Source organism: Emys orbicularis, chromosome 8 (assembly GCF_028017835.1).
Source record: "Emys orbicularis isolate rEmyOrb1 chromosome 8, rEmyOrb1.hap1, whole genome shotgun sequence".
NCBI lineage: Eukaryota > Metazoa > Chordata > Testudines > Emydidae > Emys > Emys orbicularis.
In genome coordinates, this window is record NC_088690.1 from 49,704,928 (window position 1) to 49,777,016 (window position 72,089).

The window sequence follows — 72,089 nt, forward strand, 5'->3', positions numbered from 1 at the left end:
ATCAGCTGCAGGGCCTCCATATGTTCCAGCACCTGGTGATTCCTAATAAGCATTCCTACAAATAGCTCAAATGAAGAGATGTTTTATTAGGGTTGGAGAAAAAATCACAAGTACCATAGGCTTACTAGTTTAAATGGTTACAATTTTTAAAAAGAATAGTTTATAGTTTGGGTACCAGGGAGTATCCGTAGATGGTCAGGGTTTCCCCCTTTTAGTTCATTCCTCCTGTAGAGGTCATTGAGTGTCCCTGCAGAACCCCCACCCCTGCCAGGATTCAGTTCTGTGGTAGGTCTCATTGGAGGCTCCAGTGTATTGTTCTGCCAGGCTGCTGCATGGCTCTTACCAGCACACTGCTCCACCTTCTCTTAGAACTTGTCTATACTACCTGTTCCAACAGGAAGAGTTCTCCTGTTGGTGTAGGTAATCCACCGCTCTGAGAGGTGGTAGCTGGGTCAATGGAATAATTCTTCAGCTGTCTATACAGGGACATAGGTCAGCTTAACTATGCCATTCAGGGAGTGGATTTTTCACACCTCTGACCAATGTAGTTAAACTGACCTGATTTTCTAGTGTAGACCAGGCCTTAGCTAGATGTCCAGCTAAAGTCAGGTCTAGTATAGCTGTTCTAGCCTCTCACATGGTAGCCTTCACAACCCAAACACTACCTGCTTTCTGAGTCCCAAAGACATCTTGCCTTGCTTCCTCACTCTTGGCCAACCATCCTCCCAACTGCCCCTTGTGTTGACTTATGGCCTCTGGAGGTAATCAGCACATTTATCACACATGCAACCTTGTTATCCAATAGGTCATCCCAGTGAATAACACCTGAGTTGAGGAACGTGAGACAGGTAACCAGCAGGGTTGCTTTCACTGTGCTTGTGGTCCAAATGGAATGTGTATGATTGACCTTAAAGTACCCAAAGTTTGATGTATGACTTAGATTTAAGGTTATTAAATATGTTCAAGTGTCTTATGGTCTTCCCTGAATCTCCTCTATTGACCGGCCAACTCAAAATCCATCTGTGTTCCTCCTCATTACCCAAACCAAAAAACCCCAACCCTGTAACATCCCACATCGCTCATCTCCTGTCCTACAAACTACAGAAGCAACTCAACTCTAGATGAAACTCTAGCCTGGACAAAGTACTATGCACTATAAAGCATTTCTCACTTTCTTTTTGGCTGGAGTGGCCTTTCTCAAACCAAATGGCAAGATTTCCCCATAGTCACTTCTAATAAAATAACCATCCCTCAAATCCTTGCAACCCATTTGCTTAGATCTCAGAAAAATCTCTGCTTTTAACAATCCATCAGAAAAATGGGCTGGGAAACTTTTTACCATTCCCACAACAGCATGGAGAGAGCTTGGAATGTCTGATTGCTGATCCTCAGTAGCAACTGTTAGGGCCTGAAACTCCCAGCTAGAGTTGGACTGGGGTTGGTCTGATCAGTGCATGGGTGGAGGCATCTCCAAAGCCAAGTGCGGATGGGGGATGGAGCATTGGTCCTCCATCTTGTTCCCTCTGGAGGATTTGCACCTCCAGGAACACTAGCACGGATGAGCTTTGTTGCTCGCCTGAGTGTGTCTCTCCACCAAACATTCATGTTTGCTGTAATCTTATTTACCAGCACTGAAGAGGTTAATCGGGTCTGTTACTGTTGCTGGGGACACCAGGAGACAGTGCTGAGTGATAGAATGATTTAGGTTCAAAGAAGCAGGCCTGGAATGCTGGGATCAGAAGGTTCCTGGGTGGTTGGAAATGGCAGTTCTGGGTAGGTTCCTCCTGGCTGCTGTGGTGCCGGGGAGCAGCAGAAAAACTGTTGTTGTTTGCTTACCAAGCAGTAAGAAATAGCGTGCCTCAGTGTCTTCCAGTCGGTGGGAAGTTTAGTTTATTTCTTGTCCTTTCTTTGGGATAGTTTTGGTAACAGTGAGGGAGATGGACTGGGGGGAGGCTAGGATTATTGCTAACCTGTTAATTATCTCCAAGGAGAGAAAATGTCTTTTATAGTAATGAATGTGTGAATTAATTGCTGGTGACAGGGGACCCTAGGGACAAGTTCCCAGAGCACATGTAGCCTCCAGATGTCCATCCCTACAGAAGCCCAGACCCCAGCCCTCCTTTTGCTTGTGTCTCCTCGAAATGGATAAGCCATTGAACTTCAAACCCACCCAGACTGAGCCGGGTGTTCAAGGTCTGATGCATTAGTACCTTAGCCTATAAGTATATTTCTCTTCACAGCTCCTTTGGGATGAGGTATAAAGACTAAGACTAAATGACTTGCCCAAGGTAACACAGAATGTCTATGTCAAAACAGAATGTCTATGGCAAAGCACAAGACCAGGTCCCCAGAGTCCCAGTCCACAATCTTAATCATAAGTCTATCTTTCCTCTCTCCAAGGTGAATGACAAATTGACCATCAATGCTACCAAGGTTGGGTCCTTATTTGATTTGTTTATAAAATATCCAGTGAAGTTATCTGAGACGCTGTACAATTAAGGCAGTAATTCAAATAAGATTGGACCTAATGGCCCAAGAACGAAGAAGAAAATTCCATACAACCTGCAAACAAAAACAGATTGTTGATATTTACTATAGAGGGGGTTATTTTATTAAGAAGATATTAAGGTATAAAATAAGTGTGGGTAATATTTTTATAGTATTTATAGTCTGGTGAGCTGCAGGGTTGTTAAGCACTAAGCTTAACAAACTTGTCTCATTTTCATGAGCTATTATCCTAACTTCTCTGCTTCCTAAATGTGGTATTTTCAGTGGTCTTTATTAAAAATTCAATATTTGCCGAAACCTATCCCATGAGCTCTGATTCCTGACAGAGCATTATGTGGATGGGCCCCTGAACCCATATGGAGCTTCGTTGACTTCAGGGGTCCACCGGTGCAATTCCCTTGGCAGGATTGGGGCCATGGTTACAACAGGTACTTCCTAATTTTAATTTGGCTGGCAGTGGAGGAAGTGTTGTGTCTCAGAAGTCAGTGTGTGGTAAGTGTTGTCAAATGCTGACTTTTTACCAGTGACCAGCATCTGGGAGGTTTGTTTACAACACCACCATTATCCCATCAGCAGGGGCAGCAGGTTTGTATAATTTTTGGTGGTGCCCAGAATGGGTCCAAGTCCGCCCCCACCTAAGGCTCTGGGAGGGAGTTTGGGGTGCAGGCTCTGGGAGGAAGTCTTGGTGCTGGGTGCAGGCTCTGGGCTGGGACAGGGGGTTGGGGTGCAGGAGGGGATATGGGAGGGGGTTTGGGGTGCTGGTGGTGGGAGGGGGTTTGGGTGCTGGTTCTGGGCTGGGACAGGGGGTTGGGGTGCAGGAGGGGGTGCAGGGCATGGGGCTGGGACAGGGATGAGGAGTTTGGGGTGCAGCAGGCAGGCTGCCCTGAAGCTGGGGCAGGCGGCCAGAGAGGACTCCTCCCCCCCAGCCCTCTCCCTGCTGGCAGCAGCGAGCTCCAGGTGAGGGGGAGGGAGGAGGCCCCCCCCCCCGGCACAACACTCACCCAAGCTCCCCCAGGGCTGCTGCTCAGGAGGTCCAGCCAGGATAAGCCCCCACCTCGGAGTTGCCTGCCGGGGAGAGTGCTGGCATGTGTCTCCTCCCTCCGCAGGTGCAGAAGCTGCCTCAGCCTGCCCCCAGCACCACTCCCTTGTAGCCAGCAGCAGGCGGATGGTGAGGGAGCGCAGCACAGAGCTGCAGGAGGCAGCTGTCTGCTGTCAAGGCAGGCAGGAATGCTCGGGGGTGGCAGGCGGGGCCGGGGAAGAGACCCAGCCCCGAATATTGGTGGATCCAGGCCCCCAGGGCCTGAATTTGCTGGAGCCTGGGCACCATGGGCCCATACAACTCGCTGTCCCTAACCATCAGACCTTTTGCCAACTAAGTTTTGGAATGGAAGGAAATAGGATAAAAGAAGTGAGAAATGTACCTATTAATTTATCCTCCTATAGCTGCAGGGTATATTGTCATCTGAAAGAGAAACCATGTGAGTTTGGGGTTTTATTTTTCTTAAACCTAAATTTAACAACAGCTGCAATCATGTAATATCAACTAAAAAAATGTAAAATTGGAGATGGGGAGACTACCAGGATTTATTTAAAAATTGGAAATTCTTTAGAAAAGTTGATTAAAAATACTCAAGTGAGCTAACCTAGACCATCTGTTCTATTTCCTGTCAACATTACATCATGTAGTTTCATTGTGTTTACATATCTTTTAATGAAACAATATTTATGCATGTGGAGAAGGGGGAAGTTGGTAGTGGTAAGTCTACAAGAGGCTTTACTGTAATAAAGGTGGGCAGCAGTGAATGCTTATGTGGTAACTGAAGAACTTTATTTGAAACTAGAGAGTTTCAGATGGGAACCAGTATTGAAAAGGTGAGCCACTCCCTTGCCAACTGGCTTATGGTGAACTGTCATTAAAAAAAACACTGTGAACAAAATGGCAGCAAAGTGCACAAGAACACTTTTAAAAAAAATCTGGGCTTGAATCCAATTTTGCCATTGACTTCAGGGGAGCCTGAATTTCACCCTTGGGCTTTTCGGGCTTGCCCCTAATTTTGAAATTTTGGATTTGTATAGCTCTGTCTTTATGTGTGAGGTGGGAAAGGGTTAGAATTATCCTTAAAATTGGATCCTCTTCTGGTACAGGATCCTAAACTGATTCTCTGTACTACCCACTGGATATGCAATGCACCCCATTAATCTTCAAATCTACCAATGTTAGATACAGGAGCAGAATACCATTTAATAATGCTTCCAGAGCATTTTATCAATCCAATAAGGTGTTTTTCTTGCATTTGTCTATTTATTTTTTACATACAAACGGTAGTAGAATAGAACAGGTGCAAACATATTATAAATAGAGTGCTCCAGTCCAGCTAATTATGACTAACCGCCTTTATTAACAGGTTTTAGGTATGCAATTAATATCCAATTATTTATACATTAATTCAAGAGTAATACATGACCAGTTTACAGGATGTTGGAGGCATTGTTAAGAAATGTTAAATAAAGCTGCATTGCTCATAATGGCTGGAAGGCAGAAATAATTTGTACCTCTGGCAGCCCCAGCTTTCTAAAGATTTACTAAGAAGGAACACCACTGACGCAGCTCAGTGATTCTTACTGAATATTTATCAGGCAGACAGGACTGCGAGTAATCTGATTGGTTGATCAGTATTCTGCCAATCAAATACACAAATGGAGAAAACTAAATAAGATTAAAAGAGAATAACCACATAAGTCTGAGCTACAACAACCCAGTAAATCATCTGAAATTTGAGCATGTCAAGGAGCTGTGTTTTAAGTTTTCAAAGGTGGGTCTGAGACAGGGAAATAATATGGCTTTAGAAAACAACAGGAGATGAGAAAAATATGGCCACCATTGCCCCTCTGACTGGGGAGTAGGATGTTGTTAATCATAAAAACAATTATGTCACAAATAGTGTCTGATAGTGAACTTTGAGAATTCATCCAAGTGAGGAGGACCTATGCAAGGCTCTCTCTAGTACCCATAGTAGGGTTGCCCAGCCTCAAGGGTTGTCCTGGAGTCTCCAGGAATTAAAGATTAATCTTTAATTAAAGATTACGTCATGATGAAAACTCCAGGAATACAGCCAGCCAAAATTGGTAACCCTAACCCCATAGGTTCTCTGCACACAAGGTTTGTGGAACTGCTGCTGGGGGTCTTCACAAAGCTGTGCTGTGAAGGAGAGTCTGCATTGGTTTTGAATAGGCCAGAATGGAAGGAGTTAATGGGGGTGAGCTAGGGAAGGAAATCCTGGATCTACACTTACATGGATCCAGCGTATGGATTTGGGGTATGTCTGGAGTAGGAGAAAGGTGTTAGCTAAAATGTTTTTAAAGAATACCTTTTATCTTAATTTAGACAAGCCCTGAGGGAGAATGAAGGGGCAGTGTTGGGTGTTCAGCTCCATATGTTGTGTTTTATGCCGTGCCCTGCATTCTGCCTGTAGGCTAGGGCTGGAATTTCATTCCCTGTTTCCTGTGGATTTCTCGCCTTCTTGTGGTTTTGCACTACTGCCAGTCACACAAGTATCGGAATCTACACCGTACTTGATTCTTGCTATGTACATGGAGGTTGAATTTCACCCAAACTACTTAAAATATTATCTGAAATCCATTAGATTGTTTTGGATTTATTGCCTACCCAAATGCTTGTAATGGAAGTGATGGAAAGCTAAGGCGATTATGGAATAAAGAAAACCAAGGCAGTAAAGTTAACAGTTTAAACTAAGGAATTTTTGTCTTTCTGTTTCACAGACTGTAGTGATCATATGGACATATTATGGATACTGCAACTTCCAGCGCTAAAAGTGCTTTGATATCTTCTATTACCCAGATGTGATCGGTTTATCTTAACACTTCGGTATGTCACACGCAGTCACTGCTGATGTTAATTTTTGACCCAAACCCTTATATTTCACCCATGATTCTGAACAGGAAATGCTATTCAGTATTTCTTAATATAGCCTGTAGTGTACAAGTATATTATTCCAGGAAGAAAGTATTACAAAAGCTGCATACCTTATGTCTTTCATCTAAACATTACCAAAAAGCATAGGGGAATATGATTCCCTCACTGAATGTGTAACTTCCATTGATGTAAATGAGAATTGTGCCTCCCCCAAAGAAAGCTATTCCTACCCACATCCCCATTAAACGGATCTTAATCGGATTTTGTGCCCAACTTGGATTAAGTATAAGTGGGTGAAACTCATGGAAGTCAGTTCCCCAAGCACAGCATTGCTGTAAACGGTGGTTTAAGTTACACATCAGTGTAACTGTTAAAATAGAGTAACTTTTGTTCTCCCTGCCACACACAATGGTGCAACTTCCCTGAGAGGCCAGAAGGGAGATGTTACATGAAAAGCAACTAACACGATGATATGGGATAAAGCGTAGGAGCTCTGTCTCTCCCTCCAACTTCCACACCACTCTCTCAAATACTCTTAATACCTTTCGTTAGCTGTTCTACCTTCCACCCCCTCAGGAAATTTCTCTTTTGACATATCTACTGAATGCTTAGGGGCTACTTTCTAGCCAATTTACAATAGATGTTTAACTTACATCAATGCCACGCACTTCCTAATTTGGCCCTCTGAATATAAAATGCCACGTGTACCTCTGATTCTAATATGGACCCAATTTTGTCCTGATTGACACTCTACATAACTCCATCCAAGTCAAATGGTGTAAGTCAGGGCCCTGTATTTTGTCACTTCTTCATTAATAATGTTAATATATTTTGGTGTAAATTCTGCTCAGAATGACATGGTTGCAACCCCTATTACCTTAAACAGGATCTACGCTAGTGTAACCGAGTGCCATTGTTTTTCACCTCCATGTGCTTTTTAAAGTATCAGCGACAATTTAAGATTTTCCACTCATTAACGTACAGGAATCAACTGCAGAGCTTATAAACAAACAAGGCATTTTCTGATGCACACAATATTAGAAATAGCTCTCATTGTTAACTAGCTGTATATAAATGACTAGCAGACTTGGTGTTGCCGCTTCTTGATAGTGTCCTTCAATAACAGGCACTGAGGAAGCTGGTTGCTTGGTTAGTGAATCTCTGTGCTGACGGCTGCTGTGAGGGCTTTGTCTCCTACACGCTCTGTCATGCCTGTCCTTCCAAGTGGTGCCATTGTCGGTGCATCTTCTGATAAAGCTGTTTGGCCGAAGGGTGCAGGATGGAGTGTCAAACAAAGGAAAAATAACTGCAGTGCAAGCCTCTCCACTTCTTCATCAAGCACTAAAGGAGTATGGAGTTTCTACACTGGTGCTTCCCATGGGATCAAAATTGGTCCCTTTACAGTGCTGATCATAAGTATTCTTTTTATTGCTTTTGTAATAATATTACACATCTGGGCCAAGTATACTCGTTCCTAGACTCAGTTGTAGCCATGTAGTCTTTGCTACTTGCATTAATGGACAGCATGAGTTGGGGTGGGTGGAGAAATGAGGAAGCACCTGTCCCAAAACTATAGTGGATTTTAAATTGTTTGTGAAATGTTTGCAAGCTTTCTGTTAAGACTAAAAGGGAATTTTTTAAAAATAGTGAGGATTCCCTTCTCTCTTTTATTTGGCTCTTGTTGTTTTTGATCTTTAAAATGGAAATGTGTTTATACTTAGTATCTCTGGTTCCTAAAGTTTATCAGTCACAGGACTATCCTCCTGTAAAAATGTGTGTTAGAACTCATTTTAAATGCCTAAAACAAGGCACTAAGAGCAACATCTTATGCAAGTTTGAAACAACAATCTTTTGGAATGAGTGATCTACTGGAAGTTTAATTCTGATATATATTTAGAGGAGTTAGTGTTGCAGTTGCCTTATCTAATTATTTATATGTATGCATAAATAAACTGATTTCATTTGATATGATTTTAGACAACATACTGTACAGATTAAAAAGTACATAAACTATGTTCTGATATAGGAAGATACAGATTGTAGCATCTATAGCAAAAAGGCATGGCATGACATAGCTTGCCAGAGTAATATGGTTATTTTGGATATGTTTTTATTTTGAAAGTTGGGGTTCTCCCAATCCCTTCACTTATTAAATATTTAAATAAATGTTTCATCCTGTATGTGAGTGTTTTTCTTTGATTATTCATCATAAGAAGTTGGGAATAATAGAAAAAACTCACTGGTAACTTGCCTATATATTTCAACTAGCAATATATCCCATCCATCTCTGGGGTTAGACTGTACCATTCAATTTCTGCTAGCCAGTGGGGGCATGGTATGCAAAGGAGGAGGAGCCCCAGTTCTCCTGAATCATTCTTTCCCTCCCCAAAGCCTGTAGAACCTTCTCTGGAGGACTGATACTCTGCTGGATTTTGTGGGTAAAGCTTGGGGGCACAAAGATGATGGGGCAGAGGACCAGCCACTCTTCCTGTTGTTGTCTCAGGCTTACTCCATGAATAACCCCAGAAGAAGTCCAAGCTCTGAAGTGTTCCCACTATTGCTGTATTGAAATTGGCCAATGGCACAAGGATCCTTCAGAAGGTGAAGGGGCATTTGTCTGCATCCACATATTGAGGGCTATCTATCTCCAAGGGTCCTAGGATGTCCTAGTATCCTCCGTACACTGCACAACCCTTCCCTTTTGAGGATGTGATTCTCTGGACATTTTGCAAGGTAAGTCTCTAGCTGATTTTCCAGCCCCCTCTGTTCCTCTTCTATAGGTTTTTCTAGTGCAGGACACAATGGGGCCCAGATCATCGATGGGGGACTTTAAGCATTACTACAATGCAAATTAATAATAATGGTGGAGATTAGCTACAATGATGTCCACAACCAGGAACTCTTTCTAAATCATAGCGATGCTTGGATTGTGAGGTCTTCCACCTTAGTCTCAGAAAATCTGCCCTTATGAAACCCAGTGAGCTAACAGTAAACCTTTGCGTGCTAGATGGAAAAGTTATTAACAGACAAATGGGCTGCTAGAAACCAGAAAGAATCAGAGATCAACTGAATTATTAAAGTACATAATTACACTATTCTGGGGAAAATAACTACAGTATTTAAGATACTGTGTTACATTAGCTTGGTATACTACTGGATAACAATCAGTCAAACCAGGTTAAACGGCTAGGGGGCAAATAATTAGTGTGCTCTATTAAACTATGTTGTCCTTTCAGCTACCAGGGTAGATAATTTGATTGTTATATATCATCTTCACTGTTTGATCTGGCCTCTGATCAGACCAGGCTCTACAAACCCTCAAACCTTTTATAACATTGTACCTAGGCAAGTTTATTAGTGAAGCAACGCTAGAGTGAATGTAATTATTTCACCAATTGTTCTGATTTTTATGGCAAATTAAACTTTATTTATTAGAGTCTAGAGATGAAGATTGCCTAGTCTGCAATGTTTAGCAATGTAAAGTAGCTGTTTTGTAAAAATCAATATGTTTGTGTATGATAACACAAGAGCATAGTCTTCTGTGGTCTATCATCCTTGTGTTAATTGAGTGAAACTTTAATTTGATATCAGACTTCATGTTGCTAGCAATTACTTCGCAGCATCTGTGATAACTATAGCTAGAATGGCACCCACTGTAGTATATTCCATGGAATGTTTGCTGGATTCAGGGTTTTGAGTTCTGGAATTGTGTTTTGTGTTTACATGACAGTTTGGTATTTTGGGCCTCAATCCTGCAATAGGATCTGTGTGAGTGGACCCTGGTGCCTATGCATAGTCCCACTGAAGAAACTGGGTCTCCAAATAGGTTCAAAGGGTCCACCTGAGCAGATCAGATTACAGGATTGGGGTCTTACTTTGTATAGTGTCCTTACAAATAAATCCCCAAACACTTTACAGACTTAAATATGCATTTAGAGTTCAGTGGCAGAGGAGAAGAGAAAAAGGGAGAAGAAATTGGCAAGCTCATAAGGAAGAGAGAGATGGGATGTATTCTAGATGTAGCAGCAAGATCACCCACTAACAAAAATGGAGAGAAAGGCCAATGCTAAATCAGAAAGAAAGAGGAAAAGGAGGGGGAAGCAGTGAAGAAAGCAAGTCAGGGAGAAAACCTGGAGCAAGTCAATGAGCATTTGAAAAAGAAAGGTAGCTTTGAACTGACTTGGGAAATAATCAACTTGTTTGATGAAGGGGCAATGTATTCTCCTTTGCTCATGTGAGATAGCGGGTAGAAACCTTCTTCGTGTGCTGGAATCTGAAGAACTAAGATTTGGGGACCTTTTAAAGAAGGGAGCTGCAATAACCAAGGGGAGAAGAAAAAGGTAGAATTGAGGATGTGTCTTGCACAGGAGTAACATGAGCAAAAATTTATATGAAAATGTATTGGACACTGTGATGGAGAGTCCACCCCACACCAAGCCTGAAAGGGTTAAGGTGGCTAGCTGGGCCAATTAACTCTCCTGGCTGCACCTGGAGGAAGATCACTTAAGGTTAAAGAGGCACAGTCTCTTTACTAACTTTCCTTTTTTGTTGGTGCTGATTAATCTGAGGTTAACATGAGTTTTGTAGTCATAAAGATGTATTTATGTAGGCATTTCTAATGCATCCATCCCAAATGTGATAACCAACACATTTATGTAAAGTAGACAGTCACTGGATGTAGTCTAATCTCCAGAAAACTAATTTACATGTGCTTGTGCCTTGCATATACCTTAGCATACCAGATACACTCAGTAAAATTCCGTTTAGACCTGGTTCCACAGTAGCCCACTCAGTCTACTCCACATTCCTTTCTGTAGGGGGACCAGATGGGTGAGCCCCATTTCCATGGAGAGGAAGTCTTCTCGATGTGAGGCTCTAGTGGTAATAATCCAACTATATACAAGGATTCCAGAGCTTGGCCTAATGAAAAGAGCCTTCCTTGCAGTAGGTTGTATCTTCCTTTCTGGCCCTGACTAAAACCATGCATGGGGAACAAATTTTTCTTTCCTTAAAAAGTCAAGTAGTTTTTTCTTGACAGGTGTACAGCAAGAATTCCAGTGGGCAGCCACTGGGTTATCATCAGGGAGGGTTAGCTGCCATGTGCCAGCTTTAACTGGGACCACCAGAAGTAGGGCGAGCAGATATCCCGATTTTATAGGGACAGTCCCGATATGTGGGGCTTTTTCTTATATAGGCACCTATTACACCTCACCCTGTCCCAAATAGCAAGTCTGAAATATTGGGCACTCTAACTAGGAGGAACATTCTGACTGCACTTCCTGTCCTTATCTACATAGGCTTCATATTCCCCGCTCCTTGTTTTGTGTGTCTGTAAACTGGGTAGCAGCCAAACTCTGGCAGAAAGAGAACCACAAGGCAGTCCTGGTTCCAAAACAACCAGCAGCAATGCATGTGGGCACAAAAAGGAACCCTGAGCTTTTTCTTCCCCCATGATCTTCAGCTTTCAGAACGGAATTGCTGTGGCAGAAGGAATGATAAGAGGGTGCAGAACCATGCAGGTGCTACTCTGAAGAATGCTGGGGGTGGGGAGGATGCCAAAAAGGGAAAGGAGAGGAGTTACAGCTGGCCCAGTAGAATGCCAGAGGAGGAGAGGCAGGGAGGAGATGAAAAGTGGAGTCCTCTTTCAGGCAGCTAAAGAAGGGGCTGTCCGCTGCCCCTATTTATGTGTGGTTTTTTCCAGGTTAAATTTTCAGCTTGCAACATACTCCAACCCAAAATCTGGGGAGTCTGTGGCTGTCAATGCTGATTCCCCACTCTGGCACTTGGAGGGCAGAAGGTGGGGGCCTGCAAGGACTCTAAAAATTAATACTTGCCACTCCAGGCTTGTATTAAACTCCCAAGGTTACAGCTTTTCTCTGACCTTGGATTGGTAGATGCTGCCACCATCCAAGTGCAAAACCTCTTTAAGAACCCAGGAAGGCACACTTGGGAATTCCTTCCTGTGGGGTACCCTCAAGTCCTTTCACCCCCACTCCCTGGGGAAGAGCTAAGAAAGAAGAAGGAGAAAAAAAGAAGGAAATCAGCTGTTGCCACCAGCTAATTAAACAACATGTGCACAAACCTCTTAAGACACAAAAATCCAATTCTGTTCTTTAAAAAGTTAAATTTTATTAATAAAAAAGGAAGAAAATACATCTGGAGACTTAGGCTTTTGCTAGATTTAAAAAAAGAACAACTACAAGGATTAAGCATCAAGAATAGCTCTCTTGAGGTCCAGCTTAAAGGTTACAAGCAAAACAAAAGCACCTGGGGTTAGCACAGAGGAATCCACAAGCCATAAAGAAATAAAAGGGATAAACCTAATTGCATCTTCCTGGATATTTCCTGATCTACTTACATATCTGGGGTTTTAGATGAGAAGTTTCTAGGTATGATACTGACGATTTTTCATACCTGGCCCAAGCTTCTCACAGCATAACTGCTCCCTGTCTGCCTGTCCCCATGAACAACAAGAGACAGATAAAAGGGGAGTCTTGTTTCAATTTTAAAAAGTTCTAGCCTTCCCATTGGCTCTTTTGGCCAGGTGCCCACTCACTTCCTTTTACCTATGCAGAGCAGTGAGACTTTTTAACCCTTTACAGGTAGAGCAATTAGAGAACAGCTTCTAATAGGGATTTTATAGCTACTGGCTGGCTGGGTGTCCATAAAAGGGAGCTACTCCCGCCCCTTCATTTATCACAGTGGCTTTCCCCTTAAAGGAATAATCAGTAGGTAAAGAGAACCCCCTGACAAATCTATATGGTTTAATTTTTCCGTGCACAACTTTATGGGTTTTCTTATAATTTTTGTTTTGACCTGTGTTATGATTTTTGCATGCTTGAGGCTGGCAATGCTGCTTTAATTTTTGGGTGTTCAAATTTTCCTTCTGCTACAGAGAGAAGAGATATTTCTTTTGGGTGGTAAAGATGGAAAATCAAACCAAGCAAAATAGGTAAAAGCACCACAGATAGGGGTAGCACATTTGTGTAAAAAAACCAAAATAATCCTAGGGTAGGGGCCATGTCTGCACATCGCTTTGGGCCTTGAAAATCCTGGCTGCACATGCACTTTCTATGGTTAAGATGGTAGTTTCGGCAACCCTGCTTTATAATCTTACAACCTGATCTGAATTGTTCCATTTCTCCTCTGTGTCAGCTCATGAGTATTGGTACTGAATAGCCAACTACTATTTTAAAGTGCCTTTAACTAGTCAAGTTAAGTATGCGTGGATGTTTTCAGGGGCGGCTCTAGCTTTTTTGCCGCCCAAAGCACGGTAGGCAGGCTGCCTTCGGCGGCATGCCTGCGGGCGGTCCGCCAGTCCCGTGGCTTCGGCATACCCGCCGCCGAATTGCTGCCGAATCCGCGGGACTGGCGGATCTCCTGCAGGCAAGCCGCCGAAGGCTGCCTGACTGCCGCCCACACAGCCACCGGCAAGGCGCCCCCCGCGGCTTGCCGCCCCAGGCACGCACTTGGAGCGCTGGTGCCTGGAGCCGCCACTGGATGTTTTGGTAGTATCATTGGGGATGCATGAATGGATCAACTATTTTTAGCTATTTTACTTAATATTTCCCTTAAAATGGAAACATAGAAACCGTTACTGTATACACTACAAAATGTTCTAAGTGAAGTAGCCAAAAGTTACAAATGTCTTGTATATAGCATTCTTGGCAATATGCCAGAAGTCCCCCCCCCCCCCCCTCGTTAGAGTCGTCAGTGTCTGGTTTAACAAAGAAGCTATGAGAAAATACTTCACTATCAGTACAGTTTTATGTTTCTGATTGTAAAGAATGCTGGGAGACAGTAGTTAATCATTGCTTATCATGGTGAGATATTAGGAGTTTCTGGAATTTAGTTATGGCACTTGGGGGATTATTTTGCTTAGCCGGGTGAAATAGCCACATAGACTTAATAACCAATATCTTAGGGTGACTGTTACATACTCACAAATATGGGTTGAAGCTATGTTTGGCAATCTGAACTTTCATAGAATGAACTACATCACTTTTTTTTTTCCAGATGACATGAGCTCTTTCCCCCCACAGCTTTGTGCCTTGCATTCCTAGGAATTGTTGTTTTTAGATTTTTAATCTTGGGCATCTAGGCCATAAAATTAATCTCTAGTGTTATTTAAAAAAATCTTTAAAAACTTCCTATGTATTTTAAAGGGATCATCAGTTTTGGCTTTTTGCTGTTCTGATATTTGAATGACGAATTTACTTCTTTGGAGCTTGAAGCCCAAGACTTAAAATTGATAAGCTCTGCTTTAAGAAGAAAAAATACTGATTTATTGCAATGCCAGGTTTTTCTGAATCAAGTGTTTTTCTCCTCTCCCCTCCTGATTTGTAGTAGTTTCAAACATCTACTAATAGAACCACCCTATTTGAAAAACATCTAATTCCATGGGTTGCTTAGGTTCCTGCAAGGTTAAAGGGGTGTGTGTGCATGTTTCAGATTCTTGTCAGCAATGTTGATAGTACATAGGATAATTCTGATGACAATTGATCACCAGGCAGCTTCTGTTGTGCTTGGCTCAAATGTAGAGTCTCTGTAAACATACACAGCCAACAAGAGTGTTCTGTTACTTTTTACTCTGGTCCCTCAATGCATTTTCCTTTACACTAGTGACAGCCATCCCAGTCTTCTCTGATTGATGGATTTCTCATCCTGTCAGGAAAGCAGGGAGTTCATTTCAGTCCCAAATGTGATCAAAACAGATGCTTCTGGTTGGAGCTAAGGAATACACCAAGAGCTGACAGTTTAATCAGTGGAATGTGGGAGGAATGTTCTGGAATTGAGAGCTTTAGTATTAAGTGGGTGGGCCATAATACCTTTCTTGCACCATAATACCTTTCTTGCGCCATGTTGTTCAAGTGCTCATAGATAACAGAACAGCCATGTATTACTTTTTTTAAAAAAAGTTGCCTGATTCTAAAATCTCTGTGGGGATGCATGGCTCAATGAGACTGGTGCCTACCTCATAAAGTGCATCCCATTACTCTGTATCTGCCAGGTGAGTGGAGGACTTCAGTTGCAGTCTACAGGAAAACATGAGTAGTTCTTGAAACAGATCATAACTGATCTGCTGTTCGAATAGTGGGCCCATTCGCAAACATTTTGACAAACAGCAGTGCAAACTGTCCCCAGTCCTGCTCCAGAGCAAATATGGATTGAGACTTGACCACAGATACTTTCAATTTGGATAGACGTAAGGGATTTTTTGTTTCTTCATTGATTCCATGGATGGTTTTAGATATAGTGTGTGTGTGAGACACAACATGGCAGAGCCTGGATCATACTGCTTGCTCCAACATGGGCCAGGCAGTGCTGTTATACAGATCTCTTGGACCTATCTACTGCTGGCATCATCAGCTCTGCTAACTCAGAAAGACTGTTTGAGTCTACATCCCAATCTGGAACAATTTCTCCCTACCTCATGCATCACAGGATAATGATATACTACTCTCTCCGCTTGGCCTCTAGATCTGATACTCACTTTGGGAGGGTAGTTCTGCAATTCTAGTTTAATTAAACCTCCTTAGCTCCCTTTCTCTGGGGTTGTATTGCTTGCTAGGCTTTATAAAAAATATTTATGTAACCTTTTTGCTGGGAGATGTTGGAGCGAGAAGGACCAGGTTCAATATCGAGGGGTTTCTCTTAACATCACAAAACAAAAATGGCTCAGACCCAACTTAGTAATCTGTGAAAACTCCGCTCCCCACTGCCACCATCACTGCTGCCTCTAGAGGCAATGGTGTGCTCTGAGGTTCTATCACTTAGTCCAGTTCTTAGTGACTTCAGACTTTTAGTGATTTCACTGGGCAGTGGGGAAACTCTCTGTTGCTACCTCTTCTGTATTGTTCTTTCATCACAGTACTATCTCCATACCAGACGTAAGGCATAGGCCCTAGATCACCTTAGTGATCACTGAGAGAGAACCAGAACTCTAAACTGAGTCTAGTCAGCTCTCTTGTTACACACTAGAAGGGGAGGATCAAATGGATTCTAGGACCCTTTAAACCAAGTCCCAGCCACCAGGTAGGAACACCTGTCTACACGTTCTGTCCTTTACTTGGATTTGGCATCACTACCATCTGGTTAGCGAGTGAGGTTCAAAGTAGGGAGACCTCCTCAATTAGGGCAGTAAGGATAACATGTCTTGATCCCTGTGTTCAATAGTAAAGTGAATTTCAACCTAAAACAGCCAAAATTGATCCCTTTGGCAAAGCACGTCTATCTGCTGGTCACCTACACAGAGTAGCTGTGTTTATGCAAATATGGTCTGCTCCTGAGATTGTTTTCCCCCAGTTCATCACTAGATGTCAGGGGAGAGCTCATTCACATCCTGCTTACACTTAACAATAGTGATGTGTGCGTTGAGAGTGGTGTTCCCCCTGGAATATTTACACTGTCCACTAGCCTCCCTTCTTCCTCTGAGTTCTACTCTCATAGACCCCTTGGGTTAGCAGAAGGAACTGAGGCATCTGGGACTACGTGGCCCTTCTGTAATTTTGACTATAGATGTTCAGTCCGGTGAGAGGACATGTGCAGCAGGGCCGGCTCTAGGCACCAGCGCTCCAAGCATGTGCTTGGGGCGGCACTTTCCAAGGGGCGGCACTCTGGCTCCTTTTTTATTTTTTGGCGCTTGGGGCACAAAAAGCCGGGATCCAGCCCTGAGCGGAGGTGAGCTGCGGTGGTGGTGGTGGTGGGGGGCACGGGGAGGGCCGCAGAAAGTAACCCTGAGGGGGTGGGGGGAACCGCTCCCCCCCACCAGTTCACCTCTGCTCCACTGCCGCCTGCTCCCCCGAGCGCACCGCCGCTCCGCTTCTCCTCCCTCCCTCCCAGGCTTGCCGCGCAAATCAGCTGTTTTGTGGCAAGCCTGGGAGGGAGGAGAAGCGAAGCGGCGGTGGTGCACTCAGGGGAGCAGGTGGAGTGGAGGTGAGCTGTGGCTGTGGGGGGCACAGGGAGGGCCGCAGGAAGTAACCCTGGGGGGGGAGCAGAGGAACCGCTCCCCCCCAGCTCACCTCTGCTCCACTGCCGCCTGCTCCCCAGAGCGCGCCACCACTCCGCTCCTCCCCCCTAGGCTTGTTGCGCGAATCAGCTGTTTTGTGGCAAGCCTGGGAGGGAGGGAGGGGTAGGAGGGGAAATGTGGTGCGCCCAGGGATTTGGGGAAGGGGTTGGAATGGGGCGGAGAAGGGGCAGAGTTGGGGCAGGGCCGGGGGGGGGGGGGAGGGGGAGTGGCGCAAGAAATTTTTTTTGCCTGGGGCAGCAAAAAACTTGGAGCCGGCCCTGATGTGCAGTGCCCAGTGGGGACTACACTTTTCAGAAGTATCCCAAAGTTCAGTAGAACAAGAGGGTTCATCCCACAAGGTGAATCTGCAGAGGCCACATTCAAAAATTCCAGTGACTATCCAGTGTCAGGCCATCCTCACTATTAATTATTATATATTAAGGGGATCCTGCTAGCACTCAAAAGGCCTGAATCCGGATTGAGACTCCATTGTGCTAGGCTGTATACAAACACACAGGATGATGCAGTCCATGCCTGGATGAGACCAAAGGCCACAGCCTGTTGAAGGTGTGGCTGAAGTAGTGCAATAAAATGTTCTCTTTTGGTTGTCAGAGACTTCACCCAGTTCCTCCTTTCCTGTGTCTGTTCAGCATTCGACCAAATATGATACAGCTGTAACACTTCAAAAGACATCCACAGTTGCTGTGTGGCAGTACTGTATCCCTAGCTCTACATGGAATGATACAATGGTTTTCCTGTTCTCCAAGGCTGTGGATTCCAAAATGTTCCTGTTTGTCTAGTTAATTACAGAACAGCTCTGTCCATAATATTTATTCAAATGTATAAAGCCTCTGTCTAGGGCATTAAATGCAGCATAATCATTTCTTACTGACCTAGTAATAAACTGGCCACAGTGTCCTGGACTTTAAAAGAAGAACTAAATATTCACAGTTAATATGAAAATATAAATGTATTTGGAAGTACATGAGAGAAAAAGGTTGTTTGTTCTGTGAAGGCTTTTGATATTCCAGAAGTATATTATAAAGAACTGCTAGTATCTACTTTATCATCCATTAGCACTGTTTTTTAAAATCTGTCTGTACTAGCCTTGCAAGTGTTTTCTTGCCAACTTCAGCTACTGCTCTAAGCAATTCTTTATTTGGCATCTCTTTGCCCTGTTTTACCATCTGTTTGCTACCCTCCATTTATCAGCACCTAGTCACCTACTGTGAATGCAGAGCTGATGAAAACTGCATGCAATATTAAAGGGATGATCAGTACTTTATCTCTGCTCCTTTCTTTTCTTCCTAGTGTCTGTACTTTGGCAGTTTAAATTATTAATTTCATTTGGGGTTTGTTTGCTCTTGTCCAGTGATTGTTTCTCTGAAGAGGAGGAAAGAGGCCTAAACTAAAGATGTCCAGGGCCGCCCAGAGGATTCAGGGGGCATGGGGCAAAGCAATTTTGGGGGCCCCTTCCATAAAAAAAAGTTGCAATACTATAGAATACTGTATTCTCATGGGGGCCCCTGTGGGGCCCTGGGAAAAATAAACATTTAAAAACCTTCCGTATCTCAGCACAAACCCAGTTTTGAGAAAACTTCTTTTCAAGTCACCTTTACAAGGTATCACTGGTTCTCAGCATCAGCTAGTGCTAAAAGGCACTAACGCTCATTAAAAGGGTTGGACAAATATTTTCCGTCAAAACTTTTTTTGGATCGAAAACTAGGGGGTTTTAAAAAGCAGAAAAAATCACGGACAATGTCTGCTTTCCTTCAAAATTTGTTGTGGTTTTTTTAATTGAAAAGCTGAAATTAGTCTGCCAAAACCTGAACATGATTTGGGGTTTCAGAAGTGTGTGGCCAAATATTTGCTGCTTGCTGTGTTTGATTGTTTAAAGAAACAATAAAAAAATTCTGCTTAAAAAAAATCCAAAACTTTTGAACCACCTCAGCTTGTGACCAAACGCCTGAGCCCATCCAGTCAGAGACTTTTCCAGGTTTCTGATACTCTGCTGGCTTCCTTGACTCATATCTGTCTCCATAACTTTGGGTTCATTTAGGTTAGAACATAAACACAAAAGAATGGCCATACTGGGTCAGACCAAAGGTCCATCCAGCCCAGTATCCTGTCTACCAACAGTGGCCAATGCCAAGTACCCCAGAGGGAGTGAACCTAACAGGTAATGATCAAGTGATCTCTCTCCTGCCACCCATCTCCACCCTCTGACAAACAGAGGCTAGGGACACCATTCCTTACCCATCCTGGCTAATAGCCATTAATGGACTTAACCTCCATGAATTTATCTGTTTCCTAGAGACTGGCTCCATGGGGTCCCTCACAAACTGGAGACGGTTACTGTGGGTTTGTCTTTAGTATAGCTTATGTACATACTCTACGAACTGAGCATTTGAGCTTGTTCCAGAATCTGGGATGAGCCTAGGTTGTGAAAACTGAAATGCTCAAAATAGCACATGCCTGTGAATGGACACAGGGTGCTAAAATTAAATTAACCCAGGGGTTCTCAAACTGGGGGTCGGGACCCCTCAGGGGGTCATGAGGTTATTATTGGGGGTCACAAGCTGTCAGCCTCCACCTCAAACCCCGTTTTGCCTCCAGCATTTATAATGGTGTTAAATATATTAAAAAGTGGGGGGATTGCACTCAGAGGTTTGCTATGTGAAAGGGGTCACCAGTACAAAAGTTTGAGAACCACTGAATTAACCCCTCTGGAGCCTCGGGGAATGCAGGGGATGGGGGGGGTCTCCCTTGGTAGGGTTGGGAAGGAGATAGGTGGTGTAGATATTGCTCTTCTCATGTGATCCCTCCCCCATGGCTCTCTTGGCTCTATCACTGTTAATCTAAAGTGGCTAATTTTAAATGAAGCTACCCTCCCCTGACATGAATCTCCCTATGGCACTGAAATTAAATGTAGGGGAACGGGAAAAGATAACAGCTTGGCTCTTGGTGTTAAATAGCTGTCTGCAAGCCTCAAACTGCTGAATGAGCTTTAGGGTAGGGAAGGCTGTGCCTCCCCAAACAGCCTGGCCCTGCCCCCTATCTGACCCCCATCCACTTCCTGCCCCCCGACTGTCCCCCCCAGAATCCCGACCCATCCTGCTCCTTATCCCGTGACCACCCCCCCGACACCCTCCACCAATGCCTCCCGCTCTCTGTCCCCTGACTGCCCTGACCCCTATCCACCCCCCGCCGAGTCCTGACAGACCCCCGAATGCCCACGATCCAACCCCCCCTTCCCCATCCTCTGACCGCCCCCCCAGAACCTCTGCCCCCTCCCTGTCCCCTGACTGTCCCCGGGACTCCCTGCCCCTTATCCAACCCCCCCGGTCCCTTGTTGAGCTGTGTGGAGAAGGAAATTCTATATTGCAGAGGATTTCAATAGGGAGGATGGAGCCCTGGATTCTGAGCCAGTCTGGCAGGTGGGTTGTTAGGAGCCAAGCAGGTGACCTGACAGAAAACCAGGCAGGTTTAACTGAAACCAAACCAACTCCACAAAACACTTGTATTTCAACAAATGCTAAACTTCAAAGAAACACTTCACTGGAATATTTCTGACCAGCTCTAGGTCCTAGGACTGGGTGGGTTGCTGTGTTTACACTCCAAATGCTTGGTCCAATCTGCTCCATTCCACAAGCAAAGTATTTGATCTTGAGAAGTATTTTATGAGCCCCGGGGCTGAGTCATCTCTGGCAGCAATGCTTTATCACATGCAGAGAGAGAGTAAATGTCTGCAGTGGCAGGGAAAAGCACCTCAGCTTCGTTTTGGATTTGGAATATTAACAGAGAGCCCCCAGAAAGAAAGCATGGTTTTGTGGTTAAGGAGCTGGTTTGGAGTTTGCGCGATGTGTGCTCAATTCTGGCTGTCACAGACTTTCTGTCTCACCTGAGGCAAGTCATTTTATAGCCCAGGCCTCAGTTCCCCATCTCTAAAATGGAAATAAATCTTTCTTTGTTGGTCTTGTCCATTCAGATAAGAAGTGTTGTGGGGCAGGGTGTCTGTACAGTGCCTAGCATCATGAGGCCCTGATCTTACCTGAGGTCTCTAGGTTCTGTTGCAACATTAATAATCCCCCAAGAATGCACTCCTGCGCACCAGCTGGTCCTGGATCTCAAGAGATGAAAAGGCAAGTCCAGCAACCTCCATGGCTATCTAGTCCCTATATCTTTTCATACCAAATTTCAAGGCAGAGAAATTCTATTAACACCCTCATTGAAACCTTGATTATGATGGAAACACTGACTGGGCATTAGCTACATTGGTGCAAACCTCAACAGTGTAACTATAGTACAGAGGTAAAAGGACTCTTCAGTCCCCGGGACTCCCTGCCCCTTATCCAACCCCCCCCCCCGGCTCCGGCCGCTTACCCCCTCTCCCGGAGCCTCAGCGCGCGCCTCCAGGAGCGTCCCTGGACAGCGCTGCAGCCGCGTGCCTCCGGCGGGGCCTGAACTCCTCCCCGCTCAGAGCTGCGTGGTAAGGGGGCGGGGCTGTGAGCTCCATTGGGACCGTAGCTCCCGCCGCTCGGCCTGGAGCTCGCAGCCCCGCCCCCTTACCACGCGGCTCTGAGCGGGGAGGAGTTCAGGCCCCGCCGGAGGCACGCGGCTGCAGCGTTGTCCAGGGACGCTCCTGGACGCGTGCGCTGAGGTGCCGGGGGGATGGGGGATGGCGGGGGAGCCTCAGCCCTTCTCGTGGGGGCCCCTGTGGGGCCCGGGGCCTGGGGCAAATTGCCCCACTTGCTCCTCCATCTGGGCGGCCCTGAAGATGTCACTTTAAAGAGGAGGAATAAGTGATAGAATTTTCATTTAGGCCTTAAAGTGAGGTTAATGACGAGATTTCCCCAAATGGAAATGTTCTCATTATTTTAAGAAAATAGCTACCATATATTTAACATTTCTCTGTGGTGGTGGCACTATGCTAATGAACTGTACTACTTAATGTATGGTACGTCAGTGAGAAACAATCAACACCTAATTTAACTGCATGATCAGTTCGTTGTGTCTGCACCTGCTTAGGCTTCATGGTGACTTGCTCGATAACATTCTACATTGTAGAGGAACACAAAATGGTGGCTGTGTCACAGTTGCCCTTGCAACAGACAAGGAGACTGCTCTATATTTAAGGATGAATACTCAGAAAACAGGATGACAGTTCTTTTCAGTTGCCTGGCAGAAAGTGCCACCTAAGTAAGGAGGATAAATATCAACTTGATTGTTAATGCTTTTAGGTTAGCATTTAATAATTTAAGGTGTTAACTGGTATCAGAGATAAGGATTTTTAAAATATTTAATCTTGACAGCATCCATTTAGCTGGTTGTGTGACCTGAATTTAACTTGACATACTTATTAATCTCTTACATTGTGTTTGAATATTTGCCATATTTATCACTTCAAATCTTTTACTTTTGTTCTTACCTGTTAAGTAAACAGTTGAAGAATAAAGAGGGAGAATTGACTACTAAGGTTACAGGTTTTTAGATTTCATTTTCTTTCTTAACAGTAGTCCTTCAACTGATAATGATTAATGTTGACATATACTTCTGAATGCTGTACGCAAATGGAAAGTATATCTAAACTAGCTGTTCAAGTGCTACTACTGACAATGATAAATGCATGAGGTCAGTGGTTTGTTCTTGCTGCCATTAGTTACTGTTATTATGACCTGATGAAAAGCATTGTGATTGTTCATCCACTAATGAGGAAAGGGAATCCAGAGAGAAATAAATTGCCATGTTTCCAGTTCATAGGACTAAGCTGTTTAATAGAGAAAAGAAACAAACTCCGAAACCTTTAGTCATTTCCTGACAGAAGTCTCTGCACTTGAATATTAAATAGACAAACCCTAAAGTTTCATTCTAGAAAGAGGAATTTTAAATGTATCTTGAATAAAATAACTGTAAGATGAGCATGTTTTAGGCCAAAAAATAATGCTGATTATTAACTGTAACTTTTCATAGTCATCCCTATAGACCACTTTCTTTCCCAAGTGTGAGGGATGTTGTATTGTGAATGGCCCCAGCCTCACTGCAGTTCTGTAAGCAACCCCACTATGGGTATCAGTTATGGTACATTAAGCCCTTTCAGAAACTTGGTAGTGTGCTCCTTGTACCATGAACTTGGAAGCAATCATTGTAGGTGATCTCCCTAAAATGTAAACTGGTCCATACCCACCTCAAACTAAAAGTGACACACTTGTTGTAAGATTAGCAAGTCCTCCCTCTTGGAGCATAGTTTTACTAACCAAAAGATAGTTTCAAACTAGCCCACATGAATCCCAAATGAAAAACCAGCCTGAGCAGAGGCCAAAAGGAGCTGGACTAGCAGCAGCTGAGGACACATGGCAGATACAGAGTAATTTCTAACAGCGAAAAGGAAGCAGACAGGCTCTCTCAAATAAAATGCTGAGCAAGGCTGGTTGTTGACCATGGAGGAGAGAGGGCCGTTGATTTACGGATATCAAATATGGAGTTGGGGACTAGGGGGAGTATCCAGAGAATGATAGACCTATGATAATGGCTATGGGCTATTAAGAATGGAATACCCAATACAGTAACGGCAGGATGGGTCTTAGTGTGTCATACAGGAGAAGAAACAGTCAAGTAGAAGAGACAGCTAAGGCCTGGTCTACACTACAACTTTAATTCGGATTTAGCTGCTTTAATTCGAATTAACGCTTGACCCGTCCACATAACGAAGCCATTTAATTCGAATTAAAGAGCCCTTTAATTCGATTTCTGTACTCCTCCTCGACGAGAGGAGTAGCGTCAAAATCGGTATTGTTAATCCGAATTAAGGTTAGTGTGGCCGCAATTCGATGTTATTGGCAATTCAATGTTATTGGCTACCCACAATGCAACGCTCTGGAAATCGATGCTACTACGGTAGCTTGGACGCACACCACCGAATTAATGGTGCCTAGTGTGGCCGAATACATTCGAATTTATAAAATCGGTTTCCTAAATTCGAATTATATAAATTCGGATTAATCCCGTAGTGTAGACATACCCTAAGAGATAACATGGAGGATGTGCCACTGCAACCACTATGCAGCACCCAGACACAAGGGGGTGATAATGCCACACCTATTTGTGTGAGAATTGTGTGTAGGCTGAAAGCAATTTACCAACATTGGAATTTGGCCAGGACACAAATGTATCATTCCTGTTTGTGCAATGCATGTCTTGGGATCTCTACAAAGCCTTTGCAAACGAAGGGGGTTACATTTGCTCTGAATGCTGGGACCTCAACAACACAATATGCTTCAATACAGTGCTGGGGCATTAGGTCGGTACAGATGGAGAAGGCCACCTACAACATCAGCAACTCTCCCTGTAGCACCTAGATTTCTGTTGGAGATTTCCCAAATGCATACAGATCACCAATGCTTAGTTTGTCAGATTGGACGTGATCACAGCCTGATGTTTTATATTGGAAAATATTGATTTAAAAGAGACTTGAAAAGCTTTAGTTATAAACAGAATCACTTATGATTTAGTGTATGTGAGAGAGCTTATAATTAGTTTAGACATTAGAACATGTAACGCTCAGGTGAAAACTAGTAGTATCTTATCTTATAATTGGGGATAGCACCCTCACTAATCCAATCCATTACCCAAGAGAAGGATTTGTATTCTGTTTATCCAAACTAGCAGCATGCCCTATTCTTTTAATGAACAGCTCACAGTAGTCCATTGTTTCCCCTCTAGGTTTTATATATGAAAGATTTACAAGAAATGTTTTCATTTGGATACGTTTGTTGTGTGAGGGCCTGACAGTGATGTAAACAATCTAATTATAAAGGGGCAAAAGCTACACTTTGAATAGTGCAGTGAACAGGCAGATCAGGTGAATCTGCCAAAATGTGAGTGGCATGAAATATAGGGCTATCCATAATAAACGTCGTACGGCGCTGTGAAAACACAAGTCATGCAGAACTAATCTAGGTGTTTATTTTCTACCATCTGCACCTGGCTAGCCAGATTTATGAAGCTGTTCCCAACATGACTTGTTAAACAAAAGCATTCCATATCTCTCCTCTAAGGTTTAACAACCTGCTTTGTATCTTACTTTATTAATCCAAGAGCATTTGGGCACAAAATGCACAGTAGCTTAAATACGCCTGGATACAATTACAACTATCCTTGGAGCCTTCTGAAAACTGATGTATTTTTTGTGTAATCAAATGTAATGTGCATGTGTTTCTCTTTACACTTGAGACTGTTTAGCTGATTAACTGGGCAATGTGCTGAATTTTAGCTTGTGAATTATAGAGTTTACAATACGGTACAGTAACTATCATTCTAAACCACAGCACTTTTATTTCTAACACGGATGGTGACTTCCCTTGGATAGTGGTGGATGTTGATGAGGATGTGGAACTAGTCTTCCCTGGCTGGTAGGAGAAGGTCAAGAGGCAGCTAATTTCCCATGGATTGGGGTAAGTGAGTGGGGTCCTAGGTTTCTTCCCCGTAACGACTTTTTAAATTCCAGACAGACTGAGGTGAACTAAAAGTGGCTTTCAATTTTTGACATAAAGCTGAAATATTTCACCGGGGAGGTGGAGGGTGGAAAGTATTTTATGTTCAGCTCTAATATCTGCATAAGAACAAACTACCATTCTTTGTAAGGAAAATTCATCCATTGGCTGATTTCTTCTGTTCTTCTTTTACCATTTGAAAACATTAATAAACCAGAAGGAAGTCTCTTCTGCTAAATCCTTAGTCTCCCTCTTTAATGTATTGAGTCATTGCTGTCAGTCTGAAGGCCTGTGTTTGAGTTTCTGATAGATTTCTGATCCAAGAAACCTGGGATATGAATCCCTTTCCATGTGCATGTAAACTATTCTCTGAGCTTCATCAAAACAGGATTGAGTTGGTTCTTGAATATTCCTGATAATAGCTTCCCTTGCAGGACTATCAATGTTAATCTGAAAAATAAAACAATATTAAAGAAAGTTACAACAAAAATACAGAGGAGAAAAATAGGGTACTGCAAAGATGAAGCTTGGTAGGCTGCAGCCTATGCCTTACATCCATATGATCAACTTTGGCACCATGTTCTCTATGTTGAAAAGGAGCTACAGGAGAGAGATTATTAAGAAAAATAAAAATCTAGTATTTAAAAATCTTGGTATAAAAGTGTTCACCTCCTCCCACTTAAAGTTAGGTTCCTATATCTATTTATTTATCTAAATTGAAGGCCTGTTTTTCAGACATTCTGACCAACTGAAATCAGTGGGAGCCATTGGGTGCTCATCACATCACTTTTGAAAATCAGGCTTCTGAAGTCACAGAATATTTTACAACAAATATTGTACATCAATCCTGATTAGGAAATGGGTTATTGTGTAAGAGACTCAGGAGTCAGATGAGGATTTGCAGTGGATGAGTGGAAGCTTTGTGGATGTCTAAGAGCTTAATCTACTGGTGGTGTTTACCTTTCTGATAGAAAGGTACTTCAAACAAAAGTTGAACCTCACCATAATCTAGGAGATTGACCAAGGCAATTGCAGTTCAACTAAACATTTTGTACTTAGATTTGCTCTGTTAAGTTGCACTTATTGGAGACTGAAAGAGGAGCTGGAGGTATGTGAATTAATGAGTGTAACCGTTGATGTGTGGAGACCTTGCTGTACCAAGGGTGTTTTTTAAAGTGCAATCTACTCATTCCCTAATACTATTGCATTTTTGTTTTGTTTTGAATACAGACTATGTTGAGATCACCATCAGCTTCCATTTTAAAAAGAAAGTTTCAAGCCCTCATGTTTGCAGAGAAAAACTTGAAAACAGGAAGCGTGTTCCCAAAGACTCAAAACCAGAAGGCAAACTAAGAATTCACAATTTATTATTTAAAAATTTTGTTATGCTGATCCCATGATTTTGAGAACTGACTCATGATTATTCAATGCTTGAGGCTGTCAATACTGATAAGCAAAAGTGAGGTTATCTGTCTCTAAGCATGTGTATTTTTTTTGTACATTTGTGATTGAATTTCCTATAAATGCCCATGAAAAACTCAAATAAAAAAACAGCAGGCAGGCCAACCAATCCCTCCTCTCTCTTTCTCTCCCCCCCCCCCCAAGCCTCAAAACAAAAAAACTCTCAAACTCCTCATAATGTTTAAAATAATCCCATGAATTTTTGAGCCAGTCTCCTGAATTTTCAGCTTTCAGGGGTGACAATATTGTTGTCTCTTAATCAAAGCTGTAAACTGTCACCCTACTCCAACCTTAGCCTGGCATCTGAGAATCAAACTGAGCTCTTTCTAGCCCTCACATCTCCAGCAATTTGTACTGTGCGTTTTGAGTTTAGTTAACAATTCTGTTGCTGAAGCATGAGCCAGAAAAAAATCTAGCCTCACTGTACCAGTGCTGTGTTGGACCTGCAGTGGTAATGAGTAAAAAGGAGATTAATTTATTTTTGTCAGTAACGTGAGAAGATATGATTCTGAAGATACCTAGAAAAGATCTGCTGGGTGTCATGTTTATATAGTGTTTTAACAGAAAAGAACCACTCTTTAATATTAATCCCTGTTCATACAGCCAAATCTGGTCTGTTTTTCCTAAAAATTGTCCATGTTTTTATTAGAGAATTATTAAGGATTGATTTACTGAAGTAGCTTAACCATTTGGAATGAATTTCTTCCATTTTTCATACTTCTTCAGTGCTTTTGGGAACTTGATGGTCTTTTAGCATGCTTCTGCCAATTCTCAAAAGGGATGGAACTGGGTAGAGATTTCACTTAATTTCCAGGTACTGGACTAAGTAAGGGTCACATTCAAAGTCTACTGAAGTGTTTGGAAAGACTCCCATTGGCATCAACAGGCTTTGTACAATGTCCTAAAAGTATGGACCCCTCCTCTCCCCTCCCCAGGAATTTAGTTCTAGACTCTGTTCTGGCACTGACTCCGTCTGTGGCCTGGGGCAAAGAATTTTACCTATCTGCCTCAGTTTCTTATCTGAAATGAGGTTAAAAATACTTAATTACCTGCTTCACAAAGGTGCTGTGAAGATGATTAATCAAATAAACATCTTTACACTGCTTTGTACAGTGAGTGCCATTGCCAAGTATTTATTGTTGCATTTTGCAAGCTGCTGCTTTCAGTTTCAACAGATACCACATGCATGTTTTTAATATAAACAGGTGTGTGTGTGTGTGTGTGTGTGTGTACACACATGGGAGGGAGGGACAGAGCAGTTCTTGCAATGTTAATTCACCTCTTTAGGCGCCTGGGGCTGAATGTAATTTTTAAAAATTCTCCTGGCCACAGAAATCCTTTTCCTCCGTGATTCAATCTTCTTGTAAGTTTCACATGCAAGCCAGAATTCAATGTTCTCATCACTGTATTCTGTCTTCAGGTAGGTCTTGTAGATTATAGGCCCATCTGAAAATATTTCAGAAGTCAAACTTTATAAACTATAAATGATAGCATTTAGGAAGATAATTGTCAAACAGGTTTTGCTTAGCTCTGAGTGAAAAATGACTAGACGAGGATTATGGACCAGTTTTGGTACTTTTTCTCATGTTGAATAGTTCCTGACTCCACAAGAAATCCTACAGAAGACAATGGGGCTACTCATGCGATAAGGTACTACCCATGGTCAGTATGTGTATCACAGACTACTTCAGGGGTGCTGGAACAATTTTTATAGTGGGGGTGCTGAGAGCCATTGAACCAAACTGTAAACCCTGTATATAATGGAAACCATTTCAGTCCAGGGGGTGCTGCAGCACTCTTAGTTCCAGCACCTATGGACTACTTTTAAATCTTCTGGCCCTTTTTGTTTTATATTTACATAAAATGTGAGACTGTTAATAGAATGGTTTTAAAAGAATATTTAGGGGATAACTGGCCACTCAATGTGACATATAAAAGTTTCAGACTTCAATATTCATTTTGTACATGCTCAGAACTCCCTTAACATCAGTGAGAGCTGCACATGTGCAGAAAGAGCAGAATATCAAAGAAAAATTTTCCTCTTCCTTTGGTTTAAAATCACACAACACGTATACATCTGTTATAAGGGTGATAATTATTTTAAAAATTCAGCTCTACATCAGAGTGAAAAACATCTAAACATCAAAAAATCATGATCTAACTGGGAAAAAGGGAAGGCTTTTATAGACTCATAGACTTTAAGGTCAGAAGGGACCATTATGATCATCTAGTCCGACCTCCTGCACAACGCAGGCCACAGAATGTCACCCATTCACTCCTGTAACAAACCCCTAACCTATATCTGAGCCACTGAAGTCCTCAAATCATTGTTTAAAGACTTCAAGGTGCAGAGAATCCTCCAGCAAGTGACCCGTGCCCCATGCTACAGAGGAAGGCAAAAAACCCCCAGAGCCTCTGCCAATCTGCCCTGGGGGAAAATTCCTTCCTGACCCCAAATATGGTGATCAGCTGAACCCTGAACATGTGGGCAAGACTCACCAGCCAGACATTCAGGAAAGAATTCTCTATAGTAACTCAGAGCTCACCCCATCTAACATCCCATCACAAGCCATTGGGCATATTTACCGCTAATAGTCAAAGATCAATTAATTGCCAAAATTAGGCTATCCCATCATACCATCCCTCCATAAACTTATCAAGCTTAGTCTTGAAGCCAGATATGTCTTTTGCCTCCACTACTCCCCTTGGCAGACTGTTCCAGAACTTCACTCCTCTGATGGTTAGAAACCTTTGTCTAATTTCAAGTCTAAACTTCCTGATGGCCAGTTTATATCCATTTGTTCTTGTGTCCACATTGGTACTGAAGGTAAATAATTCCTCTCCCTCCCTGGTATTTATCCATCTGATGTATTTATAGAGGGCAATCATATCTCCCCTCAGCCTTCTTTTGGTTAGGCTAAACAAGCTGAGCTCTTGGAGTCTCCTTTCATAAGACAGGTTTTCCATTCCTTGGATCATCCTAGTAGCCCTTCTTTGTACCTGTTCCAGTTTGAATTCATCCTTCTTAAACATGGGAGACCAGAACTGAACACAGTATTACAGATGAGGTCTCACCAGTGCCTTGTATAATGGTACTAACACCTCCTTATCTCTACTGGAAATACCTCGCCTGATGCATCCCAAGACTGCATTAGCTTTTTTCACGGCCATATCACATTGGCGACTCATAGTCATCCTGTGATCAACCAATACTCCGAGGTCCTTCTCCTCCTTTGTTACTTCCAACTGATGTGTCCCCAGCTTATAACCAAAATTCTTGTTATTAATCCCTAAATGCATGACCTTGCACTTTTCACTATTAAATTTCATCCTATTACTTATACTCCAGTTTACAAGGTCATCCAGATCTTCCTGTATGATATCCCGGTCCTTCTTTGTATTGGCAATACCTCCCAGCTTTGTGTCATCCGCAAGCTTTATTAGCACATTCCCACTTTTTGTGTCAATGTCAGAAATAAAAAGATTAAATAAGATTGGTCCCCAAACTGATCCCTGAAGAACTCCACTAGTAACCTCCTTCCAGCCTGACAGTTCACCTTTCAGTATGACCCGTTGTAGTCTCCCCTTTAAACGATTCCTTATCCACCTTTCAATTTTCATATTGATCCCCAACTTTTCCAATTTAGCTAGTAATTCCCCATGTGGAACCATATCGAATGCCTTACAGAAATCAAGGTAAATTAGATCCACTGCATTTCCTTTGTCTAAAAAATCTGTTACCTTCTCAAAGAAGGAGATCAGGTTGGTTTGGCACGATCTACCTTTTGTAAAACCATGTTGTATTTTGTCCCAATTACCATTGATCTCAATGTCCTTAACTACTTTCTCCTTCAAAATTTTTTCCAAGACCTTGCATACTACAGATGTCAAACTAACAGGCCTGTAGTTACCCGGATCACTTTTTTCCCCTTTCTTAAAAATAGGAACTATGTTAGCAATTCTCCAGTCATACGGTACAACCCCTGAGTTTATAGATTCATTAAAAATTCTTGCTAATGGGCTTGCAATTTCATGTGCCAGTTCCTTTAATATTCTTGGATGAAGATTATCTGGGCCCCCCGATTTAGTCCCATTAAGGTGTTTGAGTTTGGCTTCTACCTCGGATGTGGTAATATCTACCTCCATATCCTCATTCCCATTTGTCACCCTACCATTATTAAGCTCTTCATTGGCCTCATTAAAGACTGAGGCAAAGTATTTGTTTAGATATTGGGCCATGCCTAGATTATCCTTAACCTCCATTCCATCCTCAGTGTTTAGCGGTCCCACTCCTTCCTTCTTTGTTTTCTTCTTATTTATATGGCTATAGAACCTTTTCCTATTGGTTTTAATTCCCTTTGCAAGGTCCAACTCTACATGGCTTTTGGCCTTTCTCACTTTATCTCTACATGTTCTGACCTCAATAAGGTAGCTTTCCTTGCTGATCCCTCCCATCTTCCATTCCTTGTAGGCTTTCTGCTTTTTCTTAATCACCTCTCTGAGATGCTTGCTCATCCAGCTTGGTCTACAACACCTGCCTATGATTTTTTCCCCCTTTCTTGGGATGCAGACTTCTGATAGTTTCTGCAACTTTGACTTGAAGTAATTCCAGGCCTCTTCCGCCTTTAGATCCACAAGTTGTTCAGTCCAATCCACTTCCCTAACTAATTTCCTTAATTTTTTTAAGTTGGCCCTTTTGAAATCAAAAACCCTACTCACAGATCTATTTTTGTTTATCCTTCCATTTAGTTTAAACTGAATTAGCTCATGATCACTCGAACCAAGGTTGTCCCCTACAATCATTTCTTCTATGAGGTCCTCACTACTCACCAAAACCAAATCTAAAATGGCATCCCCTCTTGTTGGTTCAGCAACTACTTGGTGAAGGAATCCATCAGCTATTGTATCCAGGAAAAATTGAGCCATATTATTATTACTAGCACTTGTCCTCCAGTCTATATCTGGGAAGTTAAAGTCTCCCATGATCACACAATTCCAATTAGTATTTACTTAATTAAAAACATTAAAGAGGTCTCTATCCATATCCAAATCAGATCCCGGTGGTCTATAGCATACCCCAAGTACTATCCCAGGGGAGGCTCTAGTAGCTTTCTTCCCCAATGTGATTTTTGCCCAGACAGACTCTGTCTTATCCATTCCATCACTTATTTCTTTACAGTCTACCTCATCATTGATATACAATGCTACTCCACCACCTTTGCCTTTATTTCGGTCTTTCCTAAACAGCACATACCCTTCGATATCTGTACTCCAGTCATGACTACTATTCCACCATGTTTCTGTTATCCCTATAATATCTGGTTTCACTTCCTGCACCAGTAGCTCTAGTTTCTCCATTTTGTTACCTAGGCTTCTTGCATTAGTGTACAAGCATCTTAATTTTTGCTGTTTGGCTTCGCTCACATTCTTTACCTGACTAGGCATTGATATTCTACTGCCAGTATCACCTATTAGACTGGGATCTACACTACCCTTCCTCCTTTTGTTCGTTCTCCTACCCACAGCTGTATCCTTTCTTACTTTGTTTTCTTCCCTCTCAATGTTAAAATCCGGTGTGGAGATTACCTGTACATCTCCCCCAAATTCCTAGTTTAAAGCTCTCTTAATTAGTTGTGCCAGCCTCCATCCTAGAAGTCTATTTCCCTCCCTACTCAGGTGAAGTCCATCCGGAGAGAACAGTCCTCTGTCCATGAATGCCTCCCAGTGGCCATACATCCCAAAGCCCTCCTTATAGCACCACTGCCTGAGCCATCTGTTGAGCATCATAATCTTGTCACACCTTGTTGCCCTTCTCTAAGAACAGGCAGAATCCCACTGAAGATCACCTGAGCCTCAAATTCCTTAAGCGTCTTCCCCAGCCTTGCATAGTCTTCCTTGATTCGTTCCAGTAAGAATCTAGCTGTATCATTTGGTCCCACATGAAGGACAATCAGTGGATTCTTTCCCGCTCCCGTTAGGATCCTCTTCAGCCTCAGGTCCACATCCCGTATCTTCGCACCCGGCAGACAGCACACCCTTCTGTTCTCTGGATCAGCTCTGGTTACAGGCCTGTTTAATTCTTCTCAGTAAGGAGTCCCCAATCACGTAGACCTGCCTTTTCCTGGTGATGGTGCGATTCTCCGGTCTATCCCCTGTTCCCTCTGGCTGCAAGTCTTCTCAATTCCTATTCTCCCTTGCCGGGCCGGCTTTAGGCCGATTCGCCCGATTCCCCGGAATTGGGCCCCGCGCCTAAGAGGGCCCCGCGCACTCACCCTGGCGGCGGTCGTCTTCGGGGGCCCCACTCTCCCGGCTGGAGCTCCAGCTGAAGCGCGGCAAGCCCCGTGGCCCCGCTCTCCCGGCTGGAGCTCTGGCTGGAGCGCGGCAAGCCCTGTGGCCCCGCGACCCTGGCCGGAGTGCAGCAAGCCCCGCGGCCCCGCTCTCCTGGCTGGAGCTCCGGCCGGAGCTCCAGCGGAGCGCGGCAGCCCCACGACCCCAGCCGGACCGCCGGCCGGAGCGTAGCAGCCCTGCGGTCCCGCGACCCCAGCCGGAGCGCTGGCCAGAGCGCCTGCCGGAGCGCGGCAAGCCCCGCGACCCTAGCTGGAGTGCAGCAAGCCCTGCGGCTCCGTGACCCCGGCCGGCAATCCGAAGTGCTGCCCCAGGAATTGGGCCCTGCACTTGCTAAAGCCAGCCCTGCTCCCTTGCAGTCCTCTGCAACCCAACCTGTATCCTCCTGGGGCTCATATTTGGTGTTATCTCCGTTGACTCTTCCCTTCTTCCTATAGGACTCACGGCTCTTCTCTTCTTCCTTGCCCTCTCACCTTCAGTGACCACCTGCTGTGCCCCTTCTTCATTTTCCAACTCCACAAACCTGTTCCTGAGCTCTATTTCTCCTTCAGTAGCCCGTCTTTTCCTCTGCCTGGTTCTCTTAGTCACATGCTTCTACTGGCTTCACCAAGCAGTCTCCCCTCAGAGTTCTTCGGTCCTTCTTCCATCTGCAAGTCTGAGCTTTTCCCTTCAGCCTCCTCATGTCTTTGCTCCATCATCTACTTGAACCCCCTTCTAAACTCAACCAGAGTTTCCACCTGCATCTCCAATCCTCGGATCTTTTCTTCCATCAGCTCTATCAGGTGGCACTTCATGCAGACGAAACTCTTTTCAGGTACCCCCTCCAGGATCATGTACATACCGCAGCTTCTACATCCAGTCATCTTCATTGTGTCTTCCACTGCTTGGGTCACCACCACTGCTGCTTCTGTCATAGACTTGCCACCTAAGTCCTGTTAGTCCGGGAAACACAAACCAAACCAAAACACCACAACCCACAGAAAAGCAAACCCCCAACGAGCAGCAAAACACTGCCAGAACACCATGCATTCCCTTCACTAGCCTGTCTGTTCCTCTGCCTGCCTCTTTTAGTCTTCCCTGCAAACTCCCCTTGCAAACTCCCCGTCAAACTCCCCTGTTTACAGCTCTGTTTGCTGGCTCCTGTGCCGCTTCCATTTTTTATCTCTGTCATCAAAAGGAAAGGTGACTTTTGTTGCTGCCATCATCATAACTAAGAAAGTTGTCAGTTTTCTCTCCAGCAAATAAAAGCTTTTTCAAATTATGTTCTGGTATACATTAAGGGTACAGTGCACCTTTGCTATAATGCACCTGGGGATCCAAGCCATTTGTTCAGCATAGCCAGGAGTTTGTTATAGCGAGAGGGGTGGAGGGAGACAGAGCTCCCAGGGCCATGGCGGGGAGGGTGAGTAGGATCCAGGGACCCTGTTCGCTATAGCTCAAGGTTTGCTATTGCAAAGGCATTATAATGAGGGTCTTCTGTATTTTGTCCACACATCCCGACTCTCACTGATTTTTGGCTTTACCGGTGGTAGCAATTGTTGGAACCTTAGTACACTATACCTTAAAGAACTAGCAGCTTCAGGAATTTAACACCATGTCATTTATACCTGCTCTGAGCAGCGCTTGTAAAGCTTCAAAAACAGACTCCAACGAGAAACTGCTGAGCTTGAATTGATAAGCAAACTAGATACAATCAACTTAGGCTTGAATAGAGACTGGGAACGGCTGAGCCATTACAAACATTGAATCTATCTCCCCATGTAAGTATTCTCACACTTCTTATCAAACTGTTTGTACTGGGCTATTTTGATTAAGTGATAATTATCACTTCAAAAGTTTTTTTCTCTTACTTAATTGGCCTCTCAGAGTTAGTAAGACAACTCCCACCTTTTTATGCTCTCTGTATGTGTATATATATCTCCTCAATATATGTTCCATTCTATGCATCCGAAGAAGTGGGCTGTAGCCCACGAAAGTTTATGCTCAAATAAATTTGTTAGTCTCTAAGGTGCCACAAGTACTCCTGTTCTTTTTGCTTGATGATACAGTGGCTAAAATGCCTGCAGCCATGAGAACATTGAGGTTTCAACCATTGTTACCACTTGCTGAGTAGCACCTTTGTTAGCAATGGTGAGAAATATTTTCCAGTAAAACCTAGTGTAGGTAAATACTTTAAGAGCAACAGCTCTGGGATAAGCAGTTGCAGCTTCACTGACTTCAAGTGAAGTTTCTCATAGTTCGTATACTTGGCCGTTTGCAGCAACCTGAGAGCAATGCGGAGACATTTCATCAATGGCAAAATCTACATAATGTGAGTGAGTCATAGCTCTCTAATTCTAAAAGCAAATTTCTCCAGTGATGCAGATCACAGGGTTTTCAGGTTTCTGCAAGAGATGTCAGCATGCCACAGGTTGAGGGTGGTGGTTACAAGCACTCATGCTGCTTGTGTGTGATTTCTGATATTTTAAACTGCCTCTCTATAGCACAGTGCATTCCAGATCTTCCCTTGCACAGTAATACTCTATATTGCCCCCACTAAAGGCTGCGCTTTTATAGCACAATCTGGCCCTTGACTGATTTACTTTTCAGTGTATTAATAAATGATCTGGAAAAAGAGGTGAACAGCGAGATGGCAAAGTTTGCAGATGATACAAAATTATTCAAGATAGTTAAGTCTAAAGCAGACTGCAAAGAGTTACGAAGGGCTCTCACAAGACTGAGCAACAAAATGGCAGATGAAATTCAGTGTTGATAAATACAAACTAATTCATATTGGAAAACATCATTCCAACTGTACATAAAATAGGTTGGGTCTAAATTAGGTGTCACCACTCCAAAAAAAAAAAAAAAATCTTGGAGTCTTTGTGGATAGTCCTCTAAAAACATCTGCTAAATGTGCAGCAGCAAAAACCTAACAGAATGCTAGAAACCATTGGAAAGGGATAGATAATAAGTCAGTAAATATCATAATGCCACTAAATATTTCCGTGCTACTCTAACACATCGAATATTGCATGCAATTCTGGTCTCCCCATCTCAAAGAAGATATATTTGAAATGGAAAAGGTACAGAAAAAGGCAACAAAAATGATTGAGGGTTTGGAACTGCTTCCATATGAGGAGAGATTGAAAAGACTGGAACTGTTCATCCTGAAAAAGAGATGACTAAGGGGGAATATAATAGAGGTTTATAAAATTATGACTAGTGTGGAGAAAGTGATGAAGGAAGTGTTATATTACGCCTTCATGTAACACAAGAACTGGGGGTCACCCAATGAAATTAGTAGGCAGCAGGTTTAAAACAAACAAAAACACGTACTACTTCACACAATGCACAGTCAACCTGTGGAACTCATTGCCAGGGGATGTTGTGAAGGCAAAAACTATAACTGGGTTAAAAAAAGAATTTGATAAATTCATGGAGGATAGGTTATTAGTCAAGATGGCCAGGGATGCAACCCCATGCTCTGGATGTCCCTAGCCTCTGATTGCCATGTTCTGAGACTGGACAACAGGGGATGGATCACTTGATAATTTCCCTGTTCTGTTTATTCTTTTTGAAGTATCTGGCATTGGCCACTGTTGGAAGACAAGATACTGGCCTAGATGGACTGTTGATCTGATCCAATATGACCATTCTTATGTTCTTATGTTTAATTTTTGTGTTAATCACATAAACAAATCTTCTTGCAGTTTGCTGCTGTTTTAGTATGTTTTGAGATTTGAAAACAATGGTAGCATTTAGAAATGTGTGGATAATGTTTAAGGGTTTATATTGCTGCCAACTAGACATGGAGCCATTGATCAATATCCGTTGAGCCCAACGATCTAGCCAGCTTTCTATCAACCTTATAGTCCATTCATCCAGCACATACTTCTTTAACTTGCTGGCAAGAATACTGTGGGAGACCATATCAAAAGCTTTGCTAAAGTCAAGGAATAACACATCCACTGCTTTCCCCTCATCCACAGAGCCAGTTATCTCATCATAGAAGACAATAAGGTTTGTCAGGCACGACTTGCCTTTGGTGAATCCATGCTGACTGTTCCTGATCACTTTCCTCTCCTCTAAGTGCTTCAGAATTGATTCCTTGAGGACCTGCTCCATGATTTTTCCAGGGATTGAGGTGAGGCTGATTGGCCTGTAGTTCCCCTGATCCTCTTTCTTCCCTTTTTTAAAGATGGGCACCACATTAGCCTTTTTCCAGTCATCTGGGACCTTCCCCGATCACCATGAGTTTTCAAAGATAATGGCCAATGGCTCTGCAATCACATCCGCCAACTCCTTTAGCACCCTCGGATGCAGTGCATCCGGCCCCAGGGACTTGTGCTGATCCAGCTTTTCTAAATAGTCCTGAACCACTTCTTTCTCCACAGAGGGCTGGTCACCTCCTCCCCATGCTGTGCTGCCCAGTGCAGTAGTCTGGGAGCTGACCTTGTTTGTGAAGATAGAGGGAAAAAAAGCATTGAGTACATGAGGTTTTTCTACATCCTCTGTCACTACGTTGCCTCCCTCATTCAGTAAGGGGCCCACACTTTCCTTGACTTTCTTCTTGTTGCTAACATACCTGAAGAAACCCTTCTTGTTACTCTTAACATCTCTTGCTAGCTGCAACTCCAAGTGTGATTTGGCCTTCCTGATTTCACTCCTGCATGCCTGAGCAATATTTTTATACTCCTCCCTGGTCATTTGTCCAATCTTCCACTTCTTGTAAGCTTCTTTTTTGTGTTTAAGATCAGCAAGGATTTCACTGTTAAGCCAAGCTGGTCGCCTGCCATATTTACTATTCTTTCTACACATCGGGATGGTTGGTTCCTGCAACCTCAATAAGGATTCTTTAAAATACAGCCAGCTCTCCTGCACTCCTTTCCCCTTCATGTTATTCTCCCAGGCGATCCCGCCCATCAGTTCCCTGAGGGAGTCAAAGTCTGCTTTTCTGAAGTCCAGGGTCCGTATTCTGCTGCTCTCCTTTCTTCCTTGTGTCAAGATCCCGAACTCGACCATCTCATGGTCACTGCCTCCCACGTTCCCATCCACTTTTGCTTCCCCTACTAATTCTTCCCGGTTTGTGAGCAGCAGGTCAAGGAGAGCTCTGCCCCAGTTGGTTCCTCCAGCACTTGCACCAGGAAATTGTCCCCTGCACTTTCCAAAAACTTCCTGGATTTTCTGTGCACCGCTGTATTGCTCTCCCAGCAGATATCAGGGTGATTGAAGTCTCCCATGAGAACCAGGGCTTGTGATCTAGTAACTTCTGTTTAATGTCTCTGTTTAAGGCCATGTTTTTTAGTGTTCAGTAGAGTCATGAATTTAAGTTCCCAAGTTTGTCCATTGTGCAGGTTTCCTTTGAGAATGAGGACATCAACGATATTTTCATCCTTTTGACAGATGACCTAAACTTACTCATAGATTTCCTCCAGAACTTCAAGCACCACTGCCCAACCATCAAACTCTCTTGAACATTCCCATGCTAGCATCAACTTCCTGGACACCATGATGAGCCCTACAGATGACTATATACAAGAAACTTCTGGATCCAGCAACCACCCTGAACACAGCAAGAAGTCTGGTATCTACAGCCAGGCACTGGTACCACAGAATTTTCTCTGAGGAGAAACTCCGCGATATGCGCACAAATGCCTTCACCAAACAAGGACATGCCACCAGAAAAATAGATCAAATCATGGAATGGGTCACCCAAATACCTTGAGAGAACCTGCTTCAATACACGGGGGAAAAAAACCCACTGAACATACACCCCTAGTTTTCACCTACCACCCCACACTGGAACCCACATGGGGTGTCATCAAACTACAACCCTGACTTGAGGGGACCACATCCTGAAAGAAATCTTTCCCAACCCCCCTTTTCGGGCCTTCAAACAATGTCCCAACCTCACCAAGCTTCCTACAGACTAGGACACACCAACTCAAAACGGCATCAGATCCTGCCATAATAACAAGTGGAAACCTGCAGACATGTCTCCACTGCTACAATGATCAATACTCCCCAAAACACACCTTTCAAGATTCATGGCTCCTATATCACATGCCTCTATCAACCCGTGGTGTACCTCAACTAGCACATCAGATGTCCCAAAACAACTATAGGGGTGAAACCAGCCAATCACTATGCTCTTGAATGAACCGTCACAAAAAATAAGATAAAAATGCCCTATGACCCGTGGGCGAACACTTTTTACAAAGCGATCACTCCATGTTTGACCTCTCAGTCCTCATCTTCAAAGGAAACCTGTGAAACACCTTTAAAAGATGAGCCTAGAAACATAAATTCATAACTTTGCTGAACACTTAAAAATGCATCCGAAGAAGTGGGTATTCACCCACGAAAGCTCATGCTCCTATACGTCTGTTAGTCTATAAGGTGCCACAGGACTCTTTGCTGCTTTTACTTAAAAACCACTGACTTAACACAAATGCTGGATTTATGGCTTATTACAACAATTTGTAACACACCCTACTGCCTGCTAAACCCTTAATGGCCCACTTCATTTTAAGTGGTCTCCTATAGCATGTATGAATCCCTTATGCTTAATGGTCTGTCCCAGTTTGTATTTAATTCCCCAGGCCTGAGGAAGAGCTTGGTGAAGCTCAAAAATGTGTCCCTTTCCCAACAGAAATTGGTCCAATAAAAGATATTACCTCACCTAACTTATCTCTCAGAAGGATTCATAGTGACTAATTATATTGCAATGGGCATCAAGGGCATTCGTGGTGATTGATTTGGCATTAAAATTTTTCATTCGCTTTCCTCTTTAATGGAGGTCAGTAACCATAAAACACAGTAAATGGAGATATACCAATGTATCACATAAGCTTTCCCTATCCACACATTTCTAAAAAAGTTAGATAGCTGCTGGTAAATAACTCTTCTGGAGTACAAACATACAACATACAAACATACAACTACTTACATTTAGTAGTCATCAGTGTTTCAAAAGATTGGGACCACTGTAGCACTTCCTCCAATGACACTCTTTGCAAAAGGGGGAAAGGTTATTGTGGGATTAGAGTTGTAGTTAACTGCGTGGCTAATGCTAGGTTTAAAAATAAAGCTAAATTTCATTATCTAAAATCCAGTCACATAATTCAATGACTCTATATGCATTTTGCTCTCTGCAAGTTCATTTTTTGGATATCTCGGATCCCGTGCTTACAGTTTTGAAGAAAAGATAACTTGCAATAACTATGGACCCAGTTCTGCACTAAATTACACCCATACAACTCCCTTTGAAGTCAATGGAAATTGTGTGTGTAGGCAGTGCAGTACAGTACTTCAGAATGGGAGAATAATAAAGACAGCATTAACAGTTCAGATTGTCAGCTCTCTGAGGCAGGGGTGATAATGTAGGGTTGATTTGTGTCTAGAGACCCTGCTGTGGTTCAGGACTTCAGGTGCCACTGCAATGTTAGGTACTATTATTAAAGTCCCTTGGGACTGAGTATGATAACAAAAAATGTAAAAACTTTTTTCTTCTCAACTAACACCTTCTACATTTACCATCAGCTGAAAGGTTGAGCTCTGAACATTATACAGTAGAACCTCAGTAGTATGAACACCTGGGGAATGGAGATTGTTCTTAACTCAGAACAAAACGCTGTGGTGGTTATTTCAAAAGTTTACAACTGAACATTGACTTAACACAGCTTTGAAACTTTACTATAGAGAAGAACAATGCTGATTTTAACCATCTTAATTTAAATGAAACAGTTTCCTTACCTTGTCAAATTTTTTTTAAACTTCCCCTTTATTTTTTTTTAGTAATTTACATTTAACACAGTGCTGTATTGTATTGCTTTTGTCTCTGCTGCTGCCTGATTGCATGCTTCCAGTTCCAAATGAGGTGTGTGGTTGATGGTCAGTTCATAACTCTGGTGCTCATAACTGAGAGGTTCTACTGTAGCTGATAAATGATGGAAAGACTAATAGAATCTTGACTGCAAAAGACACTAAATCCATTTAATTCCCTACTTGTTTGTACTTTAAAATTAATCACAGTATTACTAATCAAGAGGATTCTTAGAGGTGACTAAATGGATTGTTTTTCTTCTATGCTTGTTCTTACGTGGCAATTTCCTGGCTTTCTAGGGGTCTTGCATTTATTCTCTTAACTCTCAGTTCTGTGAAAGACTGAGGGATCAGAGAGAACTAAACATCTTGAAGAAAAATAAACTTCTAAGGGCCAGATCCTGCACGGGTGTAAATCAGCATAACTTTAAATATACCACCTTTGTCTCCGGGTCTTATAATTTTTAGTATCCTACCACTGGTAACTTGAAAGAAATGCCTATGCTAAATGTTCATGTCCATGTAAGAGATTGGAGAAAAAGTGCATTGTAGTTCATTAGGCTCTAATCAAACTGGAGAGGGAGTTTTCATTCTCCCTTGGTCCTTCCATTTCAGCATCAGTTACTGAATCCCAACTAAACCACTTAATTACCATAAAGTTCAAGAATAATCCATATTTGATTAAAAGCAGTATTGGTTTGTGGATAGTGGGTACTAGTGGGATTGATTTGTAAGCCTGCTCTGCACAGCAGCTGTTTGCTGGTTTTGTAGTCTAGTTTGTGGTGATTTCTTAGGTTTGTTTTGATATAATTCTAGGAAGGATACCACTGCCGTGTCTTACTGTTCGTTATAACAAGCCAATCTTCTTTTCTGGGCAGAAAAATGAATGTCAGTTACTCAGCACATTTCTGGATAGATTGAACTCCTATTTTTGGTAGAAATTTTGCAACCACCAAACTGTGGTCTCAGCTCTTTTGTAATTTCTGGTCACACAGTTGGTTCTTGTTCAAGTAGGGATTTTCTCATGCCTAACTGACCTCCTCTTTACATAAATACTTGAAGTGTGTGGTTATGGGAAGAGAGGTGGCTCTGCAAAAATTGCATCTTGTTCCTGTGAATGCTTATTCGTTGATAGAGCTGCTTCTGAGTCATATCTGCTGTTACTGACACAGACACATTTTTACTGTTGTCAGCATTATCACTCTTATACAGAACAAATGATGTTCTTGTCTGTCTCCCTGAGCGCCATCAAAACTGCCATTTTATTTCCATTTCTGAATATTTGCCTCTAGTGTTAATCTGTGAAGCAGAACAAACACAGCCTGTTTTTAGTTACTTTCCATGGGTAAGTTAACGCTTAGGGAAGAAGATGTTTTACTGTAAACTGAGGAAATATATGGAAGTCACTGAGGGGAAAACGAGTATGGACTATTAAGATGTTTGTTCCCCACTTTTCTGACTATAACCCCACTTAGTCAGTTGTATCAGTAGGATCTGCTGCAGTGAGAATCCTTATGGAGAGGGAGAAGAACTGGTTATGTCTCCACTATCCAATGTATACTGCACAACTAGAAAAGACAAAGTACTTAAGGGACCATGGTCCACTGCAGAAGGCTCAGGACTGGGAATCAGGAGACATGGCTTCTATTTCCCACTATGCCACTGACCACCTGTGTGACCTCGGGCAAGTCACTTGATTTGTTTTCCCTTCCAACCTTTTTCTGTTTTTTTGTATTTAGATAGTCCCTGCCCTGATGAGCCTACAATCTCTCACTGTGTTTGTACAGTGTCTTGCACAATGGTGTCCCAATCTTGCTTGTTGCTTCTATGTGCTACTGTAATAAAAAGAATAAATACTACTACTAGTAGTGAGACTACTGGCTTAGTGAGGTTGTTTTGGATTCTTATATATTATTTGTACACTTTTAAAATCCATTTGTCTCCCACCATCTTGCAAAGTGCTAAGGAGAGCGGGTTGGTGTTTGTTTTTTTCCACACAGAAAAACTTGACATTACTGAAAAATCAAAAACTAGAAATTTTGGGCTGAAAGATTTCAATTTGGAAATGCCATTGTGGTACTTCATGTGAGCTGTAGTTCGATTGCCTCATGCCCCAATTCTCTTCTATGGGCTGGGCTCCCTGGTTCTCAAGCACCACAATCTCCTCTCTTGCTAAGCAGTTGTAGTGTACATAGGAATTTATGGCATCATGGGAAACATAAATTAGCTGGAGAACCTGTCCAGCTGAGACAAATGGTAGCATAAGGCACAAATTTTCAACATCTGGCAGTGGGGCTGAGTTTTAAAAAAAACAATCAACAACAAAACCACAAACAAAAACAAACCCAAAACATCCTGTTTTAAATTCATCCCAGGTATAGCTCCATTGACTTCAGTGGTTACACCAGGGGTGAACTTGGACCAAGATGTCTATGTCTGAACAGCTCAAATTAAAACAATCCAGTTACTCACAGCCTAAAGACAATGCAAATACATTGAAATTGTTCTACTGTGAAGAAACAGCATGAATAACAGGTGATCAATATATGTGCATCCATGAGGACAACATGCATGGGTAAATATTCAGCATTAAATTGTATCGTTAGCCCTCTTGACTCTTTTAGTCAGGAGGCTAAATCCCTTCATATCTTGTAGGATTATGTGACTGCAGAATTATAGTACTACTTACTTAGAAGTGATCCCATTTTCGTCTTCTCTGAATAGCTTACAAAGACAACAAATATTTGGGCTCATTCTCCTAAATAAAGAAAACATGTGAGTTTTGGAACCTGATATAGTACAGCAGGTGCACTTAAAGTCCACCCTGATTTTAGAGGTCTGACCAGTTCCAATGGTGTTCCTCTTTTTACATATAGGGAATATAATTGGAATTGGTCAGACCTCTAAAACCGGGATGAGCTATTTAAATTCACCCACTGTATTTATGAAAATATTTGACAGGAATGAGGCTTTTCCCTTAATCTTTTTTCAGGGTTTTATGTTTTTCATTTGCTTTTGTTGAAAAGTAAATTATTCCTCCTCTCAAAATGTTTTGAGGGACATCCTATAAATATGCCTGGAGAGGTTTTGGAGATTGTGGGCCTGACTCAAAGTACATTGAAATCAATGGGAATCTCTCCACTGGCTTCAGTAGCTTTTGGATCTTGTATGTGAGAGCTCAAGACTTTGATTTAAACTGAATAACTTTGAGTTTGTGAGTGAATTATTGAATCTCCAAATGTTTGGGACATGCTGAGTCAATATTAATCCAAATTATTGATCAGACCTGGTAAACTTATTCTGACATATGGATCCTGTCAGAAACTATGGGTACTATGGGTACTATGTAGTGACGAGGAAATTAAGGAAATAAATATTCTAGAAAATTATTTGTGAACTGAAGAAAGTCGTCTTCTCCTTTTTTATTTCTATTTTTTTATTTGTCCAACTCCTCCTCCTCTAAGCAATGCCATATGTTCTGAAGGCCAAATTATTCAATAAGCTTATGTATAATGTTGTTTATGGAATGGGTCTTTCTTTAAAATGAGTTTCTGTGTATATCAATCTAGAATTAGATTACTACATTGTAGTCCCCACCAATAATCAAAGAGATCTCTTTTCAGTCTAGTAATTTAAATCTACAATTTGGTTCAGATTAGGGCTCGATTGGCCTACACCTATCCTAGGGCTAAATTGTGCTTTTATATTCGAACACAAAATAAGGATGGTGCAAAGTTTCACTGCCCCAGGGGACATTCTGAACTGTGGAATCCTTAAACTCACCTCTCTTATAATTAGGCCATATCCTTAGAGTCTGAAATCAATGGAACTACATCAGTTTAGACCATCTGAGAATCTAGCCCATTAGGTTTTCTACCAGATATTAAAATGCCTACTTGCAAAGCACCATAACAACTCTGACTGATAATACTATATGGGGCCTTATCCCTCAAACCCGAAGAGAATGCATGCCAGTATCCTTGAGATGGCTGCTCAAATTCTCATAGCTCTATGGCTTTGCAAGTTCCCTGTGTATAATATATGCTCCAAAAATTGCCCACAAGCAAAACCCAAATAATTTACTCAACAGAAACCCCCACTGAAATTTAAAGCAGACTTCAGGGGGAGTTGCTGGGTGCTTAACACTTTAAAAAAGAACAGCCAAGATTTAGAACCTTCAGGCCTCCATTTTTGAAATACTTAGCTGTAGCCTTTATCTGTGCTGTAATAAAAATGTTCATATCCAGATACATTTGTACTTTGGATCATTGGAGTGGAACTCTTGCATAACCTAGATGGCTTTATTTTAAAATATAAGGTAGTCTACATTGCTGAATTCTTCTTTAAAGCAGGAGTCGATAACAAATATTTTTTCTTTGGTTGCTGTATGGAAAACTCCATTGTAAAAGGAGACTGTTTTGTTCTTACTGGAGAACATATATCAGCAAAGATAAACACTTTAAACAAATACTGTGGCCTAGAGCTTAACTACACATTTGTAGCTCATGAAAGCAGGACTATGTTGTTCTCTGTTCTTCCTTTACAGGTATTTGAATCATCTGATAATACATTAGATAACAGGCAAAGAAATACAATTACTTTTTGTAGCACTATTATATAGGGTGACCAGATGTCCCGATTTTATAGGGACAGTCCTGATTTTGGGGTCTTTTTCTTATATAGGCTCCTATTACCCCCCCACCCCCGTCCTGATTTTTCACACTTGCTGTCTGGTCACCCTACTATTATATGAATTACATAGTTTCAGCTGAATTTGATGTTTTTCCCCTGAAGCCTTGTCTGCACTGAGGATTTGCGTGAGTTTCAGCCATTGGTGCTAGCAATTTGTGTAGTTGCACTGGTGCAACTCATAATGTAGACAGGGTATGCTGCAATAAACTATGATTTACTCTGGTGCATTTTATGCTAGTTTCAATCCAGGAACGATCTACTGGTGCAAAGAGTGGCTTCAGCTGTCTACATTAGAGGTCACATCTGCTGCTGCCCTAAATTGCAGTGTGGCTTCATTTACTTGAGCAGAGCATTACAGTATACCACTGTATGCCATACCAGAATCTGGTGCTAGCCTGTTGACCAGTGGAGTTACACTGAGGGCAGACTGCCCATGGCTGTAATCAGAGCAAATCTAGAAGTTAAGAAAGACTTGAGTCATTCTTTGAAAGCTTTCATTATGTAGTCCGGTTATTTGCTATTTAGCAGCTTATGTAGTCATATACACGTGTGCAAAGTGTGCACATTGTGGTTTGGTAGCATTTGCCCCCTTTGTTCATAAGTGTAAATGACTAAACAAGTGCAAGGCAGCAAAGTTTTGCAATTTTATTGATTTATTGCTTTCTTTTACATCACTGTATTTTAGTATTCATGGTAATTGTGTCAAACTTGAGGTCAAGGTTCTCTGTCCATAGAAAGAGCACAGCATGGGCATCTGTGTGTAGTGTTTCCCACACCGTTCTTACCATATGCCTCCGATCTGTCCTGGAGAGGTCACTTCTAATGAGTAATTCAGTCTCTGTCATGCTCAGCAGTTGGCCTTTCTGAGACTAAAAACAAAACTCCATTGAGTTCATGAGGACAGAATTTTACCCTACGTTGTCAATTGTGAGGCTGTTTGTAAAACACTTTTTTTCCTAAATATTTTGCTCTTTTTGAATTATTGAAACTTCTTTCTATTTCATGTTTCCACTCAGCCCTAGATTGGTTTTTGGATTTAACTTTAATATTTTTAATGTTATGTGCTGTATAAAAAAATCTCTTGCTCTCACGCTCTCTCTCAATAAGCTTTTTACACAGTTTGGAATTTTGTATTTTTAGTAAAGAATGGTTTATCCCACTTGGTACTGTGTTTGTGTTTCTCATGCAGTTCCAAGTGTTTAGTTCTGTAGAAGTGTGGCTGTCTGGGTGTCACGTCATATGAGAGTCTGTGGTGGGCCCCATCCTGTGAAACATTGGGTGCCCAAAATTAGCAGCTGGGCTTAGCACCATTCAGGAAGTGGCTCTGGGTTTTTATGCATCACCATTTGTAGATCCTGCTTCTCATTCACAAAGGTTTTTACAAATAGAGTCCCTAGACTGCTCACCCTGACATTCTGCTCCTTAGCCCACCTGCACTGCTTATCTCCAATAATTAAAAGCAGTACGTGATCAAATTTGATCCTAATACTTTCATTCCCTATCTGAGCCCAACACTATTACTGTTCATAATAAATTTCACTTGTAGGTTTTCAGCTACTGTATCAACACACAAGTCAGTTTATAGAATTGCATTCAGAAACAATATGAACATTTCTTTGATAATGCTTTTAAAATGCTGGAATGCCTATAATTCACTTCTAAAGCTAAGGATAAGATTAATTAAATATGCTAGCTTGGATTAATGTGATGACAGAAATGTGCTAAATCAGAAGAGTCTTGAGTATTTATACAGTTCGTCTTCATCAGCTTTCCCTTTTCCTTCATAGCCCTGCCCCACATATGGACCTGCAGAGAGAGACATACATGCTGGTATACCTTTTTGTTTTGTTCTGGACTAGCCCAAGGGTATTGTATACTGTTGAAATTCACATGAATGTAACCGTTATCAAAGGGGCCAGTCTTCAGCAGGTATAAATCAACATAGTTCTATTGAAGACAATTGAGCTATACTCACTTACACCACTTGTGGATTTAGTTCAGAGGAGTTGTGTGCAAATTACCCAAATCTGTTCCTTGGTTTATTATAAAGCTTTTCCACGTAAGCTCATGAAAAGTATCTTAGCATGTAGGATTGTGCATTTCCAGCAGATTTCATCACCCAAAAGGCAAATCACAGGACCCTAGCTGAGTTAGTACAATATATGAATGAATGAAGTAGTCACACAACATTCTGAGAATTAATCACACTTCTGATAGTAAATGAATCTAAGATCTAAAACTATTCACAGATGGAAAGGATATGAGTAATTTGTTAAACAATATAAGTCTGGGATGACTGTAATTACAATTATCTATAATGAGAGACTATCCTGTGAAACAGAAAAATGTTTTGATAGATCAAAGAACAAAGACTTTATTTTGAATGAAACTGTAACATACATTATTTTTATTTCAGCATGAGAAGATTATGCCATGTTTGGTTGTAAAGAAGCTATTTACTTTTTTTAGTATGCAGCTATTTTGACTGTACAGTGAAGTTTCCATAAAGAAATCTTTATGATAAAAGTTTTAGTTAATTGCACTCTAACCTATCTTCAGTTTATTGCATAGAGTTTTATTGATCTTAATATACTGAGAATTTAATGCAGAAGATTCACATAGGCATACATTTGTCTACACATTGTACATATTTAGAAAACAGGTGCTGTTGCCATTCTAAGGCTGACCTTACAAGTGTGTGTGGGAAGTATATCCTGGACAGAAAAGCTATGCCCTTATCTCTACATTCTCTGTTTATGCTGAAGGAAATACTCTAATTCAATTTAAATTCTGAAAAGAGTCGTGCATAATCTTATACTTACAATTTTTTTCTTGGATTGTCCCCCCCTTTTTAATGTTTCATTTAGTAGTAGCACTTGGCCAGGAGGTCAAGTTTCCAAATTCCATCCTGTTTTCTTTTAAAATAAAAAGTCTTGTCACACTCTGGTTGTATCCACACTGTGTGTGCTGTTGCCTGACTCCTTTCGTGCAAATATATATGCAAACTGTGTGTGTGGTTAATATGAAAAAAAAAAGTTCCATTGGGCTCCTGATGCACCACTGATAAAAACAGGCTGTGTATTCTGACACTATTGTGACCTCTGTAATGATGAACTGAAAAGAAGTATTTTACTGTATTGAAATCCTTTAGGTATTCTCTGACGGGGTCAGTTTTGTGACTAATATTTTCCATCTCTTGATCAAATGACACTGTTGAAAAGAGATAAGCATCCCACCACTGAAAAATGGCGCATTCATGTTATAGTTGCGATCAAGAAGTGATTATCTCCAATTGTTTTGTTAGTCTTACTTTTCTGCTCTAAAAGTTAGTTCTCTCTGAGTTCCTTAGTATGATATGTGTTTTACATGTGCATTTCCAATCAACTTTAATACGTGGCACTGTGGTTGACTCTGAAACACTATGTTAAAGTAGGACTTGTTTTTACATTGTGTGAGGTCCTTTATCATCGTTATCATAGTTGGCAAGAAGGGTATGTCGTCAGTGCAGTGTTAACTCAATTTCTCTACACTACATCTCGAGTTAGCCTAAGTCAAATGAGAATGGCCAAACTACAAAATAACACTTGAGTTGCTGTGTCCACATTGGGGCTGCACTCCCCTAGTGTGTGGTGCTAAGACTTCTGGGGCACACCCCATAGTTCTTAGTGCTGTAGTAAGCTGAGCCACTCTATTAATTCTTTCCCAGTGAATTGTGGGAGGACTTGCCTGTTGTTCCTGCACACATGGGGAATTATGGGAAGTCACTGGAGGATTAATGGTACTTGAGTGGTACCAGCTTGTGTCCACACTACAGAGTGGTTTTGTTAGCAGATGAGGAGTTGTGTTTCTTGAGTTTTAGCCTGAGTTAGTACCATATAGGAATGAATGAAGTAGTCCCACACTTTTCAAGAATTAACTGACTGGGGTGGCAGATTCTCCCTGGGTTTGGCTTAGCCGCCCCTGCTGCCCTGAGTGTCATTATGACTCTGTGCTCCAGAGCTGTCATGACATTGGGGCGGCTGAGACAACCTTGAATGAGTGGCTCTGTGACCTGCCAATTGGCTCCGCCACTTCTACCATAACCACTGAACCATCGGAAGGCTTATTCTGTCCCCCAAGAAATTCAGATGTGCCCTCCCCTACTGGTTTCAAAGCTCTATTCTAGGAGGTCTGAGAGGGACAGGGTGGCAGATTATCTTGAGTACACTCTCAGGGTTTTGACATGAACAGTTTAGTGAAACAGACACTGATATGCAAAAGAGTTTTGAGGGGACTGCCCCCCCCCCATGTTTAATTTTTCATTGGATCTTTTCTTCTCTGATATCCCTACTCTTTTTTTGTTTTACTTAGTCTCTTGTAGGCAAAACATGAACCCAGTTCATTTAAGTTAAAGTCAAGTTTTCAAACCATAATAATTTAGTGTGCCAGGCCTATTTTTATCGCAGATGACTCTACCAATGTATGGCCCTTTGCTATGTATAAACGTGTACATCCAACAGTGATTCTGGTCTATTCCAACAGTGATTCTGTTTAAGGGGGGGAAAAATGATCCCAATCCTGCAATGTGTAAATTGGCAGAGAACCCTTGGCAGATTTCCACTGACTTCAGTGGGATTCTACATGGACATAAAGGTCTACCTGTATGGAACTCATTGCACGACTGGGGCCTCTTTTTGCGAAGAGGAGATTAAAAATGTTCTGAGTGTAAGTATTTCATGATTAGCCCAACTGTGTTGGAGAAGGGAGTTTTGTGGGGAGAAAAAGGAAGGAAATTTCAAAGATTCAAGTTCAAATAAGCTTCATAGAGGGGTCTGAACCTGCCTGTGTGCTTATCTGATTAGACATTCTGAACCTTTCAAGATTCACTCTTCTAATGCAACCCCTTTCTGATGCATTCGTTATAAAACAGTATTTTCATTCTGCTTTTGTTTACTTTTCATACCTTTCCATAAGCTTTACGAGTACAGTGTCATTTAATTATTTCTTTCACAGATCCCTGGACAAATATTTGTGCAGTGTAGGGTTACCATATGTCCGTTTTTTCCCGGACATGTCCAGCTTTTTGGTAATCAAACCCCCGTCCGGGGGGAATTGCCATAAAGCCGAACATGTCCGGGAAAAATACCGGCCGGGCACTTCCCCTCCCGGGCTCCAGCTGCTCTGCTCCTCCCCTGACTCTTCGGCTTAAGAGCCGAGCTGCCTGAGCGCTCCGGCTTCGGGCAGCCCCCTTGCCTCCGGACCCTGAGCCGCCGGCCGGGCACTTCCCCTCCCAGGCTCCAGCTGCTATGCTCCGGCGGCACAGGGTCCGGAGGCAAGGGGGCTGCCCGAAGCCGGTAGCGCTCGGGCAGTTTGGCTCTTAAACAGAGCCAAAGAGTCAGGGGAGGAGCAGAGCAGCTGGAGCCCGGGAGGGGAAGTGCCCGGCCGGGGGCGCAGGGTCCGGAGGCATGGGGGCTGCCCGAAGCCCGAGCGCTACCGGCTTCACGGTTTGCCGGGCAGCCTCCAGACCCTGCGCCCCCGGCTGGGCGCTTCCCCTCCCGGGCTCCAGCTGCGCTGGGGAAGCACCGGCCGGGGGCGCAGGGTCTGGAGGCTGCCTGGCAAACCATGAAGCCGGTAGCGCTCGGGCAGCCCTTTTCGCGTGGCTGGGAGGGAGGAGGGGGAGTTAGGGCGGGGACTTTGGGGAAGGGGCGAGGAAGGGGCGGAGTTGGGGCGGGGCCGGGGGGTGGGAAAGGGGCGGGGCCAGGGCCCGTGGAGTGTCCTCTTTTTTTATTTTTTAAATATGGTAACCCTAGTGCAGTGTAACTCGAGCTCCTTATTTGCCAGAATAAATCATAATGATGAATTGCCCAATTTTATTTGCATGCCTGACCAAAAATAACATGTATTTGCACAAGCTGCAGGTTATAGAGGATCATGAATTCATAACTAGAGTAACATGAAAAAGTAGGCAAAATGTGAGAGGAGCAAAGCACCTCACCCTTACAATTATATTCAGAAACCTTTATTTAAATAATGATGAGGCAGTGGAACAATCTGACCAAACTTGCTCAACACAAAGCACAGTTAGGCTGTTTAACTTTCACCAGTGAGTTTAGCCAGTGTCACTCAAACATTTGTGTATAATTGATGTTTTCTAAATAGAAAAATATTTTACAGATAAGAAGAGGTTAAATATCGTGTTCATCAAAAGATTGCAGTGCCTTGAATACATTAATACCTAAAATGGAACCCTAATTGACTTTAGAAAGAGTTACACACTTTTTGTAATAACACTGGTCTACAATTTTTGAGAAGTCGTCTGCTTCAGAGATAAAATGTGCTATTTATTATGTATTTTGATGTGCTGAATTCAAATATGACAATTAAAACAACTGATTGGCTACTGTTTCTAAGATATTTAAGTTTTTACATTTTATGTCTATGTATATTGTGTAGATAGTAGAGTTTTAATCATAAATTGTAAACCTAGGTCTTTTCATGTGTTTATGGTTGCTTTACATGATAATATTTCACCTGTCCTGTTTATGTAACACTTTAAAAATCAGCAAAAGGGTTATATAAATAAAATTTATTATGAAACAAAAGGCAAAAAACTATTCTGTACATAGTTTAGTCCTATTCAGTGTCTACTCGGCGCTTCTTGGCTTGTCTCTTGTATTCATTAAATGGAGCATCTCTTGTCACTGTCCAGCAATAGTCTGCAAGCATTGATGGGCTCCATTTGCCCAGATAGCGTTTCTCCATTGTTGCAATGTCCTGGTGAAATCGCTCGCCGTGCTCGTCGCTCACAGCTCCGCAGTTCGGTGGAAAAAAATCTAGATGAGAGTGCAAAAAATGTATCTTTAGTGCCATGTTGCAACCAAGGCTTTTGTATGCCTTGAGGAGGTTTTCCACCAACAACCTGTAGTTGTCTGCCTTGTTGTTTCCGAGAAAATTTATTGCCACTAACTGGAAGGCTTTCCATGCCATCTTTTCCTTGCCATGCAGTGCATGGTCAAATGCATCATCTCGAAGAAGTTCATGAATCTGAGGACCAACAAAGACACCTTCCTTTATCTTAGCTTCACTTAACCTTGGAAATTTTCCACGGAGGTACTTGAAAGCTGCTTGTGTTTTGTCAATGGCCTTGACAAAATTCTTCATCAGACCCAGCTTGATGTGTAAGGGTGGTAACAAAATCTTCCTTGATTCAACAAGTGGTGGATGCTGAACACTTTTCCTCCCAGGCTCCAATGACTGTCGGAGTGGCCAATCTTTCTTGATGGAGTGGGAATCTCTTGCACGACTATCCCATTCGCAGAGAAAACAGCAGTACTTTGTGTATCCAGTGTGCAGACCAAGCAAGAGAGCAACAACCTTCAAATCGCCACAAAGCTGCCACTGATGTTGGTCATAGTTTATGCACCTCAAAAGTTGTTTCATGTTGTCATAGGTTTCCTTCATATGGACTGCATGACCAACTGGAATTGATGGCAAAACATTGCCATTATGCAGTAAAACAGCTTTAAGACTCATCTTCGATGAATCCATGAACAGTCTCCACTCATCTGGATCGTGAACGATGTTGAGGGCTGCCATCACACCATCGATGTTGTTGCAGGCTACAAGATCACCTTCCATGAAGAAGAATGGGACAAGATCCTTTTGACGGTCATGGAACATGGAAACCCTAACATCACCAGCTAGGAGATTCCACTGCTGTAGTCTGGAGCCCAACAGCTCTGCCTTACTCTTGAGTAGTTCCAAATCCCTGACAAGGTCATTCAGTTCACCTTGTGTTATGAGGTGTGGTTCAGAGGAGGAGGATGGGAGAAAATGTGGGTCCTGTGACATTGATGGTTCAGGACCAGAAGTTTCATCCTCTTCCTCGTCTGACTCAAGTGAGAATGATTCTGGTGCATCAGGAACCGGCAGTCCTTCTCCGTGGGGTACTGGGTGTATAGCTGATGGAATGTTTGGATAATGCACAGTCCACTTTTTCTTCTTTGACACACCTTTCCCAACTGGAGGCGCCATGCAGAAGTAACAATTGCTGGTATGATCTGTTGGCTCTCTCCAAATCATTGGCACTGCAAAAGGCATAGATTTCCTTTTCCTGTTCAGCCACTGCCGAAGATTTGTTGCACAAGTGTTGCAGCATATGTGTGGGGCCCACCTCTTGTCCTGATCTCCAATTTTGCAGCCAAAATAAAGGTGATAGGCTTTCTTAACCATAGTGGTTATACTGCGCTTTTGTGATGCAAAAGTCACTTCACCACAAACATAGCAGAAGTTATCTGCACTGTTCACACAAGTACGAGGCATCTCTGCTCACTTTGGCTAAACAGAAATGTGTCCTTTTGCAAAATCAAACACTGACAAATAAGAGAGCACGACACTGTATGATTTCCTGAGCTGATATAGGGCAATTTGTTCAGCAGAGTGATGTAAGCTTCGTTATGATTGCATCATCCATGACTTCTAGGAATAACATGATGCAATTCATATCATGTATGAAGCAATACCAGCTTCAGATTGCATCCTTCATTGTTTTGCCTAAAAAGCAAGTACTGTCCAAACCCAGTCATAGATTTATTCATAGATCCAGTCAAAGATGTATTTTAGTCATTTCTGGTTTAAATTGAGATCCCTTCCCTTTATAACTCACTTATCCTCCGCCATTCCCAAGTCAAGGGTCGTATATACTGACCCAATAGCATATCTTGAAAACTAGAGCCAATCAACAATTTTAAGCATCATTTTCGTTCTCAGTGACCCAGAATTAGTAAAGTTTGACTACATTTATTTCAGAAGCATTTTGGCTGTAGAGCAGTGTAATCAGCTAATGACTGAATGTTATTACCACCTAATGGTTCCTTGTTGGCTTATATGAAATGAATGTGCTGGTCTCAGTCCAGTTTCTAGTGGACAGTTGTCCTTTTTAAAAATTACACCCTTACATTGGCACGCATTGACACTCCTGTTGGCGGTCTCAGGGGAGGCCCAAGGTAGGAATGGGAATATTGTTATTTATTTGTATTTGTGGTAGGGCCTGGGAAACCCAATCATTGACCAGTGCTAGACTGCCTCTGAGAGGCAATACTTCCCCACTCGCAAGCACAGAGTGGCAGCGCTTTAGCATTGCCAGTGTAGACTAGCTCTTAGTAATTTTCAGCTCTTTGCAGGCTGGGCAGAAACACTGCCCCATCTCAATTGATTTCAACTCTGTGATTTTTAGCAGGCAGGGCAGAAACACAGTACTACCACAACTGATTTCAGCTCTGATTGGCCATTTAACATAACAAAGAGGCTCCAAATGAAGCCTGTTTAGCTCTATTCTTTGAAGAGTGGGGAGGAACAGGTTAAACCAATCGAGGGAGGACCTGTGAGGGTCTGCAGCCTCCTGGCCCGGGAATACCTGTTTCCACTCCTTTTACTTTTACAGGGCTCTGACCAGAGGTGAAAGTAAGCCGGTATGGGCTGGTACGGAGGACCGGTAAGAAAAGGTGCAGTCTGACTCCTCCTCCAGTCAGGCTGACAATGCTAGGCTCCGTCCTTTCCCCCTGCCTGGCTCTCAGCAGTGGCTGCAGAGGCTCCCCTCTAGCTTGCAGCAGGGAGTAGGGAGACTGGCTGAGAGGGAGAAGCAAGCCTAACCCCTGCATAAGAATAGTTTAAACTCAGCTGTTCCCTGCGCCGTTCAGCCCCCAGGGTTAGGAGCCCTTTCTGGCATCCTTGTTAATTTCACTCACAGTTGCTGGGGGTCGGGGGTCGGGTGTGTTTGACCATGGCAGGGGCAGTTCTTTTCTGGCCCCGGGATGAGGGGATCTCTCCAATACTAATATACACAACAAATACAGGCATTTGGCTGCACAGCTTAAATCCTCCCCACCCCCCACTCAGCAGGGGCTCTCTCATCTAGCTGCCTGCATAAGAACATAGGGCGCAATCTCAGATCTCTTTTTGTTTTGTCCTGCCTGCAGAGTGCAGAGGCTGAAATTGACAAAACTTTCTCTAAGTATCTTGTATATTTCATGAAGACTATTCCAGTTGTCTTTAATTCACCCCTGCCCTGCCTTCCCCTACTACTAGCCACCCACTGGTGTGCCCCCTGCACTCTTTTATGTGCCTGGAAGGGAGATTAAAAAATCCTTCATATCTGACTTGCTAGGAAATAGGGAGGATCTAGGGAAAGCGGGGCACTGGTGGGCATGGTGCAACACAGTCCCTTGCCCCCCTGGCTCCCACCATGTGGGGGTATGGGACTCAAAAGCTAACTTTGGAACATCCACATGAATGTCTTCCTGGGAAAACAAAAATCTTCTTGTCTTGCTTCACAGATCTAAATCTACTCTGATCCAGGTACGTTCTAAATCTATAGGTACAGTATGGATGGATCTCTCAAAAAAGATAGCTCTTCAGTGTAGGAGTTGGACCAACAGCCCCCTGGGGAAGGACAGACTCCATTAAGCAGCACACATTAAGCAGAAGTTCCTGAGATGTTAGCCCAGAAACACTTGTCTCCCCCCCTCCCCTTAAAAGGGCACTGGCACCTTCTCCACAGGACAGTAATACATACAGTATGTATGTGTATGAATGTGTGTGTCACAAACAATGCAGCTGCAGTCTGCCGCCGACTGCCCCGACCCCAGCAACCGGCCCCTACTATTGTATTATAGTAGTATTGGAGATCCCCTCATCCAGGGGGCAGAAAAGAACTGCCCCTGCCATGGTCACCCCCCCCCACCCCCAACAACTGTGAGTGAAATTAACAAGGATGCCAGAAACGACTTCTAACCTGGGGGGCTGAACTGCGCAGGGAACAGCTGAGTTTAAACTGTTCTTATACAGGGGGTAGGCTTGCTTCTCCCTCTCAGCCAGTCTCCCTGCTCTCTGCTGCAAGCTAGAGGGGAACCCCTACAGCCGCTGCTGAGTGCCAGGCAGGGGGAAAGCACGGCCTAGCATCGGCAACCTGGCTGGAGGAGGAGGGAAGACATGGAGAAAAATGTGAGAGTGAGTTTTCACTTTTTCAGGCTTATTCCAATATTAAAGTTTTATTACAGACAGTATTTTTAGTAGTAGTAGCAGCTTTATTTTCTATATCTATGTCATGCAATGGGAGGGATCCATGAAGTAGGTAGGAGAGGTGGGTTGCTTGCGATTGGACCATATGGGTAAGAAATGTAAATTACTTTCATCCCTGCCCAAACCCCAGGGCTCCCAGCCGCCTCTGCAGCTGGTAGCTCCGGGGGTGATTTAAAGGGCCTGGGGCTCCTAGATTCAGCTGGATCCCCAAGCCCTTTAAATCCTGATTTAAAAGCCCCGGGATTTAAAGGCCCCACCTCTTCCGGTAGAGGCCATGCCTCTTCCGGTTGAGGCCCCGCCCCCTCCGCAGGACTCTGGAGTACTGGTAAGTCCTTTAAGTTACTTTCACCCCTGGCTCTGACATTTGAGCCACTGACTTGTGCCCCATCTACACTGGCAAGTTTGTGCGCAGTAAAGCAGCTTTGAGCGCTGTAGCTTCCGAGGTGTACACACGGCCAAGCCACTTAGTGCGCAGAAACTGCACAGATGCAGTGCTCTTAAAATAAACCACCTCGATGAGAGCCGTAGAGCTTTCTGCACCAGGGCTACCGCGCTGCAGTGCCAGTGTAGACACTGTGGTGATTACAGTGCTGTGATTGGCTTCTGGGAGATGTCCCACAATGCCTGTTCTCACCTCTCTGGCCATCAGTTTGAACTCTACTGCCCTGCCCTCAGGTGACCAACCGTCAGCCCCACCCCATACATTCCTTTGCAAATTTGAAAGTCCCCTTCCTGTTTGCTTAGTGATGCATGCAGTGGTCTCCGCGCATCTTTCCAGGTAGCCATGCCTGCTCCACACACCAGGCGATCCCGCCCTTGGAGCAATGCCGAGCTGGTGGACCTCATCGGCATTTGGGGAGAGGAGGCTGTGCAGTCCCAGCTGCACTCCAGCCATCGGAATTATGATACCTATTGGCAGATTTCTAGATGCATGATAGAAAAGGGCCATGACCGGGACACATTGTAGTGCAGGGTCAAAGTGAAGGAGCTGCGGAATGCCTACCACAAGGTACGGGAGGCAAACCGCCGCTCCGGTACTGCGCCCACAAGCTGCCAGTTGTACAAAGAGCTGGATGCGATACTCGGTGGTGACCCCACTTCCACTGCGAAGACCCCTGTGGATAATTTGTTGGCTCACGTGCCAGAGAGTGGACTGAGCCAGGAGGAGGCAATCGTGGATGAAGAGGGGGAGGGGGAACAAGAGGCAGAGGATGACTCAGAGGCCAGAGATACATGCAGTCAGGAGCTCTTTTCTACCCCAGAGGAGCCTAGCCAGTCAGAGCAGTCGGCTCTTGGCAAAGCGCAAACAGGAGAGGAGGCCCCTGTAAGTGGATCTGATTTTGGGAATTGCTGAAGCGAGTTGTTGGGAGCAAGAGGGTTGCGGAAAACATGCATGACTCAGAACTTACAGGGTAGCAGCCATGGTTCGCATGCTTCCTTGAATGTCCTCAGGTAGACTTCTTATGTGGTTTGGAGCATTCCAAGATTCATTGTTCCTTAAGTGCCCAATCAAGAAGCACTTAACTTTGCAAATTCCTTTCTAAAGAAGCTGACCAAATGCCTTACCAAGCTTACTTAGAAATCAAGCAAGTATACAGCCAATATTCATAACTTCAAGTACAAAAATGATACACGCATACAAATAGGATGAATACATTCAATAAATCATAACCTTTACATAGATATGTTACATGGCATATGTAGCCTAAAATATATTACGGTTATGTCACATATACAATCATAAGCATATTCCATAAAGCCTTATGGAGGGCACCATCACACCCACCTCATGCCTAGTTTGAGTGGGGAACAGGCTGTTGATACACTCCCTCACTTCACGGGAATCTCCCTCAGAGATCTCCAGGAAACTCTCATGGAGATACTGGGTAATCCGCTCCCGCAGGTTCCTCGGCAGAGGTGCTTTGTTTCTTGCCCCATTAACGGTAACTTTCCCATGCCACTGTGCCATCACGGGGGAGGGGAACCATTGCTGCATAGGGGCCAGGGCAGAAGCCAAAAGCTTGGAGAAGACCCTCCCTTGATTCCCTGCTCACCCTCAGCAATGAGATCTTCCATAATGATCACATCCTGTGGAAAGTGTGGGGACAGGAATGATCGTCAGGCCCACCCTACAGTGCTGCCTCTCCCCAAGTCCCCAAGAGCCATGTGCCCAGTGTACAGCATGGTCCGGGAACAGTGATTTACCCTGCCCTGTGGCTACTTACCATTTTGGGGTCTTGTGGCTTATGTGTGCTTGCCTGGGGTCAGCCAGTTAGTGACAGGTGTGTGAGTACTGGCTGGGTTTTAAAGCACTGAAACAGTGTTGTCTGTGTTGCAAACAATACTGCTTATGTAAAATGTTGCATTTAAACTCCACAGAGATGACCTCGGGAGCACAGCCTCCCTCTTTGTTATCGGTGGCAGAACGGTTGCAAAGAATTAGGAAGCGTCCAAGAAACACTAAGCAGGACTTCATGCATGAAGTTATGATGCACTCCGCTGCCGAGAAAAAGGAATTGAAGGAGTGGCGGGACAGTGAGAAGAGGGAATGAAAGGAGAACATGGCACACTAGAAAGAAGCCACGGAAAGGCTCTTAACAGTTATGGAGCACCAAGTGGACATGCCCCAGGCGATACTAGCTTTTCAAACCGAGCAACTCCGCGCCCGCCCTCCCCTGCAGCCACTGTCGCAAAACTCTTTCCCATGTGCCCCCCCCCCACCGCCAACACACTCCTCCCTCCTCACAGTCCAGCAGTGTGGACTCCCAATACCCACAGCACTCAACACCCATCCACCTGCAGTTTGGCCCTGCTGAAGTACAGCACCCGCTGCATTGTACTCCAAAGGAAAAGGTTGGGTATGATCCCTGGACATACACAACTCTGTAGCCGTCCTGGTACCCCTCCTCCTCTTGAGACCTTCCATCCCCCCGTCCCCCACCCTGCTGATGATTTTTTTCATTTGACTCTCTCCTCTGGTTGTTTGCTTTCAAACAAACAATTATTTTATTGAAAGACATCTTTATTCTATTAAGTGAAAGCAAAAAGAGCACTGCAAAGCAACATACAATTATGTTAAGGCCCCTTCTTGCATCTTGTGCACCAATCACCTCCTAGTATTACAAGCACTGCAATCCTGATCATAGCAACAAATATTGGTGGCTTTCAGCTTCAAATTGCTGTCTCAAAACGCGTGCTGAGTCTCCGGGAGAGGGGGTAAGCGACCGGGGCCGGGGGGGGGGAGGAGAGGGGGTTGGATAAGGGTCTCCCGGGCAGGGGACTGAAGAGTCCTTTTACCTCTGTACTATAGTTACACTGTTGAGGTTTGCACCAATGCAGCTAATGCCCAGTCAGTGTTTCCATCATAATCAAGGTTTCAATGAGGGTGTTAATAGAATTTCTCTGCCTTGAAATTTGGTATGAAAAGATATAGGGACTAGATAGCCATGAAGGTTGCTGGACTTGCCTTTTCATCTCTTGAGATCCAGGACCAGCTGGTGCGCAGGAGTGCATTCTTGGGGGATTATTAATGTTGGAACAGAAACTAGAGGTAAGATCAAGGCCCCATGATGCTAGGCACTGTACAGACACCCTGCCCCACAACACTTCTTATCTGAATGGACAAGACCAACAAAGAAAGATTTATTTCCATTTTAGAGATGGGGAACTGAGGCCTGGGCTATAAAATGACTTGCCTCAGGTGAGACAGAAAGTCTGTGACAGCCAGAATTGAGCACACGTCGCGCAAACTCCAAACCAGCTCCTTAACCACAAAACCATGCTTTCTTCCTGGGGGCTCTCTGTTAATATTCCAAATCCAAAACGAAGCTGAGGTGCTTTTCCCTGCCACTGCAGACATTTACTCTCTCTCTGCATGTGATAAAGCATCGCTGCCAGAGATGACTCAGCCCCGGGGCTCATAAAATACTTCTCAAGATCAAATACTTTGCTTGTGGAATGGAGCAGATTGGACCAAGCATTTGGACTGTAAACACAGCAACCCCCCCAGTCCTAGGACCTAGAGCTGGTCAGAAATATTCCAGTGAAGTGTTTCTTTGAAGTTTAGCATTTGTTGAAATACAAGTGTTTTGGTGGAGTTGGTTTGGTTTCAGTTAAACCTGCCTGGTTTTCTGTCAGGTCACCTGCTTGGCTCCTAACAACTCACCTGCCAGACTGGCTCAGAATCCAGGGCTCCATCCTCCCTATTGAAATCCTCTGCAATATAGAATTTCCTTCTCCACACAGCTCAACAAGGGACCGGGGGGGTTGGATAAGGGGCAGGGAGTCCCGGGGACAGTCAGGGGACAGGGAGGGGGCAGAGGTTCTGGGGGGGCGGTCAGGGGATGGGGAAGGGGGGGTTGGATCGTGGGCATTCGGGGGTCTGTCAGGACTCGGCGGGGGGGTGGATAGGGGTCGGGGCAGTCAGGGGACAGGGAACGGGGGGTGTTGGTGGGGGGTCTCGGAGGGGCGGTCACGGGATAAGGAGCAGGATGGGTCGGGATTCTGGGGGGGGGGCAGTCGGGGGGCAGGAAGTGGATGGGGGTCGGATAGGGGGCAGGGCCAGGCTGTTTGGGGAGGCACAGCCTTCCCGACCCTAAAGCTCATTCAGCAGTTTGAGGCTTGCAGACAGCTATTTAACACCAAGAGCCAAGCTGTTATCTTTTCCCTTTTCCCTACATTTAATTTCAGTGCCATAGGGAGATTCATGTCAGGGGAGGGTAGCTTCATTTAAAATTAGCCACTTTAGATTAACAGTGATAGAGCCAAGAGAGCCATGGGGGAGGGATCACATGAGAAGAGCAATATCTACACCACCTATCTCCTTCCCAACCCTACCAAGGGAGACCCCCCCGTCCCCTGCATTCCCCGAGGCTCCAGAGGGGTTAATTCAGTGGTTCTCAAACTTTTGTACTGGTAACCCCTTTCACATAGCAAATCTCTGAGTGCAACCCTCCCCCCCTTATAAATTAAAAACACTTTTAAATATATTTAACACCATTATAAATGCTGGAGGCAAAGCGGGGTTTGAGGTGGAGGCTGACAGCTTGCGACCCCCAGTAATAACCTCGTGACCCCCTGAGGGGTCCCGACCCCCAGTTTGAGAACCCCTGGGTTAATTTAATTTTAGCACCCTGTGTCCATTCACGGGCATGTGCTATTTTGAGCATTTCAGTTTTCACAACATAGGCTCATCCCAGATTCTGGAACAAGCTCAAATGCTCAGTTTGTGGAGTATGTACATAAGCTATACTAAAGACAAACCCACAGTAACCATCTCCAGTTTGTGAGGGACCCCATGGAGCCAGTCTCTAGGAAACAGATAAATTCATGGAGGTTAAGTCCATTAATGGCTATTAGCCAGGATGGGTAAGGAATGGTGTCCCTAGCCTCTGTTTGTCAGAGGGTGGAGATGGGTGGCAGGAGAGAGATCACTTGATCATTACCTGTTAGGTTCACTCCCTCTGGGGTACTTGGCATTGGCCACTGTCAGTAGACAGGATACTAGGCTGGATGGACCTTTGGTCTGACCCAGTGTGGCCATTCTTATGTTCTTATGTTCTAACCTAAATGAACCCAAAGTTATGGAGACAGATAGGAGTCAAGGAAGCCAGCAGAGTATCAGAAACCTGGAAAAGTCTCTGACTGGATGGGCTCAGGCGTTTGGTCACAAGCTGAGGTGGTTCAAAAGTTTTGGATTTTTTTTAAGCAGAATCTTTTTATTGTTTCTTTAAACAATCAAACACAGCAAGCAGCAAATATTTGGCCACACACTTCTGAAACCCCAAATCATGTTCAGGTTTTGGCAGACTAATTTAAGCTTTTCAATTAAAAAAATCACAACAAATTTTGAAGGAAAGCAGACATTGTCCGTGATTTTTTCTGCTTTTTAAAACCCCCTAGTTTTCGATCCAAAAAAAGTTTTGACAGAAAATATTTGTCCAACCCTTTTAATGAGCGTTAGTGCCTTTTAGCACTAGCTGATGCTGAGAACCAGTGATACCTTGTAAAGGTGACTTGAAAAGAAGTTTTCTCAAAACCGGGTTTGTGCTGAGATACAGAAGGTTTTTAAATGTTTATTTTTCCCAGGGTCCCACAGGGGCCCCCATGAGAATACAGTATTCTATAGTATTGCAACTTTTTTTATGGAAGGGGTCCCCAAAATTGCTTTGCCCCAGGCCCCCTGAATCCTCTGGGCGGCCCTGCCAGGCAGATGCCATAGCATAGAATATTGTGCAGCCAGAATTGTTATACTGTGCAGTACATTGTGCAGCTTAACTTTACTACGGGTTCTTTGGACTCTTGATCCCAGCCAGATCCTGACCTCAGCTAAGTACAAAGAGGCCATTGCCTGCTCAGCCGAGGATTCTCCAAAACGGGGAAATTCACAGTTTGTATAGACTTATGTGTTGCACAACTCTTCCACCTCCCCATCCCAACCACTGATTATCTTACTGATAAACTTCATCTCGGCACCGCCCATGCTCATTTCCATTTGTCTGAGAGAAACATTATTGCTGACAGATTGCATGTAGTGCTATTTCACTAAAGTTTATTACATAATATTTTAAAATTGTTTCTTGCAGAGTGCTCATCTTAACCCTCATCCCTTCTTTCTAGACTGTCTGATACCCATAATGTAGCCTTTCCATGTCCTTTCACAGGACTCAGTTTGAGTTTTGATCCTTTACCAGGAGTGATAAGTGCACTAAATCTTTCCTAGTTGACAGGTAATGTGATCAAGTAAAATTACACTGTGGCTTTCACTTTTGTTACACAAATGCACCACTAGATGTCATCATGAATCATCTTAAACGAGAACAGACAAATTGTCAATCAGTTATTAATTTAAACTGAGGTCAGTGATGGGGTTAGAATCGGTGCTCCGAGTTTCTTAGAGAAGTTCTGTCACTTGATTATAATGAACAAGCTCGTTAATTCAGTCCTGAAAGAGACATTCTTGTATATTACCCAGAGCTTTTTATAGCTGAAGCATGTGTAGAACATTGTTGTCCGCATAACTTTTAATATAGTCTTGTTCACTGGAGTCCTTTCTTCCATGTTTTCTCCTAGTAGGTGCAAGGGAACAGGAATGGCATGAAGCCAAGTCCCATGAAGAAATCAATTGTGGCTTTAAGTATTCAGTAGGAGAAAATGTCAACAATTTTTTTGGGGTGCTGCAAAAATTTTCAAAGAAAACAAACAGTAGAAGAACCACAACAGAACACCTTTGGGGAAAATACAGTTATGTCATAGCTGATACATCAATTGACTTTGCCTCCTCCAGGGCTGGACTGGCAGATACAAAGTAGCCTATGAAATTTATTTTGACCAGATCTGGACATAGTGACTTTGCCTCCCCTCTAAGACATTGCTCTCGCTCCTCTTCACAAGCCCCAACTATCCCTCCTTTTGTCCCTTTCTCTCCAGGCTTGATGGAGATGCAGATGTAGTCCAGGCAGTATCTTCTGTATGGCCTGCTATGACTCCCTTAGGGTCTCAGAACCATTTGTGTACGCTATTCAGAGAGTGATCCTACACAGGATCTGAGAATCTGAAAGAGGTGGCAGCCAAAATTTTATGGGCCACTCAAGAGACTGTTTATGTGTAAATCAAACATTTGTCTTTTTGTTATTGTAGCATTTTGGCAGTGAAAAGTATTTAATAAAATTAAGTTGTTCTGTCTCTCTTGCTTCTCCTCCTCCTCTTCCTTTTCTGTTCCTTCATTCCAATTTTTTCTCTCCTCTGTTGTATATGGTATCTCATTTTGTTCCCTAATATAACTTTTCTTTCTCTTCCTCCTTCCACTTTCTTTTCAGTTTCCTTCTTCCTTCCTTCCCTTTGTTTTTTCTCATGTGCTTGCCTCAATATTTTCCCCCTCTTCTTTTTTTAATCTCTAGCCCCTTGTTGCCCAATGTACACCTCTCTCATTTCCCCCCACTCACATTCTAGTGCACACCCACACTTGCCCCCTATCTCCCTCTCAGATTCTCACTCATGTTGCTGCCCACTCTATTCACACCCACCCACACGGATAAATGTGTTCACTGATGCCCAGCCTACTATCTCACACTCATACTAATCTCCCATCCCTCACCTGTGAGACATTATGATCTCTATTATTCCACAGGTGCCTGCCTCCTTCATGCCTACATACCTGATGCAAAGGGTGTGTGTGTGTGTACGCAACCAGGAGCATGGAAAGTCTACCTGAGGCTGAGGGGAGACTAACCGCTGGGACACCCATTATCAGTTCAAGTGACAGTCTTTATGGGCACTCCATTTCAAATGTGCATAAGCCCCCTGTGCCTTTAAAAATATATGGAGATATACCTAGCTCATAGAGCTGGAAGGGACCCTGAAAGGTCATCGAGTCCAGCCCCCTGCCTTCACTAGCAGGACCAAGTACTGACTTTGCCCCAGATCCCTAAGTGGCCCCCTCAAGGATTGAGCTCATAACCCTGGGTTTAGCAGGCTAATACTCAGACCACTGAGCTATGCCTCCCCTCACTTTTTGCCAGCAGTGCCCACATGGTCCACTCATGTGCTCCAGCTATCATCTTGCCATGTACTGAGAGTATATAGGACAGTTCCAGACCAATTGCTGATGTAGTTCCTTCTCAACCAGCTCTGTATGAGTAAGTTCCTATGGTTTCAGACAGGATTGTACTCTGGGGAGCTAGACTATCCTATGCCCACACAGCCACAATTACACTGCTATATTTAGTGTACTAGCTCAACCAAAGTAGCATGGGTATGCCTACATCAGCTGGAAATTACACATACCCTTAAATTAATTTAGTGATTCTGCCATTACTTCACTCTCTGTAGAAGAGTTGTGAAGCAGGGATGACAAAGAGACACACCAACCACTTTTCCCACCACAAAACTTTTACTTGTTTGGAAGATTTGGACACTAAATGTGGTCAACTGATTGGATTTTTAGAACAGCTACTGTCAATGCAACATATTTGCAATTAAATATACTACGAACATGAGTAGGGTATGTCTACACTAGTTTTTTTTTTTTTTACTTAACTGCCAGTTCAATTGTATTAGCTCACCTGAGTTTACATGCTAAATGGGATGCTCCACAAACATTTGTTCCAGGATACAAACACATCTGGTTTACCCTAGGGCTTAGTTTGAGTAAACCACACACTTACATGGAGTATCCAGACTACGTGTACTAACGTGTTAGCTGGCAATTAACTTGAGTTAAAAAACAACTTCTCTTGTTGATCACTTCTGTGCATCTTTAAGGATAGTGTCTTGACCTTTTCTGTTGATGAGGAGTTTGTGGCACTAAATATAGTACAGCCTTTTTCCACTAGAGTGTGACTGCGTGGGGCTCTAACTTACTATTGTTAGGTACAAGGCATGTTTTGCAGATACAGTCCTCACATTCTGCAAAAATGCTTCAACCACTGCAATTTAAGAACAATCCTCGTGGCTTTTTGACATTTTTAGAGGAGCTTGATTTACAAGTGACCTTAGTGCATTGAATGTGAACTAAAGTTTAAATACAAGCTTTGCAAAACTGCTGCATTTCTATCTTGTTCGCACAGAGGGGCATTGAATGGTTTTATGTTTCAGTGGCTTTAGTATTTTTTTCAATAAATGGTGCTCAATTTTATCAGTAATCTGGGGCTGTTAGTTACAACACAATAGCAGTTCAGCTGGATTTCTTAACTAGACATATTGGGTGGAATTTTCAAAGGAGCTTAAGGGGAAAAACCCCAAAAATTAAACTTTACATTGGCCAAACCGGACAATCTCTACCTAACAGAATAAATGGACACAAATCAGACGTCAAGAATTATAACAATAAAAAAAACAGTCGGAGAACACTTCAACCTCCCTGGACACTCAATTACAGACCTAAAAGTCGCAGTTCTTCAACAAAAAAACTTCAAAAACAGACTCCAACGAGAAACTGCAGAACTGGAATTAATTTGCAAACTGGACACCATTAAATTAGGCTTGAATAAAGACTGGGAGTGGATGGGTCATTACACAAAGTAAAAACTATTTCCCCATGCTAATTTTCCCCCTACTGTTACTCACACCTTCTTGTCAACTGTTTGAAATGGGCCATCCTGATTATCACTAAAAAAGTTTTTTTTCTCCTGCTGATAATAGCCCACCTTAATTGATTAGTCTCGGTAGAGTTGGTATGGCAACCCCAATTTTTTCATGTTCTTTGTGTGTGTGTGTATATATATCTTCCTACTGTATTTTCCACTGCATGCATCTGATGAATTGGGTTTTAGCCCATGAAAGCTTATGCCCAAATAAATTTGTTAGTCTCTAAGGTGCCACAAGTACTCTTCATTCTTTTTTCAAAAACTTAAGGGAGTTGAATACCCAGCTCCTTTAGAATCCTTTGAACAGTAAAATTTCTCACAATAGTTTAGAAATAAACAGTTTTTTCTCCCTTGACAATTTGCCATTATAATGAACAGTTAAACTTTTACATGTGATGGTTGTTGGTGGAGTCACTTCCTTCCTTGGCTTTATCAAGAAGATATTCCCTAAGGAAAAGAGAGAGACCCAAGAATTCTTTAACGTGTTAAAAATGAACTTCAAAGAAGAAGGTCTGTCTTTACTAGTGCCTTTAGACTGCTTCTTTATGATAAAAGTGGTTTCATGACCTTCCCCCCCCTCAAATAAATAAATAAATAAATAAATAAATATCAGGAATATAAAGTTTTGGTTTCCTGGTATTCTTGAGGGATCAGAAAATACACTGAAAGTTGAGGTATGCTCTTCCTGAAGCCCTGCTGATGGGGAAGGAATTTTGAATCTTTCAGAGAAAGCACTTTTCTCCCAACTGTTTGGGATTTGAATTAAAAAGGTTTTAACCTAAATAGACAATCATACATATTTTAAATGGTCTATAAACATCCCCTCTACTCTGAAAGGTGCACTTTGGGTTCAGTCTGTTGTGATGCCATTATCCTTCTTAGGTCTCCTGCTAAAATGAGAGAAGGCAATACTTGATACTTCAATGTATAAAAGCTGCAGAAACAATTTTGTGAATGAAATCTTTGAAGTCCTGCGCAATTAAAAAAAAAGCAATAAAGGGCTAAAACACAAATCTCTTTTTCTCTCTGTGTTTCAGCAGTCCTCAGCAAATTAATTGCATGGAATATTAAGCAGGAACTTGTTTTGTAATCTTTCCTCATTTAGTGACTAAAGACTTCCTCTCTAAAAAGTTTTGTTTGTAGGGATCACACCACCCCACACTAAAACCCCCATTTTCTGAGGGGAAGTTTTAGAAAAGAATGTTTAATTTTTCCACCATTTGTCATATATTCTTTGTTTGGTGTCTTTCACACCCACTGTGCAACCACAAAGGAAGGGTGATAGTCACAAAGCCCATTGCTTCACAGTCAAGCATGAGGGGAGTGTTGTTAGCATGGTAAGGTGATAAATTACACTGTGCTCGAACATTGCAGTTGTGCACTGACCTTTAAATTGCCTTCCTGTTTGTACATAACATTGTGATGCCTCTAATATTATGCTTCTGTTGGCAGCCTTTTCATTACATACAACTGGCACATGCTTGTAATGTGCTACATTGTTCTAATTATCATTGATAATCAGTAGGGAACAATCTTTCAGATGAAGTTCTCAAATTTGGATGCCTAAAGTTAGTCTCCAAAATCCACATTTAGGGCCCTGATCCTGCAAAGCTGATATATTTAGCACCCTGTCACTAGACTAAGCCCAGTTCCCCATGACCAGAGCAGTTGAGCCCAGTCCAGCTAATTAAAGAGGGCTAGATTACACCTGAGCCTATAAAAGGCTGCTAGTAAGCAGCTGGGTAGAAAGGACTGAGATAGGCTGAGCCCTGGGGTGGGAAAGCCACACTGGAGTGGAGTTAGGCCCTGTGGTGGATCTGTGGAGCCAGGGGCTTGGGGCTCAGGAAAGCAGCCCTGTGGCTGTTGCTCCAGGAAGGGAGTAGAGCTGGCTGAGGCCAGGAGCTGGAGTACCAGAGACCCCTGCGAGGGTGGTCCTGAAGCTTAGGGCTAAGGATAGAGTTTTAAGACTATTTTCTGTTTTGTTTGATAACCTTTGATTAAAGAAATAACCCTCCTTGAGAAGTCTGGGTGTGGCAACACATGCTTTGGAGCTGGGGAGTGTTTCCTTTTTGCCCTGGTGACACACGCATATTGTAAAAATCTGCTTCTACTGAAGTAGCCTCACTTCTTTCACTTTAATGGTTCTTCCCATCATCAAAAGGACAATTAATTTCTCTACAGAAACTCTGAAAACAATGAAAATGTTTCCTTTAGTGGTAGAGCAGACTTTGGGAAGATAGTTTAAGAATAATCATTGTTTGAGTCAGAGTCTTTTCTTGCACTGCACCATCTTTCTTCATAGGAAATGTGGATGACCACTAACCTGATTCAGTGACTATAACTGGATTCCACAAGTAGACCTGGAGGTTTCCATTCCCTTCTGATATATTTATGTTCTGAACTTGGAAGCCTAAATCTGATCCTAAAAATCAAAACAGCATTTTTGACCTACAAAATCAATACTTTATTACAGGTTAGATATAGGGCCTGATCCTGCAGCCCTTATTTAGACAAAACTTCTGTTGAATTTAGCCCAAAGTCTTGGAAAGTTTGAACAAAATCCATTCAGTACAATGCTGGAAAATATTTCTTAGTTCTATTGTAAAAAGATAAGAATTTTTCCCCATCACTAAAAACTTCTTGTCACTCTAACTTGGAAATGCATTCAAACATCTCCAACAAAAAATAGTTACTAGCACATGAAATTAAAATCTGTGCAGTAAAACAGTTACACTAATTGTAGATTTATGTTACCATTTAATGGACTAGTAATAAAGGAAATAAGAATCCTTTATTGAGGGTTTTCTTTTTTTGCACTACTTTTGCTGTGGATTCTATAATTGCTTACGTTTTTGTCATAAGTAAATCTGTGGACAGATTAATGTTTAGTCTTTTTTCCTTAAAATATGGAAATTAAATTCAAAACTGAAATTAATATTAACTTTTATGTAACATTAACATCATGAGTAAGACTTTTCCACCTTAAAATTGTAAACATTCCTTATTCAGAAAATAATGTTGATCCCTACTCCCTTAGTAACCTTAGCTTGCCCACATTACCCCCAGGGAGTATTTTGGATTACTAGTTTTTTCCCCACATGGGTTTTTTCTACACAAAGGGTCTTCATAACAATCCTGCATGGTCGGTGCCTGCAAATATTATTAACCCCATTTTACAGAGTTTACAATTGGTTAAACTTATGCACAGAGAAGTTGCTTCACTCTAAGTCACGCAGAACCCTTTATTTCCTGACACCCAGTGTCCTGCCCTAACCATTGAATCACAATCTTTACCTTGCTTTATATCTCTTGTAAGTTTAGTGTTACAGTGATGGAAGCCACCAATTTAGTGTCATTTCCTTAAAAGTTTTTCTACAGAGTGACAAAGAAGCTCTACCTGACATCTCTGAATATGTCATATGTTGAAATACTCTTTAAAAATTGATTCCACTCTGGTCATTTTAGAGTCAAACTTTGAAAGTCCCATGCAATGAGTAGGCTGCCATGCCTGTAAACCCCCCTGTGTGTGCGCGCAAAGAGGTGTATTGATACATAGGTTGGTAAATGTCCCATGAGGGTGGGTAGCTGTGCATGCAGTTCCCCAATATATATATATATATGTGTGTGTTTGTGTGTGGGCATGAATTTCTGTGTGCAAATGTAGATGTTTGCAGGCACTAGGGTTGCACGTGTCATCTTTGCTCACCTCTTATACAGGCCTGCGAAAGCTTGGCTCTAAGGGCAAGAGGTTTCCTTCATGTTACATTCATAGTGGATTTTTCCATTCACTTATGTACTAGGGTGGATTAATTTCCTCCTCTACAGGACTCACTGGGTGCAATTCTATTGTCTGTGTCAGTGTTTCATAACTTTTCCTGGTTAGTGACTCCTTATTTGAAGTAAAAATAAATTGTTGCAAATCCCACATATTCTTACTGTTATACCATATGTAAAAATTGTATCAAAGATAAGCCTATATCATTTACCTGACTGTGTTCCAAGATGTTGACAGAGAATATGGACCTTGAATGCTAAAGATGTGAGTCACTCCCCCATTCCCGACACCGGTTGAGAAATTCTGGTCAATGTAATGTGGGAAGTCAGACTATATTATCATAGTGGTCATTTCTGGCCTAAGTTTGTATATCCAGCTAGCTATAATTTAAATGCTAAGCGTGAGATTCACACCAATTCAGAGGACCAACCCACGTAAATCCCTTATGGGAGGCTAAAATTTATGCTGAGAACCTTGCAGAGCCCTTTTGCATTGACGTATTTTTTAGCCTAACTTATCTGACCCTTCCTCCAGTTGCTATGGCAGAAGAGCTAAAGTACTTTTTAAGAATTGTAGATAACTTCTCCATTAAGCATGGGATAGTACAGAATAGGCACAGTTTCCATACTCTGGTTTGTAACGTAGTGTTTTGGAAGCCTCTGCCACATCTTGGTGTCACACATCCCACAGTTGTGAAACCACTAGCTGTGCCGATACTGCTTGTGTTGGGGGTGTGGGTGGGCGGGCAGAAGGAGGTTGGTAACAAATTATGGAATGGATTTGACTCCATGCATGTGCAGTTATAAACAAACCCAGAGATTACAAAAAGTACTGATATTTCATTTAATCAAATCAAGTCCTTAATCTTTTGAATAATTATACTTGCTTCCCTTTTTGTAAGTTCAGAGTATCAGATCTCCATCCAGGC

General features: G+C 42.9%; 1 protein-coding gene across 1 annotated transcript; it reads right to left on the bottom strand.

Moving 5' to 3' along the window:
* Positions 1-26,030: 26,030 nt before the first annotated feature.
* RGS13 (regulator of G protein signaling 13) lies at positions 26,031-49,206 on the bottom strand. Its single transcript, XM_065409909.1, has 6 exons — positions 49,066-49,206; positions 47,029-47,112; positions 44,241-44,309; positions 40,677-40,738; positions 28,680-28,846; positions 26,031-26,389 (listed from the first exon to the last, which is right to left on the bottom strand). The coding sequence occupies exons 3-6, from the start codon at positions 44,303-44,305 to the stop codon at positions 26,216-26,218; spliced, it is 468 nt and encodes a 155-aa protein (XP_065265981.1). The 5' UTR covers positions 44,306-44,309; positions 47,029-47,112; positions 49,066-49,206; the 3' UTR covers positions 26,031-26,215.
* Between the last annotated feature and the right edge of the window lie 22,883 nt (positions 49,207-72,089).

What these genes read in the sequence shown, in the direction of transcription:
- RGS13 (XM_065409909.1), bottom strand. Translation starts at nt 44,305, where the DNA reads ATGAGCCCAAATATTTGTTGTCTTTGTAAGCTATTCAGAGAAGACGAA. An exon ending in GAAAATGGGATCACTTCTAA is followed by an intron (nt 40,739 to 44,240) that starts GTAAGTAGTACT and finishes CCTTTTGCAAAG; the next exon opens with AGTGTCATTGGAGGAAGTGC. An exon ending in AACACTGATGACTACTAAAT is followed by an intron (nt 28,847 to 40,676) that starts GTAAGTAGTTGT and finishes AAATATTTTCAG; the next exon opens with ATGGGCCTATAATCTACAAG.